This window comes from Lygodium microphyllum, chromosome 14 (assembly GCF_053477565.2).
Source record: "Lygodium microphyllum isolate KBCC chromosome 14, Lygodium_microphyllum_v1.1.10, whole genome shotgun sequence".
Taxonomy (NCBI): domain Eukaryota; kingdom Viridiplantae; phylum Streptophyta; class Polypodiopsida; order Schizaeales; family Lygodiaceae; genus Lygodium; species Lygodium microphyllum.
Genome location: NC_141148.1, coordinates 77,927,264 through 77,999,352, shown reverse-complemented (window position 1 = coordinate 77,999,352; position 72,089 = coordinate 77,927,264). Strand labels below are relative to the sequence as shown.

Here is a 72,089-nt window from a genome sequence, read left to right as displayed (position 1 = left end):
GGACACCACATGTGAGGATATTGTTGATCCTAAAAAACCATATAAATCTCTCTAACAAGAAGTACCATTGCAAAGTCATACATATACTTGTGGAAAGTGCTTTCAAATGTCTGCAAGAAAATAGATTCAAATATACTCAAGATATATGGGATGAATATAAGTCTCTTTCATATTGTTCGTTTTTTTAGGGACCCTTTTTAGTTTACCAACTTGTTATATTTTTTCTCGTAGTGCTAAGATTACCCTAACTCATATATGTGTTGGATAAGGGAGCAATGTAATGAGTTGATTTTGGATAGGGTAATCACACTAGTTGATTCTGACTCCCCTCCACAAAGCCACGAAACATGCATAATATATTTAAAAACATTTCCTCAGTAAAAAAAAAACCCACAATCTGATCAGCATAGATAATGTCTGCGAACACCTTATGAATCGCATGGAAGGTTTCACTTAAGCTTTCCATAGGTTGCCATTCCGTATTTGTTGACATAAATATATCTACAACCAAGAATTCATTATTAGTACTTGCTTAAATGAAAAAAAATTGCATACATTATCAACTCAAGTCTTACAATGTGTTTGCTATGAAACGCGCTCGTTTGGAGGCAAGTGCATATCCTTCGCCATGTAAACATGTTGCAGTTTGATAAACCACCCTTCATACATAATTTTAAAAGAAATGATACGTCCCTTCCAGTGATGTTTAATATCCTCTCGTTTTTTTCTTTTCACCTTGTGAGAGTCCTTGCAAGAGGGCAGCATGGCGACCTAATCATTTACGCTAAAGAACTTTGGCTCCCAATTTTCATCAGCTCAAGGCTATAGACAATGCAAGAGTTTACTAAACGAGAAGAGCACCTTCTAGATGCCATACTTAAATCAAATTCACATAGAAAGAAGCTCATCGAGAAAGATGACTGAACTAAAAAGCAGAGAAAGAAGCTCACCGAGAAAGGTGAATGAACTAAAAAGGAATATTAAGAAGACTAATGAAAATATATTGGGTACCAAAAAGTTCTCGAATTTCAATAAAATCATCATTAACTTCACAACAACTTTATTATGTCATTTGTCAAATTTTATAAGTAAATAAGGACTTCGGGACTACCAAAATATGTCAAACTTTGGAGATTTTGGCTAAAAAGGAGGAGAGAATCATGAAGTGGACTCTACTATCTCCAACAAAGAGGAGACAAGAATACCATATTCTTGCACACATGGAAAAATCTCTTTGGCCCTTTACTTAATCTTGTGCTTAACAAAAGTGTATTTTTTGAAGCGTTTTTGGCCCTAATGTGGGCTTCAATAGAAGGACAACTAGCATAGGAAATCTTGGATGCTAGTATGCTTTCATTAGTCTAGCTTCTTGGGAAATATTCTACCAAGATAGAGGAATATATTACATTCATCTTGATTTGTCTTTATATCTACCATGAGGATATTTTCCATTGTGTAGATATGGCTATAAATATTTTGATGAAGCATGATGTATGGAAAAACAAAATGCTTGCATTGCTTGGTGCAATCACTTCAAGGATAGTGCTCGACCTACTCTACAAGATGTGGTTACTTCTTTGGAACATTTTGATACTGGTCTTATGTCTAAATCTATAGAAATAAATAATGGACAGCAATTATACTTTGTAAAAGCCAAAATATTAAGAGGATTATTCCATATATCTTGGATAGCAAATCAATGGGAATCACCCAAATGCAGTGTTGAATTCTTTGTTTCTTCAAGGTCATGATATTGTTGAAGTGGACAATGGGTTCTATGATGGGCAAGAGAAAGAGTATGAAGAGGCTAATGACCAAAATGACAATCATGAAGACCAACCATATGAAGAAGACCAAGTTGATCAACAAGTTGATCCTCTAGTAGAAGACAATGTATATGAAGATCACTTGGTAAGTGATCAGCCTTATGGACCATTTGAGGAAGAATATTCACATGTTGAAAATGAAGACTCTAAAGTTCTTGATCATGCATATGATTGATTAGTTGAGGATATGCATCAATCACACTCAATCAAGGACTACACCAACTAGAAGAGGAGTTGGGTGCATATCGTTACGGTTATGAAGACTTGGATAATGATTTTGATGATTGGTATGCTGATAAGGAGGATGTACATGAGATTCATGATGGTTATAATCTGATGGATGATGGATATGCTTATGGTGATGATTATGGGAATCATTCTTCCTACCCATTTGACTCGAGTGGTCAAGATTATGAGTTTGATGGATGAGTTTGATGGCATTTTTTATCCCCTTGATCATTATTATGATTGTATACCTTTTGATCCACAAGGTTATGGGCAAGATTTTACACCTTCATTAGGGAAACATCTATATTGAGATCCAAATTTTTATCTTTTAGAGGTTTATTTGGCTGAAGACTAGTCTTTTTATCTCTTATTCTACTATAGATAGTTTGTAGATAGCTCTCTGTTTTGGCTCAACTTTAATTTTGGTTTGATTACAAAAGAATCTCACATATATGCGCTAAAAGTATGTTCAATGAGATTTCTTTTGACTCATAGCACACTTGATTTGGATGTGCCCATCAAAAGATATCTCATTTTTATCATTTCAAATGGATGTCCATATGGTCTATTTTCTTTTCCACTTCTAATTGGATCCATTATTTAGTGCACATTAGTGCTTTTCCTATTTTTGTAGCCACTTGTAATAACAGGGTAGTATTCTGATTCTCTTTACATTCAACTATTGCAATCAGTCTACCAATGTTTTTGAGGGCAAAAATTCCTTTTGAGTGGGAATGGAATGTAAGAGCTAGCAGCCTCTATCCTCTTGTAGTTGATGTTGGCCTTGTTTTGTCAGTGGGTTCCATCCCACATGTATCTCTTTGGCATGCCCGTTTGGTCCATATGTCCTTGAAGGGAATGAAAATGCTTTCTGGTTTACAGTACTTACCGCCCCTTGACTATGCATGTTTTGATTCATGTGAACATTGTCTTTATGGCAGACAGACTAGGAATACGCATAAGAATTCTGGTAGGACACGCATGAGTGAGCCCCTGTCATTGGTACATTTCGATGTCTATGGGCCATGCCCTGTCAGTCTATGGGTGGTGCCAAGTATTTTGTGACGTCCATTGATGATTTTTCGCATAAAGTCTAGGCTTACCTCATTAAGCTTAAGTCTGATGTCTTGGCTATATTTCAGAGATGGCTTGCATTTGTTAAAAACCAGACTGGGCATAGGCTGAAATGCCTTAGGTCTAAAAATGTGTGAGAATATGTGACACATGCTTTTGAGCAACTATGTGACAAGAGGGGTATTAAGCATCAATTGAATGCCCCCTATACCCCACCCCAGAATGGTTTGGCTAAGCGGATGAATAGAACCATCCAGGAGCATGTACGCAGTATGCTTAGCCATGCAGGCTTACCACACAGCTTTTGGGCTGAGGTAGTTAGTACATCTATGCATGTCATAAATAGATCACCTTCTAGTGGTTTGAATTTCTAGGTTGCAAAGGACATATGGACTGGGAAATCTCCATCTTATGCGCATCTACGTGTCTTTAGATGTGAGGCATTCTGCCATGTGCCCAAAGACAAGCATACTAAGTTAGATACTAAGAGTGTCAAATGCATTTTCCTTGGCTATGAGGATGCATGCGAGATGGGTTACCGCCTCTAGGATCTGCAAGCGTGGAAAGTCATCCACAACCATGATGTAGTCTTCCATGAAGACAAGATGCATAGGCAGCCTAAGAAGGTGGTAGAGATACGTAGGGTTATATTCCAAGAGGAGCCACGTGCTCCTGCACAGTCAGTTGGACAGCCTATAGAAACAGTTGTACACATGGCCAGGGTGTTGGACGCCACAGAGCCCACTATGAGACGGTGTTCTACTAGAGATAGACCTCCACCTGATAGATTTGAGCCCTTGATGCATTATGTCTTGGTTACAGATGCATGAGAGCCTCTCACCTATGATGAGGCTATGCATAGGGGTGACAGTCACTCTTGGGAGAGGGCTATGCAGTCTGAGATAGACTCCTTGCATAAGAATGTGACTTTGGATTTGGTTGCATTGCCTCAGGGCAAGAAGGCTTTGCTATGCAAATGGGTGTACAAACTGAAAAGTACCCCTAGAAACCCCAAGCCGGCTTATAAGGCAAGACTTGTCGCTAAGGGTTTTAAACAGGAGCATGGAGTTTACTTTGATGAAGTATTTTCTCCTATGGTCAAGATGACCACCCTATGCTTGGTTTTGGCCTTAGTCACGTAGCTTGACTTGGACACGTATAAGATGGATGTCAAGACTGCATTCTTGCATGGGGATTTGTATGATGAGATATACATGGAGCAGTCTAAGGGCTTTGCAAAACCTGGCAGGGAGCACCTAGTGTGCAAGTTGAAGAAAAGTCTTTATGGCTTGAAGCAGGCACCTAGGGAATGGTATCATAAGTTTGATGTATTTATGCAGTCACAGGGCTACAGCAAGAGTGCTATGGATCCGTGTCTTTACACAAAGAAATCCTGTGATGGCTCCTTGCTTATTTTGGTACTTTATGTGGATGATATGCTGATAGAAGGGAAAGCTCATGATGAGCTAGATGCTCTTAAATCTCAGTTGAAGAAGAGCTTTGAGATGAAGGATTTGGGACAGGCCTCTCACATTCTTGGTATGCGTGTTAAGTGTGACAAGCATCAGGGACTACTCTACTTCTCATAGAGGGAGTACATTCATAAAGTCATTGAGAGTTTCCACATGCAGGATGTAAAGCCTATTGGTTGTCCATTACCTTCTTATGTGAAGGTTTCATAGGCCGATTGTCCACAGACGGATGAGCAAAGTGCCGAGATGGCCAAGATCCCTTATGCATCAGCCGTGGGCAGTTTGATGTATGCCATGATAGCCACTCGTCCAGATATTTCCTTTGCAGTTGGTGTTGTGGCACGCTATATGGCTACACCTGGCAAGAAGCATTGGGATGCCGTTAAAGGTATCATGAGATACCTGAAGGGCATAGAAAATCTGTGTATTTGCTATGGCAGCTAGGATACAAGAGTTGTGGGCTACGCATGCTCTTATTATGCAAGACATGCAAATAGTAGGAAGTCAACTTCCGGCTATGTCTTTACCTATCCTGGAGGTGCTGTTTCTTGGATGTCCAGGGTTCAGAAGTGTACGACTCTCTCTATCATTGAGGCCGAGTATGTTGAAGTCACTAAGGCTTGCAAAAAGGCCATATGGTTGGGCCATTTGGTTCATGACCTTGGGACTGATGCTACCACTACGTTGCATTCGAATTCTATGAGTGCTATTCAACTAGCCAAGAATCCGGTCTTCCATGCAAAGGCAAAACACATTGAGGCGAGGTATCACTTCATGCGTGGGTCGTGGAGGAAAAGTCAGTTGACCTTGTCAAGATCTCCACTAACAAAAATCTTGCAGATTTGCTCACGAAAAGCCTCACTACTGAGCGCTTTGCCTTCCTCAGAAGATTGATGGGCGTTGGATGAAATGACATTTTTCCTCATCCTGTTGTATATGTGTACATTGTATTGTCTTTTCTTTTCTCTTTTCACTCCTCACTGGGGCAGATTCACCTTTAAATGGGAGGTTGTTGAGGGTAAAGGCACCTTTTCCTAGCCGCTCGTGTATTACTACACTGATAGTACCCGCCACTGCACACTATACGTGGCAGGCACCCATCATTGTCACTTTATTCTTTATTCTTTTAGTGACAGTTTGAATAAAGGAAGGCTCAGGCACACATTGTGATTGTTGGAGTTCCCATTTGTGTCACTCTCTCTTCTTGCTCTTGCTCTCTGCCATAGCTCACTTCCAAGCAAGCTTCGATCCTTCTCTCCTTTCATTTTTTGGCACATTCAAGATTAACTCTTTGCTAGTTTTACCACATTTTTTGAAGTTGATTCTCACTAATGAGAATGCCAAGCATGAAGATTTTTAAATGGATGCCTTTCATGAATAGTAACATAACTCTTCTTACTCATTTACACTACATGGAAGGCTTGTGTGGTCTACCTGCATGAAGACATCGAGCAACCTACATCCAAGTGAAATCAATTATTTCATTTGAAGGTTTTGAAGACATTCCAGCTACCTCGGTCATCATGCAAATCTCAAAGATGGTGGTACCTTTGCTTGAGGGGAACATGAAGACTAATGCAAGCAAAGTCAATGAAGAAGAAGACCATAAAGACCATAAAGAAGTAGACCAAGAAAAAGAATACCACGAAGACAAAAAGAGCATCAAAGAAAGTAAAGTGGACTACATTAAAGAAGAGAACAAAGAAAAGAAAATATGTCATGCCTATCATGGCATATCTAATGAAGAAAACCACAAGGGCCTATTGGCTCTTGTCTCCACTTTTTACTAGAATGTTTTATTATATGTACTTGCCATTAATACTTCTATCATAAGCCTTGTAAAAATCCTCATGTAGCCTATGCTTAATAGCCTCTACATGCTTAATGAGAGGCCTTGTAACAATCCCTAGATGTTTGCCATGTTTGGGTGTACCCACACTTAGCAAGATGTTTTGTTTTTCTTGCAACAACCTCTGGATGCTTCACCTATTTATGGTATGCCCACACTTAGCAAGGTTCTACTCATGATAGCCTCTATGCACTTAGTGCTTTGTGATTGAGAAGGGATGTTGAGAGTTATGCAATCACACCCATGTGATAGTATCTTTGTATGGAACATCAGAGCAAGACTCATACAGTTTATTAGAGAGGATGCCTAAATCCTGTAGGCATAGTGGAGAAAAAGGGAACCATCATGAGCCTATAAAATATTGTACTTTCTTATCATTCAATGAAGGAATACCGTTGTATTTTTTCCTTCCAGTCATAGTCAATGTCATACTCAAGATTGTGTTTATGAGTCTAAGCTTCCATCTTGGAACCTAATTCACTTGAGTAACTATCAATTCTTCTTGTCATTGTCATCATGAGTCTTCTCTTTCTCTTCCATCCGCCATAGCCATGCTCTAGATCCATGCATTCTAGCAACATACCTCTTGGGAGGAGTATCCACAAAAAAAGAGAGGATTATTGAGAGTAATTCATTGTAATTCCAATATACTATTGAGAGAGAGAATGTGTGTGAGAGATAGGGCATGAGATAGCCAAATTTTCTATGAGAAACATTGTATCTACATGAGATGACAAGAAAGTTGCATTTAATTGAAGGTTTTTGAAATTATATTTTCAAACGGAGATATATATATATATATATATATATATATATATATATATATATATATATATATATATATATATATATATATATATATATATTCACAATGAAATTGTAGACTAGCTAGCCTACATGCCTTGAGAATACACTTATGTAGTTAGCTTGCTAATGACTACTCAGAATATCCATATCGGTGTTAGGTTGTACAATATATACATTCAGGGATAGTACTCATGTAAGTATCAAGCTTTGTTACAAAAGTTTTTTGTATATGTCTTTGTGTGTGAGGAATGGAATGATAATAATGAAACCAACAGTAGAGGGGGATAATTTGTTAAGTTCAATCACATTAGCTACACTAATGTTATTGAGTTTAGCACTCGTATATGACTTTAAGGAGAATGTGACTTGAAGTATTTTGGGCTCCAAATGGTTAGAGTCACATCACCTTTGAGAAAAGGAGGATTTGTGCATGTGAGAGTTTGTGCACTTTATCTACTCATGCAAAGTGCAAGCGAATACCAAGGGCTATGTAGCATGAATTGACAAGATATATCAAAGATTGATGTATAACATAAGTAATTGCTACTAAAGGATTTGCCATCATACATTAATTATAGTGCCACTAAAGTAAGAAGGGGCTTACAAGGGTTTAGAGAGAGAGAGAGAGAGAGAGAGAGAGAGAGAGAGAGAGAGAGAGTTCTGTCTATTATAAGATTTTTGGATTGACAGTACTCAAGCTCAAGCCAAAATATGGAGATTTGAAGTTGGTTATAGTAGGCATGGTACATAGGGCTATATTGTGTGTGTGTGTGTGTGTGTGTGTGTTTTGGGAGGGAATGCAAGATTATAGTATTTGGGATGCCACATCAATTAAAGTTTTACGAGGGGATGCATGATTATGGTATTTGAGATAACACTTCAATGAGAGTTTTAGGAATGGGATCTATGTTTTGAAGTTCATGTAGGTGGATTAGGGTAAAGATCTCTCTCTCTCTCTCTCTCTCTCTCTCTCTCTCTCTCTCTCTCTCTCTCTCTCTCTCTCTCTCTCTCTCTCTCTCTCTCTCTCTCTCTCTCTCTCTCTCTCTCTCTCTCTCTCTCTCTCTCTCTCTCTCTCTCTCTCTCTCTCTCTCTCTCTCTCTCTCTCTCTCTCTCTCTCATTGTTTAAAAAAGTCTTTCAAAAAATACCGTGGAAAAAAATTTTATATTTTCTCATAAAACTCTTTTATTAGTATGCACTCATTCAACATCTCATTTTTTACATTCAATCTTTGAAGAACGATAAGCTTTCATTATAGTTATGCGAGTTAGATAGATAAATTGAATGTATAAAGACATATGTTGTTGATTCATGTGTGCATGATTGCATTTGAATAATCTTAGCAAATATTCTACTTACATCAATGAGATCTTTCACTTTAGCTAAAGGAGTGTATTGTTAATTGTGTGTGGAGCGCACCATTTATTTCACACAAAGAGAAGTATGCTTTTGTGAGCAAAGGCCCGGCAAGCATGCAATGGCACAGTTGCTTCTCTTTGCTCACAAAAATCCAAAGCAAACAAGGAAAAGCCTTGTGAGCTTTGCAAGTAAGCAAAACTGAGCAACGCACAAGCTAGCTAGTATAAATTACTAAGTAATGGTTCATCACAAAATAAAAGTTCAAGGGAAACTCCACAAGCACCTAAGTGATGTGTATATTAGAGAATCATCTACTAGTGGAATTATCCATGTTCACAAGAGGGAGTATTGCACTTGAAAAGGATAAACGTATTTGTCAACTTTCCACCTAGGGAAGGACCATTTAAGCCAGTTACCCCCTTCAGACTATGCCCTACCAAATGTGCCTTGATGCAGAGGAGCACTATTTAAGGCAATCATCCCTCTAGAAATAACTAATGCCTTCTCCAATGATAAAGCTAACAAAATAAATTCATTACTTTAATGAACAATAAATTTCTACTAAGGTTGAGAAAGACTTGGCCTAACATAATGAAATACGACAACTAACAACTGTAAGAGTATTGATTTTGCTATTCTTAATCAAAGTTTGATGATGCCAACATTAGCATAAGTCAATAGAGAATTAATATGCTAAAATTATTTAGCAAATTGACATAGATCATTAATAAGCACACCTCCCATAGAGCATCTGGTGCGCAAATCGAATGTTGTATGCGTACTTAGCAAGCGCTGCAATGTCCCCAAGAACAAAGAACTCTACTTTAAGCTCAAAATTAAAGAGAATAGACTTGTACGACATGAGGCAAAAAGACCAATTGGGTACAATCTCCCCCCATGCCTTGTGTGAGCACTCCACAAAGCATGTATTTAATAATTTATTCATCTCCAAGCTCAAAAATAGCCCAATTTTACAATTAGCATGCTTTAGCTTTTATGTTTGCTTTTGTCCAAATAAAGAATAAAGCGGTTGGGCGGCCCAAGAGTCAGGCAACGCCCAAATACAATGTCCAATAATGAATATTTAAATCGTGCATCCATGCGCATATAAAATAATAAATATATGTCAAGCGCTTCAATAAATAAGCACGCCAAAATAAATATTAGCGCCACACCTAAGATACGCGCCCATCAAAAATGATAATTTCTTCTAAATAACTTGAATACGCACTATCGCCCAGTGCTTCCCAGTGCCACTGCTGCCTGCTCTACACATCAACTGAAGCATTCACAATTGTTAGAAAATAATAAAATTAAACCAACAAAAGTGAATACCTAGCAATCTTCACCTACAAAATAAATAAATGGGTTGGAACTCTGTCCTAACCTTAATTTAATATGAGTGCGCACTCTAAACTCATAAACGTCCATTAATTTAAATATGTATTTTGTGAAATCACCCACTTGCACATTAAATTAACGTGATGCCCGAAAAGGACAGCCGTCCCCGTCAACTTTTCACTCAAAGAATTCACCTTGTGTACGAGCCCCGGTAAATAAATATAATTTTACGAAATCCACCACAAAACCTCACGGAATCCACCGTGGAATATGCCTCCTGGCATCATACCCCCGAGTGGGATAGCAATTTTTCTCAATTGCTATTAGCTCAATGTGGAGTGAGCAGTGAGGTGTAAGCACTTAGGTCACGAGCATGCATCCATTGGGCCTCTTCAATATGATGATTTTTAAACTTTACCAAATATCTAGAATATCTACGACCAGTTCTAGTGGTCATTTAATCAATGTCTAAAATAGTGTTGGGTTCAAGGATTTCACTTTCTTCTTCTAACAAAGGAGGATTTTCATAGATAGGGTGGACAGGTAATTGGCCTTTGAAATGTCATAACAAACCGATATGAAAAGTATTGTGGATTTCCACTGTTGGGGTAGTTCTAATTTAAAGGCATTGTCATTGATTTTGTGAATGATTTTGAAAGGTCCATAAAACCTAAGAGCTAACTTTACAACATGGTGTTTCTCAACACTTTTTAATCTTCTCTTTTCAATGCATAACCAAACATAATCATCAACTATGAAATTCATAGCTTTTCTTTTCTTGTTAGCTTGTTTTGTATATGATTGCTGGGCTTTCGCAATCATGTCTTTGATTTCAGCAAAAATAGTATGCATATTGGCAATATCATCAGCAACTTTAACTTTGTTTGACAATGAGGTAATAGATGTAGGCAATCTATATCCATAAATGATTTCAAAAGGTGCTTTCCGTGTAGCTATATGTGGGGTGTTATTGTATGCAAACTGAAGTAAATGCAAGTGTGTATCCCATGTTTGTGGTTTTGAAATTGTGTATGCATGCAAAAGATCCAAAATTCTACTATTTGTAGCTTCTGTTTGCCCATTTGTTTCAGGATGAAATGCAAATGAAAAATCAATCTTTATTCCTAAATTAGCAAACAAAGTAGTCCAAAAATTATTGCAGAATCTAGAATCACGATAAAAAATAATAACTTTTGGCAAACCATGGTTAGTGAAAATAGTTTTCAAAAACAATTGAGCAGCTTGAGATGCAGTTAACGTTTTCTTGCATATCGAAATCATATCATGATTAGCTTGAGTGTTAGGCAAACCAGTAATAAAATCCATTGAAATATGTTCCCATGGTCGTTCTGGAATTGGTAAAGGCATTAACAAACCATATTGCTTACCATGGTGTCGCTTAACTCTTTGACAAATTAAACATTCAGATACAAAGTTAGAAACATCAGATTCCATCTGTGGCCAGTAAAAATCTTCAACCAATGTACGTAAAGTGGCAATAATACCTCTACGGCCTTGATATGGGGGACAATGAATTTCGTGCAATACAAATTATCTAAATGGAACAGTTACAAATAACCTTTTCTCATAAAACATAAATCCATCAGCACAAGACAATGAATCAAGTGGAATCCAGTTATTTGTAACTAATTTATTCCAATCAGCTTGAAAACTGGGGACTTGATCATAGGTATCTTTCATAGGGATAAGGGAATCAAAAGATATCACAGAGATATTATGAATAGTTGGTTTCCTACTCAAGGCATCGGCAACAACATTTTCTTTTCCGGGTTGATATTGGATAAGTGGATGAAAATTTTGAATAAAAGCAGCCCATTTATTATGACGGTCAAAGATTTGTGGCTAACTAAGGAGATGTTTGATACTTTGTTGGTCAGTTTTGATCATGAATTCAAATCCCATTAAATAGTGTTTCCATTATCGTAAAGCTTGTACTACAACTAGTAATTCCTTATCATAGGTAGAATACTTGAGTTTAGATGGCTTAAATTTGCAGCTAGAGTAGGCTATGGGATGTGAATCTTGCATAAGGACAGCTCATATTCCAGATCCACTAGTGTCAGTGACTACTAGGAAGAATGGTCTATTAAAGTCAGGGAGTTGCAATACGAGAGCATGTGTTAAGGCATGTTTCAGTAAATCAAAAGACTTTTGTTGATTTTTAGACCAATGATACACAATACCTTTCTTTAATAATTTTGTTAAAGGTAATGCAATGAATGAAAATTTCCTCACAAATTTTCTATAAAAGCTATCAAGACCTAAGAAAGAATGTAATTCATGCACATTTTTAGGTACCGGCCAATTCAAAATTGCTTCTATCTTTTAAGTATTCAATGTGGGTTTGGAAAAATTCACTCTTTTTAGGATTAGCATATAATTGATTCTCCTTTAATAATTTGAAAACCAAGGATAATTGTTCATAATGCTCGTTCTCATTCTTATTGAAAACCAATATGTCATCAAAGAAAACAATGACACAATACTGATGCTTCAAAAATATATAATTCATCATACGACTGAATGTGGCTGGTGCATTAGTTAAACCAAAAGGCATAACAAGGAATTCATAATGTCCAAATTGAGTCCTAAATGCAGTTTTGAATATATCAGATGTGTCCTGTTGTACTTAATGGTATCCAGATTTAATATCTATTTTGCTAAATATTGCAGTCCCTTGTAGTTTTTCCATGAGGTTATCTACTCTAGGGATCGGATATCTATTCTTGACAGTGATCTTATTTAGGACATGATAATCAATGCACATCCTATAGGTGTTATTTTTCTTTTTAACTAATAGGACAGGTGCACCAAAAGGAGAACTACTGGGTCTAATGAGTCCTCGTGTTAACAATTCTTCAACTTGATTTTGAATTTCTTTTTGTTCAATTTGATTATGTCGATAAGGTGCTTTACATGGTGGTTGAGAACCTGGAATTAATTCTATTTTAGGATCTTCAGGACATGTAGGTGGTAAGTTAGCAGCAAAAAAATCTTTAAATTGTGAAAGAAAGGTGCATGCCTAAGATGCATCTGATTTTCCTTGACTTCAATTTCATTCACCCATATTAAGTAGAATTTGCTACCTTTTCTTAATGCACGCTTAGCCTGTGTATGACTAAGCAATGGAAAATTATCAAAAGTGTGCATACCATGTAATGTGATTTGTTTTTCATTGAAATGAATCTTCATTGAATGCATGGAATAATCTATATTGAGATTATATTGATGACGGCACAGCATTCCTAAGATAATGTCACTAGATTGCAAAGGCACAACTAAGAAATTTTTGCGCTCGACATAATCACCAATTTTAATTTCTAAGTCATGCACTTCTTGTGTTCCATTGTATCTAGTGCCTAAGAATGCAACCTTGATGCGATAATGAGTCGAAACAGTATGTAAATTCAATTCTTTAACCAATTTTGCAAAAATAAAATCGTATGTGCTCCCGTCACCATGTAAAACGGTCTTTTCTCTACCATACATAAGACATTTCATTGTTAATAAAGAATGGGGATTTGGCATACCTGGTAAAGTATCTAAAGTAGTACCAATATCGTCATCATTTTCTATGAAATCTGGCATTTCTTCATGGTCTTCATCTTCAGTCACTCCCAAGTAGTTGATGTGAACAGTTGGCTTTTTGGATTAACAATTCACCGCTAGATGTCCAGGTTGATGGCACTTATAGCAAACTATGGATTTGGCTTTAGAAACATTATTGGTAATAGCGAAAAGTTTAGGAATGTTGGAATTTGGCTGGAAAGATAGCTTAGGATTTGGATTTGTGTTTGTTGGTAAAGCAAGGGGTCGTGTCCAAGATTTACCGAATGAAGATGGAACAAAGCGGTTTTGATTGAATCTTCAAAAGTTAGAATTGAATTGCTTTGTATCGAAGTTCCCGTTATTTGAGAATTATTGTGGTCACTTCTCTCATCCTCGAATTTTGTCTTCAGCATCATGGGCTAAGGAAATCGCATCCTCGAGAGTCATTGGCTTGAACATGTTCACTTCCGCATAGAAGTGACCAAGTAAACTAGACACAAACTTGCACTTATGGGTCGCCTCAGGTACATCTTCGAGCATTCGAAGTTGCAATAAGGCATTATTGTGAAATAGGCTCGTGATCTCTTTGTTGCAGAAGATCCCACTGTTTGATTGCTTTTTCGTGGAATTGAGGTGGAAGAAAATTCTGCAAAAATTTCTTTTGAAAAGTCTCCCAAATAGTAGGACAATCAATGCTTTTGCGGACGACAATCCACCATAACGATGCTCTGTCCACTAAATGATTAGTAACACACTTGACTTTGTATTTTTCGGCATATTGTTCTTCATGGAAATAATCATCAAAATGATTTATAAAAGCGAGAACAGTCTTTCCATCGCGTAACCCATTAAAAGTACAAAATTTAAAATTTCTTTTACTTTATATTAGCTTCTTTCCGGATAGACTGTGCTTCAAGTGTTGCATCGATCGTGCGTCGTATAACATTTTCATGTTGCAATCTATCTTGATCGTCAGTAGATCGTTGAAGAATGGCCAATTGAGCTTGCAAAGTTTGGCGTGCTCTTTGTTCCTCTTGAAACTGCATCATAATTAGGTCCAATTTTTGCTCCATCGTTGGTTCCGGTAAATCACCTTCGGCCATAAAATCTTCTATATTTTGATCGGTCATCCTACAAAATTTCAAACGACCTCACACACTCGAAATCTTGTTAGTGGGATGAGCGTAGCTCAAAGTTGGGTTTACAAGGCTTGCTCTTTTTTTTTTTAAAATGGCTTTTAGTGATCTTTCTTCTTTGCGGATACGGAAGTTGCTAAAATCCTTCTTCGACGAATTCTTTGCTCATGAAGACTACGTATAGCAATCTACTTGCTAGAAATTATCTATGTCATAGCACGAGTGTGAATAGAGGCTTGCAGAGAAGTGTAAAATCGATTTGTGAGTATGGCAATAAGAACAGCCGCTAAGAAAGAGATTTAGAAAGGTAAGGTTTTTAAACTTTAATAAAACTTGGCCTTTGACTTAAGATTTGTAACTAAAAGCTTTAATTAATCATTTAACAATGCCCAGGTCAAGAGGATGTACTCATCATTTTTTATGCCGTGTAGGACGTGCTGCCGCCGCAATTTCTTGAATTGATAGGATTAAGCTTTTTAATAAGCTTATTAACCTTTGTACCCTCCAACTAATGAAAATTGACTTATCTTCTTCTCTAAGAAAAAAAGACTTAATGAAGGAGCTTGGGAAGTGGTCCTCCGCCATCAAAGACCGGTCCTTCACGATCCAACTGCACAGCACGGCGTTCTTCACTACGAGGAACACACTGGTATTGACGGATTGTTGCGAAGCTGACTGTAGAGCCCATTCGTTTCAGGAGCTTTGCCTTCGTGCGAGATGGTAAGCGATTGGAAGCCCTTGATCACAGCTTCGCTTTGATACCACTGGTGCACAAATCGGATGTTGTATGCGTATGTAACGAGCATCGGAAGGTCCCCAAGAATAAAGAACTCTACTTTAAGCTCAAAATTCAAGAGAATAGACTTGCAAGACATGAGGCAAAAAGACCAATTGGGTAGAACCTCCCCCCATACCTTGTGTGAGCTCTCCACAAAGCATGTATTTAATAATTTATTCATCTCCAAGCTCAAAAATAGCCCAATTTTACAATTAGCATGCTTTAGCTTATGTGTTTTCTTTTGTCCAAATAAAGAATAAAACGGTTGGGCAACCCAAGAGTCGGGCAGTGCCCAAATACAACATCCAATAATGAATATTTAAATTGTGCACCCATGAGCATACAAAATAATAAATATATGTCAAGTGTTTTAATAAATAAGCACGCCAAAATAAATATTAAAGCCACGCCTAAGACGCATGCCCATCAAAAATAAAAATTTCTTCTAAATAACTTGAATACACACTATCACCCAGTGCTTCCCAGCACCATTGTCGCCTGCTCTACACATCAACTGAAGCATTCACAATTGTTAGAAAATAATAAAATTAAACTAACAAAATTGAATACCTAGCAGTCTTCAGCTACAAAATAAATAAATAGGTTGGAACTCTGTCCTAACCTTAATTTAATATGAGTGCGCACTCTAAACTCATAAACGTCCATTAATTTAAATATGTATTTTGTGGAATCACCCGCTATGGAATCACCCACTTGCACATTAAATTAACGTGATGCCCGAAAAGGATAGGTATCCCCATCATCTTTTTGCACAAAGAATCCACCTTGTGTACGAACCCCGAAAAATAAATATAATTTTACGGAATCCACCGTGGAATATGCCTCCTGGCATCAACACCATAAACTTTGAGTAGCAGCCCCAAGGATCTATCCCACTTCATTTTTTAGATCACAAATGAGAGTTCCTCAATTGTGAATACTTTTGCCAAAATAAGCCCATGTTGTTTGGTAATTTCCCCTTTGATAGAGCCAAAATTTCCTCAATTGTGAATAACTTAGCCAAAATAAGTCTCCACTCTATGGTCATTTTCCCTTTAATAGGAACCAAAAATTCCTCTAACGCTTTTAGGTTGCAACCCCCATGATAGAGTATAAGTGCCTAACGAAGACCTCAACAATTCATCATCCTTAGTGTTAAATCAATCATCTTCATCCTTGAACAATGCTATCATTCATGTACTCTACTTAGTTTTCAAAGAGTTGGAAAATAAAAAAAGGGGTCATATCCATCAATTAGCCACTTTCCCTTCAATGGCACCTTGAGACTTTCAACTCTATATATTTCTTAAACTATATCTTGTAAGAACCACATATGAATATGCCCATTAAGAGAAACATAAGAAAAAAGGAAAAATTCCATTCTCCAAATCTAGAAGCACCAACCATATCTCTTCCTATGAGTAAACAATTATCTTTGCTATACTTATTTGCTAATCTTGTCAACTCAAAGATGAAAACTTCCAATCTAAGGAAGGGGTTAGCTTGCCTTTGACCTACATGCTCCCAAACTTACTTCACCTATTTATGGTCTTGGAGAAAGGAAGTATTGAAGAGATATGACAACATATCATGATTTGAAGATGAGGGAATAATCATTTTGAAGACCAATTCTAGGGGAGAATGATTAGAAGCCATGACACTTGGAATCATCCTCGCCTTGGTATGTAGGGCAAACCACCAACCTCATGGTTAACAATCCATGGGTTGCATTAGCTTGTAGTCGATGGTAAAAATAACAATGGGATTGTACATATTTTCTTTTGCTCTAACCAAGGTGATGATAGGTTCTTCATTGCCCTAATCCCTCCTTGCCCTCATTCTCCATCTTCTTTCTACTTCTACCTTTGTAGAGCAATCCCTCACATAGTGTCTAGAGAGGTAAGAAATGTGTTGAGTAAACCCTTTCTACACATACACACTATACAATCATATACAAGTAAAAAAAAGAAAGAATAAGGGTACCATTTATTTTGTCCCCACATAACTTTCATGTGATCTCTCTCTCAACCCTCTTGCACTCCATAGCTTCTACCTCACATCCACCATTGCTTCCCTCTCAAACAATTGGTATTAGAGCAGCATTTGATGCTCATGGGAGCTTGTACTTGGAGTAAGGAGCACAATAAGTGAAGCTTTGTTGCAAAGGTCAAGGATTTGAGCTTCTTCTTCCGCATTGATGCTTGTTTCTTGCACGTTAATGCTTGGCTGCCTACACATTGATAGAGGTACTATTCTCATTACCAAGATCTAGATCTAAGTCAAGAAGGTGTTTGAGCCATTGAGGCTCAATTTGGGATGGCAACATCCCATTTTGGTATTGATTTTGAACACCATTACTAGTTGGGATTAGAGAAAATTAGCTTGGTTTTGGATGGTTGAAAAAGGTTTTGATGTATGCAAGCACATGCTTGCTCACGCAAGGGAGCAGCTTGTCTCTTAGAAGTAGGGGGCCTACTTCTTGTTGCAAGTGAGGGTTTAAGCAAGGGGCTCAAGCTGGGGCCATAAGGTAGAGGCTCTACTTGGGTCTATCAAAACCAGATAAGAGAATAGATTGATTTTTCTATGATCTATATCTTGATCTATGAAGGACTTGGAGTCTCAAAATGAAGTTGCTTGATGACTAATGCCTCTCAAGAGCAAAAATAACCTCTATGAAGATTGGCAACAGTTCTTGCTGCCTTGTGGGATACCATTACTTCTAGAAGCAACTCTCTCCTCTTCTAAACCTTTCTACAAGTTTAAATTTAATAGTAGTTTACTCTAAGGCTCCTGAATTATGATTGGCTCATCAGCCCACCTCCTTGCCCTCCCCAAACCATAGTAATAGGCCGATTGACAAGCCTATGCTAGCTTATCCTCAACACCAATGCCATCGTGGGCTTATCCTAGTTTTTGTAGGTGCACACGAGTGCTCTCTCTCTCTCTCTCTCTCTCTCTCTCTCTCTCTCTCTCTCTCTCTCTCTCTCTCTCTCTCTCTCTCTCTCTCTCTCTCTCCCCCCCAATGAGTTCCTAGGTTGAGGGTTGCCAACGTGCTAGCTCTAGAATCGGTCAGCTTCTTCCTCCACCCCTCATCTCTGCCTCTCAATAATCTGCACCATCCGCCTCCAGCCAATTAGAGCTCCCTTCTCTACTTCAAGAAAATCAAGCATGTTTCCAATGGCTTCACTGCAACTATCTTCCTCTATCTTATATGTCTCATTTGGTAGCCTAGCCTTTGTGCACATATGAGGCATGCATGAGCTTGCTCTTGGCCTCGAAGCTAGCACAAGATACTTCATTTGCGTCAGGAGACACGAGTAGGGCCTCTCTAGCCTCATCAACAAGATTGCTCCCAAAGGGGTTTCTGGAATGCACCAAGGGGTAGGGTATAATCATCAATTGGACACCTCAGCTCAAGGTTCTCACCCACATGGTGTTGGGTGGGTTCATAAAAAATGCTAGATGGAACTCTACCTTGGACAACATCTACTCCGATATGCCCCTCATTGTCATGGCCAATGCCTTCGAAGAGTAGAAGACCACAATCTAGCTCATAGAGCATGTGTGGGGGATTGAGTTGTAGCTCAAACTGGAAGAGCCTAGATGCATGAGCCACACATGGTTGAAAGGTTGATGAGAGTGCTCTCATGGGAGGTTCACCACAAGTAACCAATCTTAATTAGAAATGATAGATTATTTTGATGCTTTTGTGAGGGCTTAATTAGAGAAAATTGAGTGGTTGCTTCATGTGTGCACACTTACATGCAAGCTTCTCCATCTCAACATTACATAACAAACTTTTATTAGTGCTTCTCGAGAGGCCTCAAAGGGGAGGGAGATATATATATATATATATATATGTATATGTATGTATATATGTATATATATATATATATATATATATATATATATATATATATATATATATATATATGTATATGTATGTATATATGTATATATATATATATATATATATATATATATATATATATATATATATATATATATATGTACATGTATGTATATATGTATATATATATGTACATATATATATATATGTATATATGTAATGTATATATATATACATATATACATATATATACATATATATATATATATGTACATATATATATATATATGTACATATATATATATATATATATATGCATCTATGCATATCATACAAGAGTGTTCCATATGTGCACTCCTCAAGAAGTCTAGCATGCTTACCTCTTCCATCACTCCTTTGCCATTCTCTTTTGGTCTTCAACCTCCACTCAAATTTTTGTGTTAACTACTCATGCAAAGGCTCCAAGTGCTGCCTTTTGTCCTCCTATCTCCTTTCTAGTCCATCTATTGTATTTGGATGTGTTATGGGATTTGTATTGAGGAATGTTAACAACCATAATTTGTTGATTTTTTTGCAAGGTAAAATGTCAACTATTGAGAAAAAGCATGAAATGATCAATTGAACTTTATAACTTTATTAAACAAATAGCATGAAGAACTATGAGAAAACACTAAAAAGACAATTGTTCTTTAGTGTCTACAAGTTTTTGTCATAATGAAGGATTTCACATGTTAAGGTGAGCATATCATGCTAGAAAATGCAAGAATTTGAGTCCCTAAATGGGAAACTTTATTTTGAAATATTTGAAGAAATATTGGTATTGTTTAGGAAGAAACAATAGGATTTTAGGCAATGTCCTACTCATAGCAATGATTTATGAAGATTATTGGAATTTTACTTCAAGTATCTTATTTCTACTATGAGAAGGCAATCATGTTTCCCTATAAAATAAGGCAGTGATTATTTACTCAAAGAAAAGTAGGCATTGGTTTTCAGCTAAAAGAAATACATCTGCAATATCGATATTGCTCCTAACTAGAACAACCTACGCATGATATCGATACTCTATAATGTCTAGAATTGAGCCAAAAAAATCCATGCATTATGCCAGCATTGTTGGTGCAACTAGAATACCCCAACCTCTCTTGCAATCTACTAGCAAGCACGAGCATGTCTTCTATTAGCTAATTGACTTTATTGCATTAGTGTCTTCCTTTCTAAAAGCTTACTTAATGCTTCATCAATCCCATGGAAGCATTTCCTAGCTTGCACATGTAAGAATTTCATGCAATGTTTGATTAATCCCATGGAAGATGAGATGTAGATGAGGCATTCAACATGGTCCATGTCTCTCTGTCACTCTTCAAAAGACCTTACGTTGGTGGTGTCACCTATCAAGTGCTTATGAGCAAAATACACTATGTAGAGAGAGTGAGGAAGACATTCATCATGTTATGGGCCATTGCTATTGTTTAAATGGCTTTAATTCTAAATGTTGATATGCTATAAGTTCAAATGTCCATTCAAACCCCATGAATATAGGTAGCACAAAATGTTTAACTTGGTGCGCTTCTTTGTTAGAGGATCCATGTAATCTTTTAGTGGTAACTATTTATTAACATGTTAAATACATTCTCAATTGCATCTATTTACAAGCAATTTAATTGAGAGAGTAGTTTTTTTAAAGTTTTGAATGCTAACTTGAATAATCAAATGCTAATTGATCCATGCCATCAAAGCTTGAGGTTTCCAAATATTTCCTTGAACTATTTATCCTTACTTGAACTTAAGTTTTTCATTTTGAGATATATTACAACATTTAAATTTTACATCTTCACAACATCAAAAAGTATTTTTAATATGTGAATATGTGAATCTTAGGGAAGAAGCATTAAAATCATGACAAGATAATGACATTTAATTGGAGGTTTTTGAAATCATGAGAGAGAGAGAGAGAGAGAGAGAGAGAGAGAGAGAGAGAGAGAGAGAGAGAGAGAGAGAGAGAGAGAGAGAGAGGCTTTCACATTGAAATTGTAGACTAGCTAGGCTACATGACTTGGGAATATAGTTATGTAGTCAGCTTGCTAATGACTACTCATAATATCCATTTTGGTTTTAAGTTGTACAATAGATACATTCAGGGATAGTACTCGTGTGGGTATCAAGCTTTGTTACAAAAGTTTTGTGTATGTGTATTTGTGTATGTGTTTGAGGAATAGAAAGATAATAATGAAACAAAAAGGATTTATAGAGTCATCATACATTAATGTAAGTAGGAGCTAGGCATGCAAATCATGGGCTAGGATAATACACATCATTGTAGTAGTATTGACAAACCATCCATAAGGTGCCACTAAAGTAAGAAGGGGCTTACAAGGGCTTTGAGAGAGAGAGAGAGAGAGAGAGAGAGAGAGAGAGAGAATGTGTGTGTGTGTGTGTGTGTGTGTTTTGTCTACTATAAGATTTTTGGATTGAGAGTACTCAAGCTCATGCCAAAAGATGGAGATTTTGAAGTTGGATTTAGTAAGCATGGTACATAGAGCTTGTGTGTGTGTGTGTGTGTGTGTGTGTGTGTGTGTGTGTTAGGAGGGGATGCAAGATTATAGTATTTGGGATGACACATCAATTAGAGTTTTAGGAGGGGATGCAAGATTACGGTATTTGAGATGACACTTCAAGGTTAGGATCTCTCTCTCTCTCTATCTCTCTCTCCCCCCCTCTCCCCCTAAAATCTCTCATTCACCTTGAAATCCTCTCTCTCTCTCTCTCTCTCTCTCTCTCTCTCTCTCTCTCTCTCTCTCTCTCTTTAAATGTCTTTCTAAAATAACCATGGAAAAAGAATTTGTATTGGCTCAAATAAAACTATTTAAATAGTATGCACTCCTTCAACATCTCATTTAGTATGTTCAATCTTTGAAGAATGATAAGCTTTCATTATATTTATGCAAGTTACATAGATACGTTGAATGTATAAAGATATATGTTGTCAATTCATACATGCATGATTGCATTTGAAGAATCTCAACAAATATTCTCCTCACATCAATGGGATATTCACTTCAGCTAATGGGGTGTATTGTTAATTGTGTGCAAAGCACGCTAGTATGCTTTTGTGAGCAAAGGGGAGCGAGCGTGAGATGGCACAGTTCCTTCTCTTTGCTCACAAAAATGCAAAGCAAACAAGGCAAAGCCTCATGAGCTTTGCAAGTAAGCAAAACTGCGCAACATAGAAGCCAGCTAGTCTAAATTACTAAGCAATGGTTCATCATAAAATAAAAGTTCAAGGGATAGTGCACGAGCACCTAAGTGATGTGTATATTAGAGAATCGTCTACTAGTGGAATTACCTATGTTCACAAGAGGGTCTATTGCACTCGAAAAGGACAAACGTCTCTGTCAACTTTCTACCCAAGGAAGAACCATCTAAGCAATTCATCCCCTTGAGATTGTGCCCTAGCAAATGTGCCTTGATGCGTAGAGCAGAACTATTTAAGGCAATCTTCCCTCTAGCAATAACTAATGCCGTCTCCAACAATAAAGCTAACAAAATAGATTCATTACTTTCATGAACAAGAAATTTCTTCTAAGGTTGAGAAAGACGTGGCTTGTCAAAATGAAATACAACTAGCAACTCTAAGAGTATTGATTTTGTTTTTCTTAATCAAAGTTTGTCAAACCCTTTTAAAGAATTTACAACAACTTGGAGACTTATATCATTGGCTACTTACTTAAGCCTCTTCAAACACTTCCAATCACCCCTACCTTTACTATCACTTCTTGGCAACTCCTCATCATCAAGTGTGCCCTTGGTTTTGTCTTTATATCACCAAGGTGTCTGCAAACTGAAAATAGGATAATTCCAGGTTTTTTTCGGGGGGCTGATTTATTTTGTACAGAGGCATGGACAGGATCAATCATCGATTTGTTGCTACCAATGGCATCAACATGCACATTGCAGAATTGGGCACAGGTCAAAATCCCTCTCAAGCTCTGCCATTAAAGCTTAAGCCGACTCTCAGAAGCAAGGAGGAGTGAAGCATCTTATCAGAATTCTTCAGAAAGGAACAAAAAATGCTTCGATCTGAAGCCTCCTGTCAGAAGTCTTGATCAGAACCCTTTGAAAAAGAACATAAATTGCTTCTATCTGAACCTTTCTTTGAGAAATTTTTATCAGAATCCTTTAACAAGGAACAACAATGGTTCTGTCTGAAGCTTTCTATCAGAAATTCTCTACAACAAAGCTTTTTATTCAGAAATCTCTGAGAAATGTCTGATCTGAAGTTCTCCAAAATGAGGTGGAAAATTGTGTTTCCTCTGCAGGTCCTGCTGTTCTCTTTCTACATGGTTTTCCAGAGATATGGTACTCCTGGAGGCATCAGATACTCGCCCTCGCTGATGCAGGTTTCCATGCAATTGCGCCTGACCTCCGGGGTTATGGCCTCACACAGAACACTGATCCTGCAAAGAATGATTGGTTGGATGCGGTTGATGATGTTCTGGGCCTCTTAGATGCCATTGGAGAAGACAAGGTAAGGATGGGTGTATTATGATTAATCTGGTTTAATGGGAAAGTGTCTAAAACTTCTTGTAAATTGACACGGACACACTTGGGATGTGCACCCTCAATGTCTATTAGAGATGCCTTGCATGTGTGTTTGGTGGAAGAAGAGACTCCGCCTCATGGCCTTAATGGCATCTACATCATCATGCTACCTGATTTGAGATTCATTTGGTCTTTTGAATTCAAGACGTAGTGTCCTGATACCTGTAGATATATCAGCTGAAATGAGAGTGATAAGCTGGAAGGTGGGAGTGCCACTCACAGAGCCCCTCACATTGAAATTCATCTTTCATGTTGGTAATCGGAAAATGCTGCTGTAAGATTCATGTCTGACCTCAAGGATGGTGATCATCTGTCTCAAAGCAGGTGTTTGTTGTTGCCAAAGACTGGGGGGCATTTGTGGCTTATTGTCTGGGATATGCACACCCAGAGCGCATAAATGGACTTGTGATTCTGGGAACACCTTTTATAAAACCTGCTACACTGACTGTACTCGCAACACAGAAGCTGCCTGCAGGGCATTATGTGAGCAGATGGGCGGTATGTGCAGTTGGAGTTCAGAAACTCATCATATCGTGGATTTCCAATCTAATGCCTTTTGCTTAATGGTTAAATTTATGACTCAACAGAAACCAGGCGTCCCAGAAGCTGATTTTGGTAGATTTGATGTGGCCACTGTCATCAGGAGGATCTATATTTTGTTCAGTAAAAGTGAGATGCCAATAGCATCTGAGAATGAGCAGACATTGGATTTGGTCAAGCCTCTTGATCCTTTGCCTGAGTGGATGACAGAAGATGATCTCAAGGTTTATGCAGAGCTCTACGAGAAGTCCACCTTCAAGTACCCCATGCAAGTCCCGTATAGGTGCTGGCAGAGGTATGAATAAGGAAAAAGACCTAATTCATTGGCTTTCCCTGGGTATGCAGAGTTTTTGTCATGTGCCATATGTTTGGGATAAAGCTTACAAACCAATATATCAGCTTAACTGTCACCTTTTAATTCCTTTGAGAAAAGGCAATAGCAGGCACTGCTGATGCATTAGCCACATCAAGGTAGGTCAAAATTGCAATGTATTCACATGTGCCTGATTGGTACTGTCACAGGTGCTTATGACAGGTTGCCAGGTTTTTTATAATAAACCACAATTTAACACCATGTAGCATGCTACTTGAACCTTTTGTTTGTTAAGGAGCATGATAAATATTTCCCAAATGAAAAGATTAAATGATCCTGTATACATTCGGTATTTGAGCTTTGCAGCATCTTGGATAAACTTGGGAGTAGACAAGATTTCATCATTCCAGCTCCCTTGCTCCTTGTGATTGGAAATCATGATTATGGCACTGCAAGAAGAGGGTCCTCCTTGGTTGATCCAAGCCTTTTACCTCAATTGAAAACAGTCTACATTGAGGAAGGCACACATTTCATGCAGGAGCAGTTCCCAGAGCAAGTGAATGACCTTATTGTAAGCTTTTTAACCTCCTTACTCATGCCACAGGATGGACAGCTGTAATGTAACAGAGTGACCAACTGTACGCCCAGCTTTGTATTCTGACAACGGCGGCTGGAGAGAGCTTCAAGCCATTGAAGGTTGTTTTGCAGCTTTGGGAGAAAGCAGCAGACTTGGGATGTGCTTCTGTTCAAGTAGTTTGTGTTTTGCCATCTTGAACATTCGCTCAATCAGATCAATTGCTTTCATTAACTTTTCTTGCCTCTTGCTTTTTGCAATCTGGGATCTCTCTAATTGCATAGCTTTTCACAGAAACTAAAGCTTTCATCATCAACCTGTTCTTTCTAGTGAGTTTGGTTCAGAAAAGGTCATCTAGATTAGACAATATGATTTTCATCTTCATGCAATGGATTTCAAGTGGTGAACCTTCCAACTTTTCTGATTTCAACCCCTGAACTGTTGCTAGAAAAGCTTCAAATGTACTTGTTTATGTCACATCTCTAGTTGAACTTGCTAATGTGGATATAATGACTCTCGTGGTGCATCCTTGGTGGTCAAGTGCTAACATGTTAGAGCCATGTTCACCATGATAACAAGCATAGTCACATTAAGTTGGACAATTGATCTTAAGTTTGATGAGCTTATGACAAAACTCTAGAAACTCTTGCCAACACAATATTAGTGAGTTTTGGAATCTCCCAATTTTTATTTTTTGAATACTAAAAATGTGGCACTCGAATAACATGTCTATAAGTTTCTCAAAACCATTTGATGTAACCTATCATTGGAAAGAGCTTCAAAAATGGAAACTATTGAGCTATAGAGTGCTTGATTAGGAGTTATAGTGTTCAAATTATGACAAATCCAAATATTTGACCACATGTCCTAAACTTATGGAAAATTTCCATATTCCCCAAGTTGGTTTAAATCATAAAGTGTTATCTTTCATTTATGTTCAAAAGACCTTTCAATTGATTTGAGCTTTTGGAAAGACATTTTGTACTTTGTGCATATAGGCGGTTGTCACTTGAATGCAAAAGTATTACTTTTCAAAACTTGAAGTCAATGTCTTTTTTGTTCTTTTATTTAAATGTTGTAAATTGTCTATGTACATAAATCATATAGTTTTGACTCAAAACATTCGATTAGTCTTAGAGCATAATTGTTTAAGTGACTCATTTATTATATATCTTAGCTCCATAGTTAGGGGGAGCCCAGTAGTCATTGTAAAATAAGGGGTGATATCTTATGGGAGTGGCCAGATTGGAGGAACATTGGAAGGGGAGCATTGTATATGATGTTTATGTATACCCCCCCCTTTTAATTTGATGTTCTTAGCCCTACCCAAAGATTTATCTCCAAGGCTATATTTGGAGGAATTTGAATGTTAAAGTTGACCTAGCATGTGTACAAGAGGGGGGTTTAAGGTAAGAATCATCGCAAGGCAATTGTTGGGTAAGTGATAAGAAAGGGCTAGTTGTCTAAGAATTGTTTATGCTCTCTTTCTCTCTCTCTCTCTCAGCACATATCTAATCTTTACTAATAATGAAAAAGGACATTTGTTCATGTGTACTAAAACCTATAAATACATTGTTCAAATGCCATAGCACTACAATTATGGTATCCTATGGGATACATCGACTTATGTTTAAAAATATTTGGTTGCATTTTAGAAGTAAAACTTTTCAATGGACATTTATTTTCAAAATCGATAATTTAAAAAGTTTAGGGCTCAATTGGGCATTGAGATAAAAGTCCCACATGTCCACTAGCATATGCTTTTAGCTTGCACCTTCAACATCATCAATGTCTATCTATTGGGTTTTTAAAACCTCCAATTCACTCTTTGATATACCCCCCTCAACTCTAATACCTCAGTGCCAAGATGTACACAATCACTTTCTCCTTAGTTGCATTGGTCCTCAAGACCATGAAGAAAGCAGTAGGAGTTAAAGTCAATAGAGTGGCAGGTTGAGGAGTGCACAAGAGAGGTAGAAACATCATAAGGAAAGAAGTCTATGGATGAGATTTCAGAAGATGTGTTTATGGATTATGAGACCTCATGTTAGAACTCCATGCATAAAAAGTGCATAAAAATATGTACCACAAGTATGTATCACCACATGTAAGAATAGTTGAGATATCATCTAGTGCATCTCAATTGAGAAGATTAGAAAGAGTAAAGCTTCCACTAGACAAGTTGGCATACAATGGCTTTATGAAGATGCATTATGCTTACATGGTATCTTATGTGCAACATGTAGAGTCTACTTGCTTTGAAGAAGTAGTTGAAAGCAAAGATTGGAAGGATGCAATGGATGAAGAAATGGATGTTTTGACCAAGAATAAGACTTGAGATCTAGTATAGTTACATTATGGCAAGAAATTAATTAGCTGCAAGTGGTTTATAAGGTCAAGTATAAGTCACACCTATATGTAGTAAGAAGTGTTAAGATATGTCAAGAAGATTGTTAGCTATGGCTAGGACATGCCCCTTTGAATTTTCCCACAAAATGGTTCTAAATACTATCTCCCTTTTCCGCCCAAACTAAAGGTCATTTGATACAAATTTTGGCTCCAAATGCATTGTCTTGGCATGAAATAATTATTCGGGCATTCCATGACTTTCCATGATTTTGCCTAGTACTCTTGCTTGCTTTCAACTTAAAATGCTTCATGGATTGAACCTTTTACACATTTGTGGATATGTTAGCTTTGTGTCTCCTTTCTTCATTTTATACCCCAACTGAGTTTTAAAAAAGTTTTAAAATCTCATAAAAAATGCTTCAAGTGTACTCATTAAATTTTGCTCATTCACAACCGTTGGATGGGTCAACCCAACTTGTTAAGTATACAAATGCAATATGCCAAAACAAACACCACATAGGAGAAAACAACTAGTAGAAATGTAAAAGATAAATCAATTTACACAAGAGTGAGCTTGGCACTCTCAAAATAACTTATAACAAATTAGGAGATTTAGACTGACTTTTGGGCCTTTTAAGCTCTTTGGGATTCTAAGGCATATTCCATGAGGATAAATGAGGATGAGGCTACCATTATGAAGCTTTTGAGATTATTCTTTAGTAAAGATGACATAATTTGAGCACATAAACTCCCAATTTATCAAATCCCAATGATCTACTATATGATATAGTTTTAAGATACAATAGATATAATTATCCATGGGTCCCCTTTTTTTAATAGGATAATGACATGGCAATTCTTACAAGGCCCCATGCACACGGATCATAGCTAGGACTTAGAAACCAATAATGATAGTCACCTAAGGGGGTAACATGTCATAACTCCCTCCCCATTAGATAATCCTAGATCAAAGTAAAGGATATCCTAGACTATCCTAATAGGCACCTATGAACCATCCCATCCCCAAATAAGATGCACTTACACTAGGGGAGACCCTAGACTAGCTCCTTGCTGCTTAGGACTCTTTGGTGCAAAAAGAGAAAATGTTAAAAGTCCACTTATTTACTCTGATATATTTCTTTTAGTCCATCGGTACTTAATTTATAATTTATTGGGGATGGCTTGTCATAGTTTCATTTTCTTTAACATTTCCCAAGTAGACCAAGGCATCAACCTCGAGCCTCACTTGCACCTAGGAACCTACCATGATCTCGCAAGGTGAAATATAGATTTTACTTCCTTTTTTGTACCCCACAATTAAGCCTCATCCCAAGGAGGGTGGGCCTAGAATTCGAACCTAGAAACTTGCCAAGCCCTCGCATGATGACAAGGATCTTCTAGCTTTATATTTCTTTTTGTTTTTAAAAGATGGAATCATTCACTTCATTAAGCTCATGGGAAATTTTCCCAAAAACCAATGCCTCACTAATATGGGACTTTATCATGATAAAACCCAACTAGAAACACATACCTAGGCTAGCTACCTTATTGAAGGAATTATAACTCCCATTACATATTAGGGCTAGCTAGAATGACACTCCCTTTTGGCTTATGACCACCCTCAGAAAAGGGAAAGCAATAGATCCATATGTAATACCACATCAAATCCCTCCTAAAAAGGCTTCTCAAATCTAACTCCAAGTCTTAGCATCAGATCTATATGTAACACCACATCAAATCCCTAGCTCTCACCGTATTATCTAAACAACACACAAACAAAGGCAAGGTGATAGAGACACATGGTACTCAAAAGGATCCATGTCACATCACTTAAACACCTTTTTAAATGCAAACCAAAGAACCTACATAACATAACTCAACAAGAACATGTAAGTACAAAGCACCTACACTCAAAGAGGAAACAAAATGACCCTCTTAGCCTAATAAGATATGTCAAAACAACATAGCATAAATGATAAAATGCCAAGAAATACCCTTGTAATGCACAACACTAAACCAAGGGATGGGTTGCTTAGGCCCTTACGGTAAATGTAATAGATTACTGACCAAAACCCCTCTACATAAACAAAAAAAAGGGGTGTCCAAAGAATATATTGATGAGCAATCCTATGCACCCATGATAGGATAGGAAGATGGTCAACAGCCACTTGACTCATGATCCATACTAACAATCAACAACCAAAAAGAGCCATTTCAACTAGTAAGCCCCAAAGTAGTCCAGGTGTCTAATCTCATCGAATAAGGGTAAAATAATCTTTGGATTACAATTAAAGAAGACATCTTTAGCAAAAATATACTTAGCTAGGGAGTCAAAATAGTGGTTTAATTACTAAGGAATCAATTGAGAGTTTATTAGCTCAAATATGGCATGGCAAGGGTCACATGATAGCACACATGAAGAATGGGATCACAAATACTATAAGTCCCATTCAATTGATTGGTTACCAACTATGAGACCCCTTTCACTAATAAATAATAGATGCCTCTACATTTAGCAATGTTAAGCCCCATCAGTAAGGCCCTATATTCTAACATGTTGTTAATGAAACCAACACCCAAATGAGCACCAAGGAGGCACCAAACTTCATAATAACTTGACATCGAGGCTCTTGTATGACCACATCAATACTAGCATGCCTAGATGGCCCTCGAGAAGCTCTATTGAAATATGGAGTATAAAAATTAGCTTCATCAATACGTCACGCCATGTAAATCAATTATTTGTACCTATGGTAATCAAAATCAAACTAGGATAGGGGATGCTTCACTCGAATAATGTCTCCTTTCTCATTAAACTCAGTAGGAATACTAGTTAGAATCCTATCAAAATGGTAGCAATATACCTAGATATTCCATGTAAAAATTATGTCTAGCTAGTTAGTAACTGGATATTCTTTGTTCCATTAGATAATTCTTCCTTAATGGTTGTTGTCTCTCTTACGAGCTAGACCACCATTCTTACAAACCACTTATTGTTTCAAGCATTTCAAACAATGCCACTATGGCTACCTCTCATCTAACTATTGCAAACTCTCCAAATAAATATAGTAGCAAACTCATCGATTTACTCGTAGTATACCTGTGAATGGCTCATTGATGGCTCCACAATCCTTGCAATGTGTCTCAAGTGAGCTCCACCTTCTTTGCATCAATCACTGTGTAAAATCCAAGAAGAAGACGAAGAAGAAGAAGAAGAAGAAGCAAGAGCTTCTCCAACATATCCTCTCTCTCTCTCTCTCTCTCTCTCTCTCTCTCTCTCTCTCTCTCTCTCTCTCTCTCTCTCTCTCTCTCTCTCTCTCTCTCTCTCTCTCTCTCTCTCTCTCTCTCTCTCTCTCTCTCTCTCTCTCATGCATGTAAGAAGTAAAAAGAGAGCTCTCAAGATTGTACACCACAAGAATGAGCTTATCCATTCACTTTCCTGTTTTTATACATGGCCTCAATTTTTGGGCACACTCCTTTTGCATTTGCCTAGACTAGCTTTTGTTCACTTGCATACACCATTTACTCTTTTTTTTGGACTACCTTGGTCGAGATCAATTGTTACAATTTGCACAACAGCGAGCCTATCACTCTTTTACAAATATAATTCCAAGTACTTTTCTAATTTGAAAAATTACCTATGCTAAGTTATTGCTCAATTTATGTGTTTCTTGTACTTCTATAATTTTTTCTTTTTCCTTCTTCTACATGCTCCTTGGTAGAAGGTGCAACCAAGGAGTTAATGTTATCCCCCTCTCCTAGAGTCGTAGAAGGGGTTAATATTACCCCTTCTTAGAGTTTTGTAAGTCCCATGGCACTTTGTGGCCTAATAGGATCTATGTGTAGCCGATGTCGGTTGGAGGTGTAGAGGGTAACCATTAGTATCCTTGTGCCTCAGGATAGTGTTGGTGGGAATGGGATTAGCTCTAAGTTAGATTCTTTAGGGGTAGGCTTGCTCTCAAGGTAGAAGTGAGAGAGAGAGAGATCAAGATTATGTGGGCCACCAATGTTGCTAGTTTTGTCAAGCTACTCTTCGAGCTAGATTCTCACCCCCATAAAAGAATGTGCGCACTTCCTAAGAGGGTTTCGATCTCATTGTGCTATGAGTTTTGTGCATGTGCCAATGCAATGGGGAGATGATTCAAAGCCCAAGTGATCTTGAAGTGTTGTTTTACACTTGAGGACCTAGTCAGTGCTAGGAGAGGTGGAGTGCAAAGCTCAAGGTGATAAGTCTGAACCAAGTTTCCCTAGGTGTGTCCTTCCATCAACGTGCCTTGAGTTTGTGAAGTGGGGAAGGACTAGGGGTTAAGGCCCCCTAGGTGCTATGATTGTGTATAGGCTCTTGTTCTTTTTCTTTTTCTTTTTTCTATTTCTTTTTCTAATAAAGAAAAATAGTGTACAAGTAAATGATGACGGCTTCATTGGGGCTCCCTTTGATTCCTTGGTGGTGGTCGAGGTAATGGTCACAATGATCTTTCTAAGAATTCTTTGCTCATCATATAGGTTTTCAGTGTCAACCTTGCTACCAAGGGTATTGATAAAAGGAAGGGTGGCTGCAACTAGTAAAGTGGTTGACATTCATATCTTCTAGTAGTTCAAAGCAATATGTCAGTAGCAGTGTAGCACAAAGAAACAATCTTACCATGGCATACCTATCTATTCATGTATTCAGATCAAGGAATAATGGGTGATGACCCTCCTCTTGTAATGAAAGCAAGATCTCGATAGGGTGAGAAATCATCCACAATTCATTTGAAAGAAGGAATCAAGTCCTTCTCTTGAAACCTCATGCTATCTTTTGGCTTTTTTACATTGATATTGAATATCAATGGGCAATCATACCTACCAAAGTCATAGTCAACTCTATGTCTACTAGAACAAGGCATGTAAGTGGGTTTCCCTAGTTCGGAAGGTAGTGAGCTATAGAAAGCTACTTGTGCTTCCATGTTGTCATCCAAGATATTCCGTCTCCAGGCAGGCTAAGATTTGTAACCCTTCACATTCTTCGGCACCTCAAATACCTTGGCATGCCAATAATCTACTGATTCTTGTTGCCACAATTAAAGGTTGTGAATTTTTTGCTCACCTTTTAATTTCCTAGTCTTAACAACACATAAATTATTTTTTGCATACTTGTTAATGTTAACACCTTTTCAAGCCCATGGGGAAAGTTAAATGGCAACACCTTTTTGAGCACATCAAAGAAGTTAAATACAAATTGCATAGGTGATTCATGAATCTCCCATTGTTCCCAAGTGGCAATTTCCCCACCCCAATTGATTGTAAAATACTCCTCCCTTTGTGGGAAGGGTATGTCAGGTATCATTTGAGAAGTGGTAGTGAGTTTTTCGCTACTTTTCTACACCCATTCTCTTCTTCTTTGAATGGCTTCTATAAGATTTTTTGGAGGGGTGGGTATCCTTTCCATTTTTGTGGCAGTTGAGAGCAGGATTTTAAGCCAGGAAAAAGGTCAAAAGTGGGCCAAAGTTTATTATTTTGAAGTGGGAATGCAATCCCACTGGAAGTGACAGAACCATTTTAAGTGGCCATGAAAGATGAGTTTAAAAACACTTTTGAAGATCAACCTCACAACAGCTCGAAATTTCTAATACTTTTCCAAGTAATAGGTTCAGCTAAGGCAAGTGCTAGGTAGTGCAAGAGTTCTAGATGGGCAAGCAAAAAAATTTGGACATCAAATCAGACGCTGAACACAGGAGAAATTGAGTGCCCAAGTGAGAGAGGACAAGTCTAAAAAGACTTTAAGTGGGGAAGGTGTGCGCAGGGGGGGGGGGGGGGGGGGTTTACAAAAAAAACAAAAAAAGAGGTGGGTGAGGGGCACAAAACCTCATGATGAAGGAGAGGGGGATGAGAGGGGCTATAGAGTCTCAATATACCTCATGAAATCAAAGACATCAGGCTTTTCCTCCATTTTTCCACTTCCTATTGCAACTCTCAGCTTTAGAAATAGCAGCCTGGCTGATGAGATCTAGATCTAGTCATCCTCTCTCCTCTTGTGGAGCGCTCATGCGGCAACAATCAAGAGAAGAATGAGATGAGAAGCGATTGTCTGCTGCATAGATGGAGATGGGACCATGCTGATGCTAAGATGGCAATGATCAAAATTGATTAGAGGAGGCTACTTATGGACATCTATTGGCTATACATTCAATTATTAGAACTCGAAACACGAGAAATCCTGATAAGCTTTATTTTGAATAGAAATATAAAATTTTTGTTGTTTAATGATGCAAATGATGTTCATATGGTATAAAAATTGATACGATGGTAGAATATGATGTGTTTGAGGTCTATTATAGAGAAAATGTAGAATGTGCCTTTGTCATCATGAGATATTAATTAATAAAGACTCGAAAAACACACAAAGTAGGTTGACTTTACAATAAATGAGAGAAATGATAACAATAAATGCTATAAATGGATGAAATATTGTATGTTGATTGTCATGGTTGGTCTTTGTAGCTATATAATCAAAAACTGTAAAATAATGAGTATTTATAATAGAAATAGTTAAGAATAATTAAGAAATATAGTAGAAAATTGATTTTTAAATCCAAAAAATGGAAAAAAATAGTAGAATATGTTCAAATGTATGGTGGGCTATAGGGCATGAGATTTAGCCTCACGTCCATTTATGTGTCAAAGTGGTCGGTTAGGGAGTGTTTCTATAGGAAAATATCATATTATGTAAAGAGTGCTACACATAATGAATCAATACGCAATAAGGCTAGAATGCCAAGTTTTTTTAATCATGAAAAGATGAAGGATTGTGCATTGAAGTGTAGCATTTAGGTTTCGTTGAATATCAAAAGGAGTGGAAGCACGAGTTAGCCCGCAGGTTCCATCTTCTGAACACCACACTACATTAGGGAAAAGCATGAAAAGAATGTCCTTACACATCACATGGATGATTGTTAGTTAAGACTATTTGAGCAAGGTAGGGCATGACACCATGCATATGCACAAAACACAGTATCCAAGAAGAACTCCTAGATGCATAGCACTTGTCTGTCGAATTGTTGACCTATGTTAAGCAAAAGAGGTTCCTTTGTCGTAGGTTAGAGCGGCTAATTTTGGGGAAAAGGTTTTGTGAGGAAGTAATAAATCTCTTGGATCAAAAAACTAAAAAGATAAAAAATAGGACTATGTTTCATTGTTTTTTATGTGTTAAGATGGTATACCCTAGGGCCAGCACTCCTGCCTATGGTATAGGAGAGCCGTAGGGACCACATCATTCACTTTGGGGGTGCCCTTTGTGTGTGAAAATCGAGGTGAAGTAGTCACCTATGTATGGGAATTTTCCTATGCTTGGAGTTGGCATGGGTAAATCATTGGACTATAGTTCAAAACTTATGTCTACAAACACATTAGTTAGATAAACCATTCTGTATTATCCAGACATACCTAGCCATAAGGCCATGAGGGTTGTAACTTGTTTGGTGTATCTAGGAGCCCAATTAGAGTTGATAGAGTCAGTGTTGAGTCCATTTTGGATCTCAATAGGTGGTGTGTTTTCCAGGAGCTACTAATAAGTGGCAGTTTTTGAACCTTGGCTAATAGGGACCTAGTCAGTTAATGTATACCAAAGAGTGTTGAGATAGATCGAATATATCCTAATAAAAATTGTCAATGCAAATTGCAAGTATCTATTTCCATTCCACGTATGTTGCCTAACTACAATACTTTCTATATGGATTGGATTTCAACATCGAAGTGCAATTGAGTAGTGTTCCTCTCACTAAGATAGATACTACCATTACATGAGCAGAAGAGATAGAGTCGTGATTATAAGTGGCCTATGCATCTAGGGAAAATCTCTATTCAAGTTTAGGTCCTAACAATAATTTGGTATTAACTACAACTAGTGGAGGTCAAGGTGTGATAAGTACACCCATAACAAACCATAATGCAAGCAGAGATATCATGCAAAATATGCCTATGCTGCTAGCTCCTCCTAATAATAATATGCCAATGGCTATCCAAATGGACTCATTAAATAGCAAAAGCCAAATGGTGAATCCTAGTGTAATGCCAACTAATTAGCAATACTTAACCAAGTGGTTAAGCCATTGGGACACTAAGCATATGATTATAGTTATGAGTCTAGTGCATCGAATGTCCTTGGGAAAGTCAAGGACATAATGAAGCATTATACTGATATAATATCTGAACAATATAGACAAATGGCCATAGACATAAACTTCTTAAAGAAGCAACAAAACTTAATAGGAAGTTGATACCTTGAAGAGGGTGGTCCGTCAAAGTTTAGCTGTAAATGGTGTGGTGGTCAACACTTCCCTCAAAACTATCTTAGTGTTACATGTGACATATGCGGGAAGTATGGCCACTTAGCTAGCACATGTTAGAGCAAGATTAGTTCCCTTTAGCAAGGAAGTAGATAGCTAAGTCCTATTAATCATCGAAGACAAGGAAGCAATCTTCAGTAAGATGAGGGACCAAAGCAGAATTTGCAAAGAGAAAAGGTTGTAGTGGAAGAATTCCCTACTGGCAGTGGCGTAAGTTTGATAGAAGCAATGCATGTTAATGGCAGTAACACTTCTAATTTACAAGTAATTAGGAGAGGCCAGAAGGCCAAAGAGAGAGATAAAGATAATGTAAAACCTATTGAGAAAACCCTTAAATAGGAGGATAAGGGCAAGAAAATTCTTAACCCTGATGTGCAAGGTGGTCCTTTGAAGGTTGTTGATGGCAAAGAAGACCTAAATAAGAAGCTAAAAAAGAAGAAAGTAAAGGCTAAGAAAGAGGCACCTAAGCCTATAGGTGACCAAGAGAGCGAATTGTTTTGCGAGAGAAGAGGACTATTGCTAACTTTCAGGAATTTGATTTAAGTTCTCTTTGTGAGGTCAATGCTCGACATCAACCTCTTGCAATTAATTAAAATATCCACAGGAATGTGAGGAGTTCAAAAAGAAAATTCACACTGTATATATTGTTGAACCCTTAGGTATAGCCCATGTTGGTGATGATGACTAGTTTGAGCAATCTTCAGTAAGATGAGGGACCAAAGCAGAATTTGCAAAGAGAAAAGGTTGTAGTGGAAGAATTCCCTACTGGCAGTGGCGTAAGTTTGATAGAAGCAATGCATGTTAATGGCAGTAACACTTCTGATTTACAAGTAATTAGGAAAGGCCAGAAGGCCAAAGAGAGAGATAAAGATAATGTAAAACCTATTGAGAAAACCCTTAAATAGGAGGATAAGGGCAAAAAAATTCTTAACCCTGATGTGCAAGGTGGTCCTTTGAAGGTTGTTGATGGCAAAGAAGACCTTAATAAGAAGCTAAAAAAGAAGAAAGTAAAGGCTAAGAAAGAGGCACCTAAGCCTATAGGTGACCAAGAGAGCGAATGGTTTTGCAAGAGAAGAGGACTATTGCTAACTTTCAGGAATTTGATTTAAGTTCTCTTTGTGAGGTCAATGCTCGACATCAACCTCTTGCAATTAATTAAAATATCCACAGGAATGTGAGGAGTTCAAAAAGAAAATTCACACTGTATATATTGTTGAACCCTTAGGTATAGCCCATGTTGGTGATGATGACTAGTTTGAGCATGCCGAAAAACATTGCCTAAGGGTGCCAGCTTATGTTGATTGTATATCGGTGGACCATGCCATTGTGGATATAGGATCCTATGTCAACATTATGAGCTCAAAATTGATGGAGAGGCTAGGATTAGAGATCCAAAAATATGCCTCCACAATTATGAGGATGACCAATGACAATTTGACACAACCGAAAAGTTGTGTTACCAAAGTCCATGTAACCATTGCTAACATTGAATGTATCCTGGACTTTAGGGTCATTAGGTTCGCAAGGCAGCCAAGCTACCAAGTACTATTAGGAAGGCCATGGATCTTGCAATCCAACTGCCAAGTTGACATATCGGCTGGTCATTTGATCTTTGGCAGAGGTGTCAAACGAGTTATAATCAATGCTTACCCAGAATCACCTCAAAGTGAGAGAGTACCCATATCCTCAACGGAAGAGGATGCACTAGAGGGGCCTTCTAGTAGTGAGACATTATCAAGTGATGAATCAAGAGAGGAGTCTACTACTACAAAGGACATTTTGTTAGAAATATATGAGATATATATATATATATATAGGGGAAAGAGAGAGCAAAAAGTTGTAGGGAACTAATATTGCTCTAACAAGTGCTAGCTAAGTGGCCAAACTTCTAGCATATGTCACATTTAACATTGCAGGAATTTTATGTCTATGGCTATTTGTCTATGCTAGCTAAGTGTCCGAACTTCTAACATATGTCACATTTAACATTGCAGGAATTTTATGTATATGGCTATTTGTTTATATCATTCAGATATCGTGTTAGTATAATGCTTCTCATGTTTTTGACTTTCCCAAGAACATTAGATGCACTAGACTCATAACTATAATCATCTACTTTGTGTCCCAATGGCTTAACCACTTGGTTAAGTATTGCTAATTAGTTGGCATTGCATTAGGATTCATCATTTGGCTTTTGCTATTTAAGAGGCCGACCTTTCTTGTCCACTGTGTTAAACCTCTGCTTTAGATGTATTTTTTTAATGCCAGTAGTAGTACCATAGTATCTCATTAGAATATCCCATGGATCCTTTAGTGAGCTGCAATTCATTATTTGCATAACCATAGCATCAAAAATACATAGAGATAGCCAATTTAGTACCCTATGAGCTCTCTTAGTCTATGCTCAATGTGCCCTAAGCTGATCAAGAGTTGCATTCCTATCGGGGAGTTTGGGCTCAGCCTTTGCACCTGTAACCAAGTCCCACTAGCCCTTGCCAATGAGTAAATTCTCCATCCTGAACTTCTAATTCCAATATAGTTTTCTTGTAGTTTTAGGAACAATTTTCTTGTAGCTTTAGAATAGTTTTCCTACAATTTCAAGATAGTTTTCCTACAGTTTCAGGAATAGTTTTCCTATTATTTCAGGAATAGTTTTTGTGATATTTCAAGAACAAGCTATCAGTAACTAGCAATAACAAAAACACAATCAAATGAGCATAGACCAAGCTCAAATCAGCTCAAAACATTCTATGGCAGTAGTAAAATATCTAGACATGATAGCACGTTCATGTAGACTTCATCTCCTACATATCTTATATGCAACCAAGCTATGTAACAATAAACAGACAAGCAATTTGTAATGACCGACAGTCAATTTCCTATGCAAAATGAGATACATCATAGACATGTCCCATTGCATCAAGGATTAAATACATGATCAGACAAGCATCAATGATTGTACCGTATGCAAGTAACAGTGCCAATTATTCTTCCTAGAGACTATTTACAGCTAGTCCATTGTTATAACCAGCAATATTTCAATCCTAATTAGAGGATTTAATTTTCATTTACATCCACAAAACATCTTGCATTTATGGACCAACATCCAAGCATTTATGGGTACCAAATAGGTGTCAGGATACTCCAAAATTTCAAGTGTAAGCTCTCATATATTCAATGAAAATTTTGAGCCTACAATTTAAGATCTATAAATCATTCCAAAATTAAATTCTCAACCCCTTTTAATCATGCAAAATGCTCAAAGTTCAAGGCACATACATTGCCAAACATATCATGTACATGTATGTGCCCAACACAAGCATTTCAAGGCTAAATACTTCCTACAATTCCAAGCAGGTAGAAGCACAGTTTCAGCCTATTTACAATGGTTTCCAGGTTCAAATGGGGGCTACTCCTATTGTGATTAGTGCTGCCAATAATGCTTTCTTTGATTAGTTCTTACTAAGCTACATAACCTTCATCATATCACCCCTTCACAAGGTATCCATTTACCCATTCTAAAGTAGGTGCAAATTTTCCCACGTTTTTGGGTTTGTTGTTCTTCCACTGAATGTTCATGCAACAAAGCTCATTCGAGTGGCAAAGGACCCTCTTGAAAAGCCTCAACAAGCTGTAGGCAAGTAGTAGGCACCTCAGGCACAAGATACATACCAATGGCTACCATTTTTGTAGGACATTTTAGGACACCTCTCTTTTCTCATGTCGACCACTTCAAATCTCTTCATTCCAACTCTCCTAACCTTAGACTCTAGCTCTCCCACAATGTTGATGCTGAGCTCACAAGCTTCTGAGGCTTCACGGAGTCATGGGTATTCATGGCTATGATACCATGTTAGAAAGATGATAGAGAGATAGAGGCAACAGAGAGAAAACAACTCTAAATGTTCTTCTTCTTCATTATTTATTATACTTTTTTCTAACTAAGTAACCCAAAGTACAATGTACTACAACCTAAGTCAGTAGTATAAAGAGACTTAGTCTAACTGTACCAACCAACTTTATTACACACACGTCATCTAGCTAATCTATTGTTGGATAGAGTCGGTAGGTATTAGGTAGATTAAGCTTGCATATCTCAACAACCAGCTAAGTCTGACCAACTTTATTACACACACATGTCATTTAGGTAATCTGTTGCTAGATAGAGTCGGTAGGTATTAGGTAGACTAAGCTTGCATATCTCAACACTCCCCCTCAAGCTCAAGTCACTTCCTATATCCCAAGCAGCAATCTAAAATGAGTGAACTTATCTCTACCAAGGGATTTGGTAAAGATATCTGCCACGGTCTTTATGTGCTTTGACTTGGCATGATAAACTATATTGCTTGTCATAAGCACACTACTCATGTTATCATATTATAGCTTTCTTGCTGGTTTATCCACATGAATCCCCAAGTCATCCATCAACTTAACTAGCCAAGTAGCCTCACATGCAGGCAACGGGTCTTTTAGAGGTGTAACTAATAATGCACACCATAGAAGTTATCAAGAAACCAAATGTGTTTCCCCAATGTTGCACCCCTATATTCTGCTTTTGTACTTGAGAGAGCCACAGTAGGTTGTTTTTTACTACTCCAACTGACCATGCTGCTTCCAAGACCAAATGCATATCCACTAGTTGACGATCCCTTGTCATACATACAACCAGCCCAATCTGCATCATAATAACCTATAAGCTCAACAAGACTTACCATGCTCATAAAATATTCCATAAGCCAATGTACCTATCTCAAAATCCTCCTCATAGCATTTAGGTGAGGTTTCCCTGGCTACTGCACAAAGTGGCTTATCAAATCAACTACATAACTCAAGTTTGGTCTACTGATAGTGAGATAGATCAAATTACCAACCATCTATCTATACATAGTCACGTTCTCTATCACATTTCCTATATCAACAACCAGCTTTACATTTTTCTCCAGTGGTGTGTCCATGGGTTTGCATTCCAACATGTCATACTTCTCCAACATATTCTATGCATACTATTTTTGTATCATTCATATCCCATGGGGTGTACACATAACTTCAATGCCTAAGATAAATTTCAGCCCTCACAAGTGTGTAATCTGAAATTATTTCTACAACATAGATTTTATGTCATCAATGCCATGTACATACTCATCACCTTTGATCACCAAATCATCTACTTAGAGTACCAAAATCACATATCATGTCTTGGTTTTCTTGGTAAATAGGCTGTGATCAGCTTTGCCTAGCTGAAATCCAAGTGTCTGCTCTGCAAGTAGGAAGTAATCCTAGCATTCCAAGCTTAAGCCATACAATGCTTTCTTCAATCTACATGCATATGACAAATAGTCAGGATGTACATAGCCCTCTAGCTAATCCATATAAACCTCTTCTTCCAATCACCATTTAAGAAAGCATTTTTAACTTCCATCTCATAAAGATTCCAACCTTTGCATGTAGCCAATGCAATAACAGTCCATACAATTGCCATCTTTTCAACTAGATTAAAGGTTTCCTCATAATCTAGCCCATCCTGCTAGCCATATCCTTTCACTACCAGTCTGGCTTTGTACCTCTCTAGTGAGCCATCAGGCTTAACATTTTACTTTATAGACCCACTTGCATCCAATAGGCACTTTGCCCTTAGGAAACTCAAACAAATACCATGTTTTATTTTTTAGCAAAGCCTCATATACATCATCCATAGCCTTGCACTAGTTCTCATCCTTAACTGCTTCTACAAAAGATGTAGGCTCTTTGTATTTCTACACCTCTGTCATGTATGCATAATGTTTCACCGATTATCGACACTGTAGGTAAGCCTATCCACAAACTTCCTTTCTCTCTATGATCTCCACAATGGAGGAGAACTAGAATCCGCTCTCTCATGAGGCAATACCAAACTCGCATGTATACCAAACTCGCTGTCAAGACTCTCAGAAGAGTCATAGCCTGAAGTCAATGGACTTGTAGTATCATTAGAAACCTTCTCTTTTCTTGTATCTCTCCCCCTCACTAACGTATCCATGTTAGTGGATGAAGATCCATGGCTGCATAGCCTACCTGTCTAAGGACTTACACTGTTAGATGCATCCTAAGTAGGTCCACCGATAGAAGAAGTGCCTTGCTATCCATTTTTAGTAAACATGCCCTGTGAACTGTCATCATGTACTGTAGCTTGTTTAGCACCATACCAAGATGCTAACTCATCAAATACAACATCGTAGCTAAGAAATATCTCCCGTGTAGTCATAACAATGTACTAATATGCCTTTCTTTCCTATGAGTATCCAAGGAAAACACACTTCATGACTTTAGGATCAACTTTCTTCTATTTGTCATCGCAAACATGAACATAGGCAATACTACCAAATACTTTCAAATGTCATATGTTAGGCATGTAGCCATATAGCTACTCATAAGGTATCATTTCATGTATTCATGTAGTAGGTGTTCTATTCATAATATAGACAACAGTAAGTGCTACTTTATTTAGCCCAATAAGACAAAGGCATGTCCTTCTCATTTAACATGGCCTTGGATGCCTCCATAATCACCCTGTTCTTTCTTTCAGCAACTACATTCTGTTGTGGAATATAGCTGCAAGTCAATTGCCTCTTGATCCCATGCTTTCCTAAGTATCTGACAAACTCCTTTGAGACATACTCTCCACCACCATCAGATCGTAAGCATGAGACATAATAGTTAAGCTCTTTTTTAGCATAAGCTTTAAAATCCATAAAGCTATCCAACACCTCATCTTTATGCTTTAAGATGTATATCCATGTGTACTTGCTATAATCATCCACAAACGTCACATAGTATTGAGAACCACCAAGTGATATATTATGCGCAGGTCCCTAAACATCTGAGTGCACAATCTGTAAAGGCCTACTGCTATTTTGTGTATTCCTGACAAATGGAAACCTGGCTTGTTTCCCAAACTGACATGTTGAGCATACATGTCCCAAATCATCATAGTTAAACCTTGGTACCCTTGTAACAAGGACCTTACGCTGCATATTTTTTAGCTTTTGGACACTTATATGTCCAATCCGTTTATGCCATATATCAATGTCTTGAATACTTGCCTCATCATGAGCAAACATAGCAAAATTCAACTCAAGTATGTTTGCATCCAATGTAAACATCCTGCCATGTCTCTGACCTTTAGCAACCAATCTACATCCTCTACCATACTCCTCTATGAAGCAACCATCTCTATGAAATCATACTTACATGTTCTGCTCAACCATCTAACCTACAGATAACAAATTCTTGGTAATCAACGGTACATGCAATACATCATGCAAGTGCTTTTTCCTGCCATAAGGCATAACTAAAGGAACAATCCATATGTGTGTTATATCATGCTAAGAATCATCTCGAGTATATACATAGCCATTAGCAACTAGTTTCAGCTCACCAAACCACTCGCCATGTGATGTCATTTGGTTTGAGGCACCAAAATCTATGTACTGAACATCATCAAACTCTCCTTACTACTTGCCCTTATTGCGTACATGAGTCATAGCAAAGAGTCTTTCACCAATCTTAGGCTCTAAATGACTAGAAGATGCATAGTGACCTTGTTGTCTACCCTTTTGATCAACCTGCTTCTTCCAACACTCTTTTGCAATGTGGCCATGCTTGCCACCCACAATAATTGCAATCTTTATCCTTGTTTGCATTTTCATGACTAGACTAAGCATGCCAGGATCCTCTACCCCTAGACTGGAATCTCCCCCTTGCATGCAAGAGTATCCAATACCTCTACTAGCAAATCCCTATTGACCTTGTCCATGCTAAGATGCATGCTACTGAGTTCCCCTACCATATCTAGCACCTTTGCCACGATAACCACATCCTCTCTTATTAGAGTAAAAAACTACATCTTTACTTTTAGAGCTACTCGAGCTCATAGCCAAACCCAATTTTACTTCTTCGTGGATAAGCAAGGATACAAGTTCATTAAAGTTAGGCATTTCAACCCTAACTGAAATTGGCGTATCGAAGGACTTATATTCAGGCCCTAGACTATTCGATGTCATAACCACCAAATCATCATCATCTACCTCAATCCCAATGGCTGCTAGCTAATCCGAAATAGTCTTTATATCAATCACATAGTCTTGAATGGACCAACCTTTCCTATCCATTATGTTAAACTTCTGCTTCAACTATATTTTTCTGGCACTATAGGTAGTACCATAGTATCCCATCAAAATATCCCATGCATCCTTCGGTGAGCTGCAATTCATTATTTGCATAACCATAGCATAAAAAATACATAGGGATAGCCAATATAGTACCTACGAGCTCTCTCAATCCATGATCGATGTGTCCTAAGCTGATCAGGAGTTGCATTCCTATCGGGGAGTTTGGGCTCAATCTCTACACACTTGTAGTAACCAAGTCTCCTAGTAGAGCTTGCCAATGAGAAAAATCTCCATCCTGAACTTCCAAATAGCATACTTGTTGTTGTCTAATTTGTCATCCACTATTTGAGTTATGTTATCAATTCTTTTAGCATTTTCCATCTCTACAACTCTATGTATTCAATGCAGTATACAACCTGTAAATGCATGATTCCATGTAGTTCAAGATTAGGCTCCCTATAGTTTAGGATCAAACACCCTACAATTCCAAGATAGTTTTCTTGTAGTTTCAACAGTTTTCCTATAGTTTCAGGAAAGTTTTCCTATAGTTTTAGGACAGTTTTCCTACAATTTCAAGAACAATTTTCCTATAGTTTCAGGAATAGTTTTCCTACTATTTTCAAATACATACTGTGAGTAACCATCAATGAAAAACACAGTCAAATGAGCATAGACCAATCTCAAATCGACTCAAAACATTCTATGGCAGTGGTAAAGCATCTAGACATGATAGCATGTTCATGTAGACTTCATCTCGTGCATATCTTGTATGCAACCAAGCTATGTAACAGTAGACAGACAAGCAGTCTGTAATGGCCAATAGTCAATTCCCTATGCAAATTGAGGTATTCTCAGACCAAATTATCCTCAAGACATCATAGACATGTCCCAACATCACATCAAGGATTGAATACATGATCAGACAAGCATCAATGATTGCACTGTATGCAAGTAGCAATTCCAAAATATTCTTCCTAGAGGTTGTTTATAGCTAGTCCATTGTTATAACCAACAATATTTCAATCCACATTAGAGCATTTAATGCTCATTTTCATATCCATAAAACATTTTACATTCATGGACCAACATCCAAGCATTTACAGGTACCAAATAGGTGTTTGGATGCTCCAGAACTTTAAGTGTAAGCTCTCATATATTCAATGACAGATTTGAGCCTACAATTTCAAATCTATAAAGCATTCTAGAATTGAATTCTTAGCCCCTTTTATGTTGGGGGTAAAGGCGCCTCCACCTAGCCGCCCATGTATTACTACACTGACAGTCACCGCCACTGCACACTGCAGGTGGCGGGCGCCCATCGCCGTCACTTTATTCTTTATTCTTTTAGTGACAGTTTGAATAAAGGAAGACCTAGTCACACATTGTGACTGTTGGAATTCCCATTTCTTATCTCTCTCTTTCTTCCTCTTGCTCTCCCGCCATAGCTCTCGAGTGCAAGCTTTGATCCTTCTTACCTTTCAATTGGTATCAGAGCACGGCTTCCCGACTCTTGAGCTTGGCTCGTGGCATTCTCAGCTTCCCATTGACTCCCCACTCGCATTGGGTCTCCTTCCCGGCAGCCATAGCCCATTCTCTTGAGCTCCCGTCACTCCCCGGCTTCCCGAGCTTCTTCCCGGCCTATTAAGCACCACCAGGGCATTGACATTAAGGTATTGCTTCATTATTTCAGAGATTTATCTCAGTCCACGGGTCTAGGTAAACAGGGTTTTCATAGGTTGTGGGCAGCCATAGCTCACACCTCTTGGAGCTTCATTCACCTAGATCTTGCTTCCAGCCTATCAAGGCTTGTTGAGGCTTGGTGTAGGCCTTCTTTGGCCCCCATTTGTACCCCCTTTTTGGCCCCATTGTTAACACGTGGGATAGCAGACCCCCCCAGCCAACTCACATTTTTTTTGCACCTGTTTCAAAATCTAGCCCAAAAATCACTCTTTTTGTCATATCTTGGGCATTCGGAACCCAATTCAAGCAAGGTAAGAGTCTAAATTGGGGTTTTGGCATGCTCCGGACAAGATGGTGATGTCGGGTTTGCCAAATTCTGATGGTAGAATATTCTGTAATAGATCTCATGTCTGAGACATCATGTATTTGTATGCCTATGGCTTATGTGATGCTTCTACTGATGTCTATTGATACCGAATCACTTGTGGATGTTATGCCTCTTATGTGAGACGCATTTAGAGCTGATTTAGCTCAGCCATTGACTATTTTGAACAATCCCAGATCTGTCCAAAACAAGGCAACCACCTATTACTTCAATTTTATGCTTACAGGTCTTGGCATTTGATGTCTGATTATGCCCAGTTGGTGCCTATACATAGGGGAATGTATGCCTATGGTTTGCCTATGGATTTGAGCTTGGATTGAGCACTGATTTGCTCAGTTTATAGAGGTTATATGCTCCATGAAACTTCAGGACTAAAGCTATTTATGCTACAATTAGGTTATGCCTATTGGTCACAGGGTGCTCCCGGCTACTCGATATGATGTCATGATGTATTTGGACTATGCCACATATCTTGTTTATGCTCGAGAATGCTTTTGAGCTGAGATTAGAGCTCGATTTGGGTTTGACTGTCACTTATTTACAGTTGGCATTTCATCTATGACATGGTTTATGCCTAGGCTACCCAGTACGGGTTATGATGTCTTGGTGAATGCTTTATGCTTTGGCTGTGGATGGCAATTGTTTGAGCTCGTCTCGACATTCATTTGAGTATTCCCTTGAGCAGTTGGACATTGACTTGGATTTTTCTGTTACGACTTAGCTTTTTCCATTTTGACCTTGGATGCTATTGAGGCATTGTCTTGGTTACCTGTCTTTGGTACTTTGACTTGGTTTGCTTGAGTTGTTGAGCTCGTTTATCCGCCTTTTGTGCCAGTGAGAGCATCTTGTATGCTTGATCGACATTGAGCAGGAGATTTATGCTATTTGAGCATTTTGCAGATACTTGAGACTTTGGGATCTCTTACACTTACATGTTGCATGGTTCATGCACTAATATCTTGGAGTTGCTTTTGACTTGAGCTTGGGCTTTGCACTCTTGTGAGCATATATCTACTTGTGTCAGGTCTCGCCAGTGTTATGTATACTTTGCCCTATTGTCTAGGGGGTATGCTTGCTCACTGATGGATGCTTTGGTGACATGTTTGGGTGTTTGCTTACGGTCTTGATGACTGTTTGGTGCTGATTTATGCCCATTTATGGCTGGTCATGTCTTGGCTATCATTTATTGACTTGGTGCAGTGATTTGGTCAGAAATTGACTCTCATAGTACCTTGCTATCATTTATTACAGCAAGTATATAACTCTGGACTGACATGGATCTTTCATGCTGAAATATTCTGAAATGATGTACTTTCACTAGTACTTGGTGGGCAGCAGCTTTGGTTACACTTCTCTCGCCATTTTCTCTCGATTTTGGTGATTTTTTGGTCATTTTCTGCAGTAAACAGCAAGCAGTTTTGAATTGTCTATAGTCTTCCAGCCTACGTTATGGCGAGTTCATGCTATTTTCAACATCACTAAGCTTGATGGTACGTTACTCTTATTGGAAGAGCTAGATTTGGCAGGTGTTGGTGCAGAAATCGTAGATCAAACCATTGAGGTTGAGCGGGCATCCGCCTACAATTATGCCAGATGAGGAATGGCTTGAGCTTGATTAGTTATGCAAGTCCACTATTGTATTATCTCTCATAGAACAGGTTCATTACAATGTATTTGAGGAAGAATAGAGTGCATGCCAGTTGTGGGATAAAATCAAGAATCTCTATTATAAGAAAAGTCCAGCGAGTCAGATGTATTGACTAAAGCAGCTTATGGATCTGCGCATGAAGGAGAATGTGACTATGTTTGCTCACTTGAGCTAGTTCCATGCTATACTCAAGAACTTGACTTCACAGGATATCACTTTTGCAGAGGATGTCACTCCTCTTTTTTTGCTTGGTACTCTTAATGAGTCATGGGATGTATTCCGCACTACATTATGTGCCTCTACTGCTACTTTGAAATTATCTGATGTTGAGAGTGCTCTTCTGCAAGAAGAGGTTAACCGTAAGAATTTGGATGCCTCTCGTGTGTGGCATGCTATTACAGTTAGAGGCAAGAATGATGGATATGGAAAGCATGGCAGTGACAGTGGGGCCGTGGACGGGATTCTCAGAAATCTCGGTCCAAGTCTCGTGGGAAGTCACGTAGCAAATCCCGTGGCAAGAATGCAGATGTTACTTGTCACCATTGTGGGAAAAAGGGCCATATTAGGCCACAATGCCATGAACTACGCAATGAAAGGCGCAAAGATAAGGGGAAAGACAAAGTGCAGGATAAGTCTTTTGATCGCAACATAGTGCCTGCAAAGTCTAGTGTTAAAATTGAAGAGATCAATGTTATGCAGCCTGAGGATGTTGATGATGATGATTATATCCTTGCAGCTTCTTCTAGTGCTTCGGAGATGACAAAGATACACTCTATGTATGCACAGTGTTGGCTGTTGGACTCAAGTGCGTCCTTTTATGCGACACCTTGCCGAGAGTGGTTTCATTCATATCGTATTGTTTCGGGTTCTGTGCGCTTGGGTGATGACAGCTCTCTTGATATTGTGGGCATTGGTGATGTTAGGCTGCAGTTTCCTTTTGGCAGCAGTTTTGTTATGCAGGCTATACGTCATGTACCTACTTTGACACATAGTCTCCTATCAGCTGGACAGCTTGATGATGCAGGTTATCATGTATCTTTTGGAGACTCTGCATGGAAGATCACTCGTGGCAGACTTGTGATTGCGAGAGGTGCCAAGGCTGGCAGCCTTTATCCCTTGATTGTATTTGCTTCTTCCCTTGATCATGTTTTTTCTGTGGGTTCTATCCCTCATGTATCTCTTTGGCATGCCCTTTTAGGCCATATGAATTTGAAGGAATGAAAATACTTTCTGGTTTGCAGTACTTACCGCCCCTTGATTATGCATGTTTTGATTCATGTGAGCATTGTCTTTTTGGCATGCAGACTACGTCAATGCATAAGAAGTCGGGTAGGCCACACATGAGTGAGCCCTTGGCATTGGTACATTCGGATGTCTGTGGGCCCATGCCTTGTCAATCTATGGGTGGTGCAAAATATTTTGTTACTTTCATAGATGATTTTTCACGGAAAGTTTGGGCTTATCCCATTAAGCTGAAATCCGATGTCTTGGCTGAGTTTCAGAGATGGCTTGCATTGGTTGAGAACCAGTCTGGGTATAGGCTCAAATGCCTAAGGACAGATAATGGGGGTGAGTATGTCTCACGTGCTTTTGAGTAGTTATGTGATGAGAGGGGTATTAAGCGTCAGTTGACCGTCCCCTACACCCCCCCAAAATGGTTTGGCTGAGTGGATGAATAGAACCATCCAGGAGCGTGTACATAGTATGCTTAGCTATACAGGCCTATCACAGACCTTTTGGACTGAGGCAGTTAGTACAGCTGTGCATATCATAAATAGATCACCTTCTAGTGGTTTGGATTTCCAGATTGCAGAGAAGATATGGACTGGAAAACCTCCCTCTTATGCGCATCTTTGTGTCTTTGGATGTGAGGCATTTTGCCATGTGCCCAGGGAGGACAAGAGAAGTAAGTTGGATCCTAAGAGTGTCAAATGTATTTTCCTTGGTTATGGGGATGTATGTGAGATGGGTTACCATCTTTGGGATCCGCAGACGCAAAAAGTCATCCACAGTCATGATGTAGTCTTCCATGAAGACAAGATGCATAGGCAGCCTGAGAGAGTTGTTGAGATCCACAGGGTCATATTTCAGGAGGAGCCGAGAGCTCCTGCACAGCCAGTTGGACAGCCTACAGCTGCAGCAGATACTCATGGTCAGGGTGTTGGATAGGCAACTGGGTAGGCAGCAGAGCCTGTCGTGAGACTGTCTACTAGAGACAGACATCCATCTGATAGATTTCGGCCCTCGATGCATTATATCTTGGTTACAGATGCAGGAGAGCCTTTCACCTATGATGAGGCTATGCACAGGGGTGACAGTCACTCCTGGGAGAGGGCTATGCAGTCTGAGATAGACTCCTTGCATAAGAATGAGACTTGGGATTTGGTTTCCTTTCCTGAGGGCTGTTAACCCCAATACGAAGAAAGCAAAAGGAAATGAAAAAGACGCAGGGCAAAGGCAAAAAAAAGGTAGCCCGATTGAATAAAGAAAAGGAGAAAAGGCCAAAAGCGCAAGGGCAACCTTAAAAGTCCAAGGAAAATGCAAAAAAGGAAAGGTGCATTTTAAAATAAAAAGGCGCACCTTGAAATCTTGTAAAAGAGCGCCGGGCTCTCACCCATGCAATTTGTAAATGTAGACGGGTGGTGGAAAGGAAGCTAGGAAGATAGAAGGACAATGGGAAAAAGGGCCTAAGCTACAGCCGGCCATGTAAAAAAGGGGAAAAGGGGATGACCGCCCAAAAGGGATTTAGGGTTTTGTATATAAAGTTGAAAAGTGAATGAGAAGCTCATTCTTGTGTGTGGCAAAAAGTGGCTCTCCTCTTCTTCTTCTTCTTCTTCTTCTTGTTCTTGCTTTCTTGAGCTTGTGCTTGAGGGAGGGAGTGTGAGAGTGTGAGGGAGTGAGTGTGTGAGGGTGAGGGACCGAGGAGGAGAAGCTCTCCATCTTCTCCTCTCTTCTTCTCTTCTCTTCCCTTCTCTTGTCTTGCTCACGGCAATGGAGCTTGGGGCGTGGAGCTTGAGGATGGAGCTTGCTTGAAGCTTGCACTTGGATCGTGGAGCTACCGAAGTGCGCGGGAGAGGAGGTAACTCAAACGTCACGGAGGTAAGCTCACTACACCCATAGATATGGATAGTGCGTCGGTTATGTGAGAGGTAGCCATTAGTGCTCGGCTTGGAACGCTTGAAACAATAAGCAGTCCGAGGGTCTTGGCAGTTGAGTGAAAGCTCCCACATTTTGGTTCCATTGCCGAGACCAATGGATTCAAGCCTTGAGCGCTTGCACGCTTTGAATCAAGCATTGGTGTAGGGTTTTCCCCGAACCGGTGCTTGAGGTAGATAGGTAGGAAGCGAGGGAGTTTGAAGAGGTATTCGATCTCCTTAGCAAGTAGGTTTTTGGTTTTTTGGATTTGGAAAAGCATGTTGGAGTAGTGTAGATGATTGCTTTGTGATTTGTATGCATTTAGGATAGGAAAAAACAAAGAAAAAAAAACAAACAATTGGGTTTTTTGTTGCTGTATAACAGGCTAAAACAGGGAAATAGGGGCACAGATCCTTGGAGTGCCGTTTGATTCGAGCACCATAGTGATTCCAGGCATGTCTAGCATTTCCTTGTAGTGTTTTGTACCTATCTGGAAGGCACTGGACGATTCGGTGGAGTAGACGTTGACCTAGGGGCATTGCACACAACTCGCGAGCCATTGACCGCGTAGTCGGACCAGGCCGTCCGAGTCCCAGAATCAGACGCTTGTCCGATCGGACCATCCTGTCCGATCAGACCACTCGGACTCGGACCACTCGAACTCGGACACTCGGACGCTCGAACCACTCGGACCAACCCGTCCAATTTTGAGAATCGGATGCTCGGACCACTCGGACACTCGGACGCTCGGACAACCCCTTCCGATCGGACCAACCCCGTCCGGCTCGGACACTCGGACCACCCAAAATCAGACCAGTCAGAATCGGACCACCTTGTCCGATCCAATTCCCAGAATTGGACCACTTTGAAAATCGGACCACTTTTTCGATCCGACTCCTAGAATCGGACGTGACCAAAATCGGACCACTGGGCCGATCGGACCAACCCAAAATCGGACGTCCAATTCTGATAATCGGACTCCTGAAAATCAGACATCTGAGAATCGAACAAAAAACTATCAAAATTGGATAGGTATCTAGAACACAAATTTTGACGCATCTAAACCCTTAAATTGACCCCAAAGGCTACATAGAGCTAAAGGCACATCACAGATCCGTCACTGGGCTGAAACTTAGAGCAAGTGGATCAAAATTTGGCTATAAACGGTCCTCCAAATTGCGTATGGCATTTATCGTAACGGCCCTGCGGGCCGGGGGGGTTGCCCCCCCGGACCCCCGCAGAGGGGACTCTGCCCCCTCCGCACCTCCTCCAAGTAGCTTGGAGGAAAAACGTGCGCCGTGATAGGTCCTCCAAATTGGACCCTAGAGTAGTAATGGCTCTACATGAGCATGGATTCTCACTTGCAAAAGAGCATCCAAAAACCCATACCCGAACAGAGAGAAACAGAGACCCTAGAACATCAATGGGCCAATCTAGCCATCAAGGGCAAAAAGGCCACATCACGAGAACACAAAGACATTGTGTTCATACCATGTCTAGTCAGAGCGAAATGCAACATCAGCAAGCTACAAATGCCAAGATGACTAGACATGACACTCTTGACGAGAGATGTACCTTGAGCAACACTGCACAGACAACCCAAGACATTGGTGGAGAATCCACATCTGGTCATGCAAGTGGGGACTCAAGGGCATTTGTCAGAAGGCTTAAATTTACAAGCCAGGACTCGGAAGATGAAGACATAGTACCACCTGCTTATCTTAGGGTCAAACTCGCCACGAAAAGAGAGCATACTATCGATGCTCTGATTAATGAAGGAGCAAATTTTAACAACTTGACCTATGAATCATGGACCCTACTAGGCCAACCAAAGCTCACACCGACTAGTGCAACTCTTAGCCCTTATGGGGGACACCCACAAGCACTCATAGAAAAGTGCAAAATCCTTGCGACAATTGAAACAGAAAGCTTGCCTATCCTATTTCATGTTCCTCCAAATAGTGCTAGCTGCGGGAAAGAAACCCTCCTAGGAAGACCCTTCAAAAGGGCGACCAAGTGTGAGGCCGACTATGTAGCACAGAGGATACACCTGACACTACCGGGTGTGAGGATAGTCACAACCTTTAGCAAAGGTGACCTCATCAAACCTCAAGGGAAAGGCAAGGAAGGTGCTGACGTAATAGTCAAGCCTACTAACGAGAGCAAGGACTTGTTAGAAAAATTGATGCAAGCACAGGTCGAACAACGAGAACCAGTGAGTGAGGCCATGCCTAAAAAAGAAGGTCAAGAGACAATGCCAAGGACGGGCTTTGGACTTACAAATATCGTAGAAGACCCCCAAAAGAAGCCCAAGCCTTATAGACGCAGGCATCGATGGAGGGTCAGCACAATGCCGCGATGGATATCCAAAGCGTTGCTACGTGCTCAAGGGTACTATGCAGGTAACCGATGGATTTGGGTACCAAAATCCCCTGCTACACCACCTCTATCAGCTGAAGTCCAGAGTGCATCAAAAATAATGAAGCACAGGAGGAAATCTAAGAGAAACTCTAGGTCTCGAGGCAACAAACCAAACATGATTGTTCGGAAGAAAGAGCCTCGGCCTAGCATGCTAAATAGACAGATGTCATATGTAGCCATTGAGCATGCACAAAAGTCATTAGTGCCCAAAGAGCCTTTGATTTCCCAAGGGGAGAACAAGCATCATAGGCACAACATTGCTCAAGGCAAGGCTGATCACTCAACAAAGCAAATGGCACAATCGTCTAATAGCCTCGAGCAAATCATTCATCCAGTACCAAGTCCACCTAAGAGTCCTAGATCTCCCACATCCTCTTTTCCCAAATAGACACAAGAAGCACTATAGCAATTGTCAAGGGCAACTGCTCAATTCCAATCTCTATCTCCATCTAAGCTTCCAAATGTCCAAGAGGTGGGACATGACGCCATCTGTAGCTCTCGACCCAAGGATATGCTTGAGCCACCATCTACACAGATGAGTGCTCAAAGGCCAACAAAAGACACAACCACTCCTGATCGCTCTAAGGACATGACACCACAATCCACCAAGGGTAGCTAGCCCACTAAACTAGTTGCTACTACTTCCAATCAGGGATCACAGCAGTCACAGCCCTTGGCCATGACAATGCCCCTTGTGGAAAGTATCCTTGGAAGTTTACCTATGGAGGAGGTGTCACAACCAACTTCCTCAACAACTCCAGCACTTTCAAAGTGCCTAAACCCTAGGCTGGAGGAGTTACACACAAGGGAGTTGGCTGAAGGGCTAGACTCTCTGAAAAGGGAGGTAGTTGTGCTCTCACAACCTAGCGAGGCTATTCAGTAGGCCACGACCATGTCCCATAAGGACACACTAGAGAAAGAGAATGCTGAGGCCCAACCAAGCACATCAACGGCGGTTGACCTAGTCCAGGGTCCTGAGTCATTGAGAGATGCACCTTCATTGACCAAGAAAAAGAGGAGAAAACATCGAAAACAACAGCAGCACAGGTGGTGGTGGACCCCAAGAGCATTGAGACCAAGAGCGAGGGAGAGCTAGGGAATAAAGCATCAAGTCCATCCACCAATGAACCCATTGATGTCTCTCCTAATGGCGGTGAACCCTCAGACACATCCGTGTGCTCTGAAAAACCAAAGCAACCGTTGCCATCAACAGTTGCTTGCAACACTCCTTCCACTGACAATAGAACTCACATTGACCAATCAAGAGTGGATACAACGCTGTCACAACAGGGTGACAAGGTCATACCAGTCACACCCAAGGAGAACCATGACGCAATAACGAAGCCTCAAGATAAACAAGGAAACCCCAAGAGCATGAGCAATCCTAGTGTTGACCAATCTTTCTCATATAGGCATGAACCCCCAGCTATGCTAAAGCCTAGGCAAACTCCTAGAACCTTGCATGAGATGGCAACCGAGCAAGCCCTCGCTGAACATAGAAGTATCGCAGAATGCTTAGCTGAGTTGGATGTTAAGCTCAAGGTGTTTGCACGAGTTTACGTCCTTTGCGCACGTGGGCACAATCCCCAAGGAGCAGCTTGGAGATTACTTGTCATTTCCTCTATCTTGGGAAGAGCAAGAACATCTTGACGAGCACTATAACAAGCTCTTACATGAACGCATGCGACTCATCACACTGACAAGGAAGCTGATGAACTGTGCTTAACCGTCAGATTCAATGAAGTGCTCTGCCAACCAAATCTCGTAGACCTAGAGCAACCTATGCAACTGTCAGCAGGCCAAAGTCAATTTGAGCAGCGTTGGTGTGAAAACCGCGTTGTAATGGCTAAACTAGGGGCTCAGATCATGACAGTCTCAGAGGAGCGATTGGCCAAATGGCGGTCTCAAAGAGACCCAACCTATGTGGCACCAACTTCCCTTCGAGTGCTGACTACCATTTGGGGTACGAACTTAGCTAGAACTAGCCAAGAGAACGCTCTTTTTGATAAGGTTCTCACTGAGGAGGAGTTACATATTGCCAGTAGACTCGGATAAGGTTCCATGCTACTCGATGTGGCAAAATATCTATCGGTATTGAGTAAGCTACCACGAATACTAGATGCGTGTGCCATGCTCCAATACAACCCTGAGTTCTACAATTGGTTTCTATCCTCGTGAGGTGACATGGATTCGTATCTATATATATATATATATGTATATATATAAAATGATTTTTGTGTCACCCTGTATAGATACTATCAACACATACAAGCAATGATAGTCAAGCGCAGGGAGAAGAGTTGGGTTTGACAAGCTAAGCTCCTCAGGTCCTCCTCTCATCATGCTTTTAAAAGTCGTTTGACCATTCCCACCTCCAAGTGAAGGGCATGCAACCCTCATTACCGCCATAGGAAGCCTTGACCAATGACTCTGATGGTGTAGATGGGGTACTGTCCCTTTCTATACACCCTCTTCCCTTTCCGGTCTATCCTTCCGATAAGGAGCCTTGCCTAAATCCATGACCACCAACCAACATAAATCGGTGTGAACCAAGATCTGCTAATGGAAGGAGGCTAAATATACATCACAGGGGCCATCCCTCTACAACAAGCACTGCATGCCCCACCCCTCCCCTTCTCGTCCTATGCGCTTGATAATCTGCACTATAATCCCTTACATATGAATGGTCTTATCATGTGACAAATCCTAATCCTTGATTTGCATCTTACCGGCCCCCCGCAAGGAAAACATGGAGAACCAAGGGCAGCTAGCTTGCAAGGACGCTCTATGCAGCCGACGAGAATATGCAGCACATGCCCCTCCACCAGTACGCTACGTGCCCACTCTTAAAAGGTACGCCAAGAAACGCGGCCCCAAGCGACACCGCCCTAGACGAAGGCCGAAGAATCCGTGGGCCAGGGGAGCAGACGCTCTAGGAGGCACACAAAATGTGGCAATGCCAGTTGCACAGACCCCCAACGTACGCTCGGGCACCAGGTGCTCACGAAGTGACAAGGCGGCCAGGGATAGGGTAGAATTTAATGAATTGTTTAAAGACATTCTAGAAACGGTAGTGGCCCGAGACTACACCATTCATGTCCCGGCCGACATGTTCCCTGTCCAGCCTCATGGGAGCCCCACACTAGCACCACCCCAGTCGCCTAGCCAACGGACCTTCCCGGCCTCGTACCTATCGGCTAAACCCCTATGATGTACAAGTAGCTCGAAAAGTTAGCATGCCAAAACATTTTGTTTTTTGATGAGTAAAGGGGCAAGATCCCCACTTGTACACATTCCCATTACCTCTTGTTAATGTATGTGACCTTAACAAGTAATGAAATAGGCATCCCAATAGACATCATAGCATTCTAAAAAATTATGTCTTAACATGATTGCATTGGTCCGATGTACTTAACGCAAGCGAGCATGTACTCTCACGAAGTGACGAGTTGATGCAAAATGACACAGGTCAATGTCTAGAAGCATTGAATATCCAAGTCGCCACAAGACCACCAACCCCACAAAGAACCATTATGGAGGAAGTGACAGGAATACCAAGAAACAAAGCCATGACGGAAACGCCACTGGATGAGAACCCAAGAACACCTCTGCAGAAAAAGCACATATTGCAACTGAGCATGGCCAAGGCATAATCATTGATTACCTCCTCCTTCTTGGCCAAACTCTATGTTCGGGCAAGCGCCATGCTCTCAACAAGGGCGAACGTCTCTTCATCATCGAGGATTCAATTCGCAAAATGCTATGCCCTTGTCCATGCACAGCTCACTCCAAGTGCTACCTCAATTGTTCGATGTCTCACATATTACAAAGAGGTTTGCAAAATCTCAAGTGTATCTCTTCATCTCAACAACAGTTCCTCTAGCATCAAGGTTGGTGACACAATCATCTCTGTAATATCAATTCTTCATAGCCTTTGAATCCCAACATTTCTCAATCCAAATGAAAGGCTAACAACCTCAATGTATGGCATTGATTGTATTCACTTTTCCCACCAAAAAAAAAAGAGAAAAAAAGAATTTTTTTAAAAAAAAGAAAAGAAAAGAAAAGAAAAGAAAAAGAAAGAAAGAAATACAAAAAAAGAAAAAAAAACGCACACGATCACAACACCACACCTAGGGGTCCTCAAATTAGGTACGTCCAGTGACCTTGGTCGGCTGGCTTCGTCCCTAATTCCCTAGCCCTTTGTACATCCCCCACAATTTTTCAGGGCACGTCAAGGGCAGGACATACCTACGAAGCTCACCTCGCCTATGGTTAGACCTATCACCCTGAATCACTTGCCATTTCTTTTGCACTCCATCTCAATGCCATTACAATCAACCGCGGTAAGCAAGGCATGAAAGCAATGGACAAGTACACTGTACTTTTCAAGCACTACAAGTAGTTACTAGCTACCAAGAGCTAGACATCAAGGAGCTCAATTATGCTACATGGCCTTGACAAGACCATAATGATGTCTCACGCAATCTTCAAGTGTACTCCCCGTCTTCATCGACAAAATTTTCCATCAACTTAGCCCCTTGCTTCACTGACCCATTGCTATACAAGGAACCCGGTCGACAGTCTTTTAACTAAGTAATATCTAAGTGTGCACAAGCACTCACATAATACCTGCACCGAAGTATATACACAGTTTGGGTCCTCAAGTGCAGGACAATACTCTCAGCTTGCTTAGAGTTCGACCTGTCTCCCAAACTAATCACATATGTCTTGTGCACAATAGAGAAGACTAGCACTACCCTTAGGGAGAGACCACATGAGAGGTTTTCAATTGCAGGTGTGGGAAGACTCCAACGAAAGTGTCGTTCGCTCTTCATCAACGCCCAACTCAGAATGCTTATCCCTTGCCATCCGACAAGCCCGCAAAGAATCGTCATGTGCAGAATCCCCAACAAACCAACACTTGTGCTGGCCATCAATGCAATCCCCAACACAGAATAGCCCTACCACCAACTCCAACAACCTTCCACCAGCCACCTTGGCCACCAACTCGCCCCCAGGACCTTCTGCCACACCACCACCAATACTCCTCCACGGAAACCACAAGTGTCCTTGTCACCCATGTCTTTGGTGCATGCTACAGCCTGCTATCTACGACGGTGAGTGCCATGGGACTGGCACTCATCTAGGAGGGAGGTAATGTTAACCCCAATACGAAGAAAGCAAAAGAAAATGAAAAAGACGCAGGGCAAAGGCGAAAAAAAGGTAGCTCGATTGAAGAAAGAAGAGGAGAAAAGGCCAAAAGTGCAAGGGCAACCTTAAAAGTCCAAGGCAAATGCAAAAAAGGAAAGGCGCATTTTAAAATAAAAAGGCACACCCTGAAATCTTGTAAAAGAGTGTCGGGCTCTCACCCGTGCAATTTGTAAATGTAGACGGGCGGTGGAAAGGAAGCTAGGAAGATAGAATGACAATGGGAAAAAGGGCCTAAGCTACGGCCATGTAAAAAAGGGGAAAAGGGGATGACCGTCCAAAAGGGATTTAGGGTTTTGTATATAAAGTTGAAAAGTGAATGAGAAGCTCATTCTTGTATGTGGCAAAAAGTGGCTCTCCTCTTCTTCTTCTTCTTCTTCTTCTTACTTGCTTGAGCTTGTGCTTGAGGGAGGGAGTGTGAGAGTGTGAGGGAGTGAGTGTGTGAGGGTGAGGGACCGAGGAGGAGAAGCTCTCCATCTTCTCCTCTCTTCTTCTCTTCTCTTCCCTTCTCTTGTCTTGCTCGTGGCAATGGAGCTTGGGGCGTGGAGCTTGAGGATGGAGCTTGCTTGAAGCTTGCACTTGGATCGTGGAGCTACCGGAGTGCGCGGGAGAGGAGGTAACTCAAACGGCACGGAGGTAAGCTCACTACACCTGTAGATATGGATAGCACGTTGGTTATGTGACAGGTAGCCATTAGTGCTCGGCTTGGAACCCTTGAAACAATAAGCGGTCTGAGGGTCTTGGCGGTTGAGTGAAAGCTCTCACAAGGGCAAGAACGCTTTGCCTTGCAAGTGGGTGTACAAGCTGAAAAGTACCCTTGGATACCCCAAGCCGGCATACAAGGCTAGACTGGTAGCAAAGGGTTTTAAGCAGGAGCACGGTGTGGACTTTGATGAGGTCTTTTCTCCTGTGATTAAGGTGACCACCCTGCGCTTAGTCTTGACTTTGGTTGCTCAGCTTGACTTGGATTTATGCCAGATGGATGTCAAGACAGCTTTCCTACATGGGGACTTGCATGATGAGATTTATATGGAGCAACCTAAGGGATTTGCAGAACCTGGCAGGGAGCATCTAGTGTGCAAATTGAAGAAAAGTATTTATGGCTTGAACCAGGCACCTAAGGAGTGGTATCATAAGTTTGATGCCTTTATGCAGTCACAGGGCTACAGTAGGAGTGCTATGAATCCGTGTCTTTGCACGAAGAAAGCCTATGATGGTTCTTTATTGATTTTGATACTCTATGTGGATGATATGCTGATAGCAGGGAAAGCTCATGATGAGCTAGATGCTCTTAAGGCTCAGCTCAAGAAGAGCTTTGAGATGAAAGATCTAGGACAGCAGGCCGCTCACATACTTGGTATGTGCATCGGACACGACAGGCATCAGGGACTCCTCTACTTGTCACAGAGGGAGTACATTCATAAATTCCTTGAGCGCTTCTGCATGCAGGATGTAAAGCCCATTGGCTATCCATTGCCTTCTTATGTGAAGGTATCACAAGCTGATTGTTCGCAGACAGATGAGCAGAGGGCCGAGATGGCCAAGATTCCCTATGCATCCGCAGTGGGCAGTCTTATGTATGCCATGATCGCCACTCGTCCAGATATTGCCTTTGCAGTTGGTGTTGTGGCACGCTATATAGCTACACCTAGCAAGAAGCATTGAGATGCCGTGAAGGGTATCATGAGGTACCTGAAGAGCACTGCAGATATGTGCATATGCTATGGCAGCCAGGATACAGGAGTCGTGGGGTACACTGACTCTGATTATGCAAGACATGCAGATAGTAGGAAGTCCACTTCCGGCTATGTATTCACCTATGCTGGCGGTGCTGTTTCTTGGATGTCCATGATGCAGAAATGCATGGCCCTTTCTACTACAGAGGCCGAGTATGTTGCAGCCCCACTGAGGCTTTGAAGGAGGCCATTTGGTTGGGTTGTTTGGTTGTTAACCTTGGTATTGATGCTATCCCTACACTGCATTTGGATTCTATGAGTGCTATTCAATTAGCCAAGAATCCGGTCTTCCATGCGAAGACAAAACACATTGAGATGAGGTATCACTTCAGATGTGGGGTCGTTGAGGACAAGTCTGTTGACCTTGTCAAGATCTCGACTGACCAGAATCCTGCCGATCTGCTCATGAAAAGCCTCTCTACAAAGTGCTTTGCCTTCCTCACGAGGTTGATGGGCGTGGGATGAGATGACATCTTTCCTCATCCTGTTGTACATATGTACATGTTGTACTGTCTTTTTCTTTTTCTTTTTCTTTTCACTCCTCACTAGGGCAGATTCGCCTTTAAGTGGGAGGTTGTTAGGGGTAAAGGTGCCTCTGTCTAGCCGCCAGTGTATTACTACAGTGACAATCACCGCCACTGCACACTGCAGGTGGCGGGTGCCCGTTGCCATCACTTTATTCTTTATTCTTTTAGTGACAGTTTGAATAAAGGAAGGCCCGATCACACATTGTGACTGTTGGAGTTCCCATTTCTTGTCTCTCTCTTTCTTGCTCTTGCTCTCCCGCCATAGCTCTCGAGTGCAAGCTTTGATCCTTCTCACCTTTCATTTTAATCATTCCAAATTCACAAAGTTCAAGGCATATACATTGCCAAACGTATCATGTACGTGTATGTGCCCAATACAAGCATTTCAAGGATGAATACTTCCCACAATTCCAAGCAAGTGTAGCAGCCTATTTACAATGGTTTCCAGGTTCAAATGGGGGCTGATCCTACTATGATTAGTGCTACCAATAATGCTTGCTTTGATTAGCTTCTTTTTACTGAGCTACATAACCTTCATCATATCAACCCTTCAAGTTGTCCATTTACCCATTCTGAAGCAGGTGCAAATCTGCCCACATTTTTGGATTTGCTATTGTTCTTCCACTGAATGTTCATGCAATAGAGCTCATTCAAGTGGAAAAGAACCCTCTCGAAAAGCCTTCGCACGTCAGGCACAAGATACATACCAATGAACAAAGCTATGGTTGCCATTTCTATAGGACATTTTAGGACACCTCTCTTTTCTCGTGTGTCGACCACTTCAAATCTCTTCATTCTAGCTCTCTTGACTTCAAGCTCCAGCTCTCCCATAATGCCGATGCCAGGCTCACAAGCTTCTGAGGCTTTAGGGGGTCAGGGGGATTTATGGCTATGATACCATGTTTGAAAGATGAGAGAGAGATATGGGCAGCATAGAGTAGATAGCTCTCAATGTTCTTCTTCTTCATTATTCATCACACTTTTTTATAATTGAGTAACCCAAAGCACAATGTACTACAACCTAAGTCAAGTAGTATAAAGAGACTTAATACAATTGTACTAGCTAAGTCTGACTGACTTTATTACACACACGTCATACAGCTAATCTACTGGTAGATAGAGTTGGTAGGCATTAGGTAGACTCAGGTTGCATATCTCAACACATTTACTAGGTAACTCTCAATGAGCCTATAGAAGCTTAGAATAGAATTCGAGATGCAGATGTGATAGATGTAGACCTTGGTATGTCGAATGATTTGTGATCGATCAAATCAGGGTGTCTATACTCAGCATGGAAGAAAGAAAGGACTATGTGTCCTTAATCCAAGAATTCCGTGACATATTTGCCTAGAGTTATGACAAATTGAGGGGTATTCCCCCTAGTTTAGCCCTGCATACTATTCCCCTAAAAGAGGAAATTCAACCTGTTTGATAAAAGGTGAGCATGTGTCTTTTGATGTAAGGGGTGGACTATTCAAAGAGTTACAAAAATTACATAAGCCTAGCCTAATATTTCCCATGCAATGCATGGAGTGGTGTTGGTCAGTGATCATTAGGAAGAAGAATAATAATCAAATCCAGCTTTGCATTGATTTTAGAGATCTCAACAAAAAAAATTAAGGATTATTATACATTGCCATTCATTGATCAAATCTTAGATCAGTTATTAGCAAGTAAAGATATATACTCCTTTATGGGTTGTTTTGCCAACTACAATCAAATGGCCATCGTAGAGAACAAGCTAAAGACGACATTCTTGATTATGTTTGAAACCTTTTCGTATCATGTCACAGCCTTTGGATTATGTAACGCACCCAATTCTTGGCAATATACAGATAACAAAACCTTCAGTGACATTTCCCACAAAGAGCTAAAAGTTTTTATTGATGATCTGGGAGCAACCACCACTAGGGAAAGGCAATTGATAATTTCGTGAAAATGCTTTAAGCATTGCATGCCATTTTGTATTGCCCTAAATCCAAGAAAGTATGTCTTTGGGATACCCTATGGATTACTGTTGGGCCATGTGGTTAGTTTAGTTGACCCAGAAAATATCAAAGTCATTGTCGCTATGAGTGCACTAAGAAACCCCAAGGAAGTGCATACTTTCCTATCATCAATTGAATATTACTAACAATTCATTAATGCACTTTCTAAAAGGACATTACCACTTATAAATTTATTATTATTCAGCTATTCATTTTTTTTGGAGTGAGACATGCAAAATATCCTTCGAGGATGTGAAGTAGGAATTGGCTAAAGTGCTAGTCCTAAAAACACCCAAAAAATGTGAGACGTTCTATGTGTTTTCGGCAGCCATGATGTATAGTATCAACTCATATATGGGAGGAGAAATGGTATCATCCAATTGCATTTGCTAGTCACAAATCGGATGTGTCTAAACTTATTTATATGCATATGGAAAAATTGTACCTAGGAATGCTCTTTGCTACGAAGAAATTCAAGCACTATATTGTATATGAGAAAGTAGTATTTTATACAAAGTCAAAGGGGCTGAGATTATTACTACACAAGTTGCAGCTACCTGATCACCTAGCAAAGTGGTTAATCACTTTGTAAGAATCCAATTACAAGATTCAAAGTAAGCCACTGAGATAACAAAGCATCATGGAGTGTCTTGTAGACTTCAAGGAGCTGAAGGAAGTGTTGGTTGAAGTTACCAACCTTGAGGGTCTATTGAAAATAGACATGGCCTCCATTCCATCTTGGTATACTGCATAATGCATTATCTATCTATAGGAGAGACTGGAGCCTCTCTATCTAAGGCTGAGAAAAAGAAGATTAAATAGCAAAACTTAAAGTTTGCTTTAATTGTAGAAACCTTATATTGATAAGGGGTAGATGATATTTCTTGCCGATGTGTTATGCCTAATGAGGTTTCCTTTATCCAAGAAGAGTGTCATGATTCCACTTGTGGAGGACACTTTGTTGGATGGTTGAGTGCACAAAAATCCTTAAGAGCTAGATATTGGTGGCCATCCATCTTTTAAGATGCATTTGAATATGTAAAGAGGTGCGATATATGCCAAAGACACGATAGTCAAGAGAACCAAAAGCAGCCACTAACTCCTATTATAGCTTTATTACCATTTGAGAAGTGGGGCATTGACTTTGTAGGTCCAATTACCCCATCGTCCTCTAGATAGAAGAGGTATATCATAGTAGTGATTGACTATTTTACAAAATGGTTAGAAGCAAGAGCGATGAGGAAGGATGATGCATAGGAGATTGCTAGCTTCCTTCTTGAATAGATAATCTATCGGTTTGGCCGGCCAAAGGAGCTAGCGTCAGACCAAGGCACTCATTTTATAAATAAGGTAACCAAAATCCTAACTGAGGCTTGGCAAATAAAGCATAACAAAATAACACTTTATAATCCACACGCGAGTGGGCAAGTTGAAAGTATAAATAAATGGCTTGTGGGAATCCTCTCAAAGATTGTTTCAAAAAAAAAACAAGATTGGGATAAGAAATTATATGTTGCTATATGGGCATATAACCTCCATATAACAAGACCTTTAAACAAGCTACAAGCCACACCCCATTTAAATTAGTTTATGGAGAGGAGTGTGTTTTATCTCTTGAGATTGAGTTGCCCACAATATGATTGATGATTAACCATTCTCTAGGGGATGAAGATGCACTTCTTGAATGTTTCACGACTTTAGCACATCTCAGTGAGCTTAAACTTTAGTGTTTATTACATCAAGAGGTGGCTAAGTGTCGCATGATACAACTTCATGACATAAAACTAAAGAAGTACACCTTTAAAAAAGGACAATTGGTCCTATACTATGATGCGCATAGGGAGCTTTTTCCTAGGAAATTAGAACCTAAATAGGATGGTCCCTACAAGATAGTTAAAATAGGTACAAATAAGTCCACCACATTATTAGCAAATCTACAAGGGTGGAATTTAAGAATAAGGTTAATCTTAATAATATTAAACATTATTATCTATAAGCATACTAATAAGACACATGATTTGTAGGTTTATGCCACATTGATCTGAAACCTTCAAGAGTATTTACATTGGTTGATGGGGCAGCTAATTCCCTATTTGGAGCACCTATACATTGAACAAAGATACTATCAGGGAATGCTAGTTTGGTGAAGCAAAGGATATCAGGTGATTGAACAAGAAAATGGGAAGTTCATTTGGGAGATTGAGGTCTTCTATCATCACTACTTGAGTGTCTTGATGAGTATCCATGTAGGTTTGAATGAAGAAGGTGGGATGAAGCCTTTGGTTCATCCTCTCAATATATTGAATTTCGATTATCATAGTTACCAATAGAGAAATTGACCATGGTTGGCTATGTAAACCCCTTATGGACCTAGAACAGAGTTTAGTTGCTACCGAACAGAAACCTATTATGACAAAAATGAATTATTATCCATCTATTTGTGTGAACAATGTACTTTCATGGAGCATCTAGGGGTCCCAATAAGAAAGGGAGTATCAAGGTAGTCATTAGAGATCCACGATATAGAGTCATGATGAAATTAGTTGCCTACCTTGGGATAGGCTTTACTAATAATATGACAGAATATAAAGCCATGATAATGGGATTGAACATTGCTAAGAGAGTCAGTATTCACCATTTATTAGTAAAGGGGGACTCCCTGTTGATATTGAATCAACTAAATGGGATGTACATAGTACGCAATCCCATCCTTTGCATGTATTATCATGCTACTATAGACCTAATCGACGAGTTCAAAAGGATGTCTCTTCAACTAGTTCCATGACATTAAAACTAGTTTATTGATTCATTAGCAAATTATGCTTATAAAGAAGAGCTCATTTTCAACTGTGGTCCTAGCTCAGATATATCTCTTGATGATGAGATGGGACCTAGTTGATTATGGGGACTATTATCTAAACATGCTTTATATTTCATGTGGTGGTTAGTTTGGCTGATGCAGAAAGTAGTCGAGCCCCATGTACCATTATTATCTTGGACCCATAGGCTCATTAGATGGCATGTTATGTGTACGCCTCTTGTTGTATATGTAGGAGGTATGTGTCATAATTTGATACATTTAGTTTAGGGATGAGAGTCCTATTTTTTCCTTGGAATGGCACATCTTGTTGTATGTTCAGCACCACTCCAGGGGGGGTGTCATATAACCCATATTATTTTATTTCATTAGGCCATGAGAGCCACTTCTTTTGCTACAGTGAAATGATTTATCTCGTTAGGCCGAGAGGGCCATGTGTCTGTTTAGTGTGGATGCATTTAAAGGTTCTTTGGTTTAGTGTTTCATCAAACAAGTTTGAAGAATCACCTAGAGTGAGCCAATTGTTACATGGAAGTTTCTGGTGGCCAGTCCAAGTAATGTCTTTCCTTTCCAAGTTTCTTCTCTTTCACTTGAATGTATCAATGTACTTGGGGGGGGCTAGTTTTTTTCTTTGTTAGGGACCGGTAATCAAGACATGAAGTCCTAGGATTACATTAGGCATGTCTAGGGAGGTTTGAGTAGTTGGCTTCCTCCTGTGAAGACATTTTCAGGTATGCAAAGATTTGTCTTAGTTGTAGTCTTTTTTAAATTAAACATTTTTCTTCTCCCCCTCCCCCCCTCTCTCTCATGTGTAGGGCGGCCTAGGTTTTCTCTCTCTCTCTCAGTTAGATTAAAATTTTAATTTAAATTTTTTTAAATTAAATATTTTTAAAAGTTTTCTTTAATTTAAAGTTTGTTGGACATAGTTTTTCACATGCTTTGAGAGGGGGATAGATGAAGAAGAAGAAAAAGGATAAGGATTAAAAAAAGAAGGAAGAGAAAAAGACGAGAGGGGGGAAAGAGAAAAGAGAATAACATTTTTTAAATTAAATATTTTTTTATATAGTTTTTGACTTAGAGAGAAAGACAGAGAGGAAATATATAATTTAAAAGAGAGAGAAAATAGGGGAGAGAAAGGGAAAGAGATAAAATAGAAAAATAGAGGGAGAAGGAAAAATATTTAGAGAGAAAAAAAATTGAAAGAGAGAGGAAAAGAAAAATGTGAGAGAGAGAGAAAAAAAAACCAAGAGAAATATACAAAGAGTAAAAAAGAAAGAAGAGGAGAAGAAGGGAGAGAGAGGGGGGCAACAGAGAGAAAGAGAATTATAGAGAGATGAAATATAAAATTTAAAAGAGAGAGAGAAAAAGAAAAAAAGTAAGGATAGAGGGGGGAGAGAGACAGAGAGAAGAAAAGGAGAGAGAGAAAAGAAGAAGAAGAAGAGAGAATTTGAACACAGAGAGAGAATTATAGAGAGAGAAAAGATTAAATTTAAAAGAAAGAGAAAAGAAAAAAATTTAAAGAGAGAAGAAGAAACAAAGGAAAAAAGAGGAGAGAGAAGGAAAAGAGAAGGGGGGAGAAAGAAGAAAAGTGGGGAGAAAGAGAGAGAGAAGAAGAAGAAGAAGAAAAAGAAGAAAGAGGAAAAGAGAAAGAGAGGTGGGAAAAAAGAGAAAAGAGAAAATCTTACTACTATATTATTTTTGTTGCAGGTTTGGAAAGCCTCGACCGGAAAGCCTCGAACCTCTTGAGGGCTTCTAGAACCTACCCCCTTTTCCAAACCTCCCTTTTTCAATCAAAACCCCCTCCCCTCCCCTCTTTCTCACGTGTAATCTCTCATTTTCTCTTCCCCCTTCCTTTTTTCATTAAAAGCCCCTCCCTCCCCCTCCCCTTTTCTAAATTAAGACCTCCTTCCCGCTCTCTCACTTATAATCTCTCTTTCTTGTCCCCCTCCCGTTTTTAATCAAATTCTCCCCTCTCTCTCTCTCTCTCTCTCTCTAATTAAAATTTTTAATTTAAAATTTTCTTTTAATTAAATATTTTTAAAAAAATAAATTTAAAGTTTTTACATGGTTTTTCACACACTTTGAGAGGGAGATAGAAGAAGAGAGAGAGAGAGAGGGAAGAAGAAGAAGAATGATAAAAAGAAGAAGACGGAGAGAGGAGGGGGGAAAGAGGAAAGAGGAAAGAGGAAAGAGAATAGTCTTTTTTAAATTAAACATTTTTCTTCTCCCCCTCCCCCTCTCTCTCATGTGTAGGGCCTAGTTTTTCTCTCACACACACAGTTAGATTAAACTTTTTAAGGATAAAAAAAAGAAGAAGAAAGAGAAAAAGACAAAGAGAGGGGGGAAAGAGAAAAAGACAAAGAGAGGGGGGAAAGAGAAAAGAGAATAGTCTTATAGAGCTAGACAAGAGCAGCTCTATGATCAACCAAGAGATAGGACTAATTGAAGAAGACCTATCTTTACCCATGACCAATATTCAAAGCCAGAGGGTAACAAGAAGAAGCGCAAGTATCTCTTACCCTCTGAGATACAAAAGTACAAAGAGGAAGGAAGGTGCTTTCTTTGTGGTGAGTTAGGGCATATGAAGCCTAATTTTCCTCACAAAAGGAAGGAAGCAAATGTGGTTAAAGATCCTCTTCCACCATCCTCAAATTCTATTCCGGATGTGCAAGCTAACACTCATTCAAGTGAGAAGAAAAAACAACTCTTAAAGGGTTGGGGGACACTCAACAATCAACGAGTTTTGATACTCTTTGATCCAAGGTCCACATATAATTTTGTGTCAGCAGATAATGTTGAAAGGCTACAAATTCCACCGGATTGATTAGGAATACCAATTGGATTAGGTTCGGCATTTGAAGGACTTACAACCAATTCTAATCCTATCTAGGGTAAGTTGAATCTTAGAATTGGGGATTATCGCGACCAAGAATCTTTTCTACTTGCACCCATTGGTAACTGTGATGTTATCTTAGGCGTGCCTTAGCATTACAAGATTAGAACTCTTCTCAATTTTGTTAAGAAGACCCTTGCATTTCAATTCAAGGGTCAAAACCTAGTATGCATTGCTGATGCTGGAGATTGGCCTGTGCCAATGGTTAGTCATGTTAGTATTTCTAAAGAAATGAAGAAAGTTATTTCTACATACATGATTTTTGTGAGAGAGTTAAAAGAAGCTAATGATTCAAGGGCACTTGATGCCTCTAATGAACACACAATACCAACTAATACTTCTAACTCTCAAACTTTAAAAGAACCCCTCTCGTTAGTTAATCAAGCCAGACATGATTTTGTTAAACAATATGAATATTGTTTTAGTAATTCACTCCTAGGAGAGTTACCTCCTAATCGCCTGGAAGATCACACAATTGATCTTATCCCAAGTAGTTCACCACCTAACCAACACCTTACTGAGTAAGTGCAAGTCAGCAAAGAGGAGATCCTAAAACAAGTAAACAAACTGTTGGAAAAAGGGTTAGTTCAACCTAGCTCTTCTCTATACTACTCTCTAGTCTTACTTGTTCAAAAGAAAGATGGTTCTTTCCGTTTGTGCATAGACTACAAATCTTTGAACAAGCTCACAATCAAGAATCATTTTCCTATCCCAAGGATAGATGATAACTTGGATAAGTTGTAAGGGGCTAGTATCTTTAGTCACATTGATCTCAAGAGTGGCTATCACAGATACGGATAGCACCTAAAGATGTTCATAAGACAAATTTTCGTACAACGTTTGGACTATAAGAGTTTTTTGTCATGCCATTTGGTTTGACTAATGCACCCACCATATTCAATCAAATGATGAAAAGAATTTTTAGACCTCACTCAAAGTTCACATCTGTCTTCTTTGATGACATTCTTATATTTTCACGGTCTGAAGAATAGCATAGAAAACATCTATCTATTGTTTTTCAAGAGCTTCGCAAGCATAGACTACAGGTCAATGCTAAGAAGAGTGAATTTTTCCTTTTGAAAATTCATTAGTTGGGCCATATTGTTTCTCACAATTTGGTGAGAACGAATCCCGAGAACATTCAAGCCATTGTTGAATGGCCTACACCTACTTCTATACATGAAATTAGAAGTTTCTTGGGCCTATGTTCATATTACAGGAGGTTCATACGAGGTTTTGCATATGTTGCATCTCCTCTACATGACCTTACTATAAGAAGTGAATGCCTTTTCACTGGGGATCAAGGCAACTACAAGCCTTTGAAAGAATTAAGTTTCTTGTGACTCAAGAACCAATTCTCATAGTTCTGGATCTTTAAAAACCTTTTGAAGTTCACTACGATGCTTCTGGGGATTGCATTGGAGTTGTGCTTAACCAAGAGCATCATGTAGTAGCATTTGAGAGCCGACGCCTCAAGGACCATGAGCTACATGCTCCAGTATATGAGAAATAGCTTATGGCAGTGGTACATGCTCCTCAAGTATGGAAATACTATTTACTTGGTTTAGATTTTGTTTATTAAAACAAATCACCAAAGTCTAAGATACTTCCTCACTCAAAAGAAGCTCTCAGAGAAATAGATGCATTGGGCAAATTTCTTATCTATGTTTTGCTTCCAAATCCTTTACATATCTATAACTAAGAATGTGGTAGCAGATGCTCTATCGCGACGACCTCAAGTGAATGAAATCACAACTATTTACCATAACGAGTTCATGGATTTACCCAAAATGTATGCAACTAATTCCAACTTCTCAACCATATGGGATTAGCTTAACTGAGTGTAGAGACAATCAATCACCAAGACCCGTGGATTGTTGATTGTTTCAAGCATTCTAAGCCGAGCACTAATGGCCACCTCTCACATAGCCAACATGCCATCCATTTCTACGGGTGTAGTGAGCTTATCTCCATGCAACATCGAGTTGCCTCCTCTCCTGAGCACTTCGATAGCTCCATGATCCAAGTGCAAGCTTCAAGCAAGCTCTATCCTCAAGCTCCACGCTCCAAGCTTCATTGCCGCAAGCAAGAGAAGAGAAGAGAAGAAGAAAGGAGAAGATGGAGAGCTTCTCCATCACAGTCCCTCACCCTCACACACTCACTCCCTCACACTCCCTCTCTCAAGCACAAGCTCAAGCAAGCAAGAAGAAGAAGAAGAAGAAGAAGAAGGAGAAGAAGAAGAGATCCACTTTTGGCCACACACAAGAATGAGCTTCTCATTCACTTTTCAACTTTATATACAAAACCCTAAATCTCTTTTGGGTGGTCATCCCCTTATCCCCTTTTTTACGTGGCCGAGGATGTCGTGGCCTAGGCCCTTTTTCCCATTGTCCTCCTATCTTCCCAGCTTCCTTCCTACCGCCTATCTACCTTCACAAATTGCATGGGTGAGAGCCTGACACTCTTAAACTAAATCATGGTGTGCCTTGTGCTCTTTTACAAAAGAATTGACTTGCACTTTTTCTCTGTGCCTTTCTTCTTGATTTAAGACTTTTCTACACTTCTTGTGTTTCCAAATTCTTATTGGTGTGCCTTCGTCTTCTATTTCACTTTTGCCTTGGCCTTGTCTTCTGCTTTAGATTTTTTGGATTCTCCACCTTGTTCATCTAAGGGTTAACATTACCCCCCTCCTAGACAATTGCGAGTCCCATGGCACTCACTGTCATAGGTAGCAGGCTTTGGCATGCACCGAAGACGTGGGTGGAAGGGACTGTTGTGGTTTCAACTTTGAAGTTTTGGTGCTGGTGTGGATAAAGGTGGTTGGTGGCACTTTGTCGGTCTAATTGGTTGGTGATAGGGTTGTTTAAGTTAGTGATAGGGGCAGTTTTTGTTGGGAGTTGAACTCATGGGTTGGCACAGATGTTGATGTTCTTGGGATTCTGGAGTGGGCAACGATTCTTTGGTGGGCTTGCAAGATGATAAACGATAAGAATTCAGAGTTGAGTGTTGATGAAGAGCTGATGGTACTTTCATTGGAATCTGCAATACCTGCAATGGAAAACCTTTATATGTGGTCTCTCCCTAAGGGCTAGTCTTCTTATCGTGCATAAGATGTAGTTTGATTAGTTTGGGAGACAGGTCAAACTCTAAGCAAGTTGAGAGTATTGTCCTGCACTTAAGGATTTGAACTGTGTATATATTGTGGTGCAGATATTATGTGAGTGCACGTGCATACTTAGATATTACGTAGTTAGAAGACCGTTGGTTTGGTTCCTCGTAGCAATGAGTGGATGAAGCAAGGGTTCGATGGGGTGGGAAAAATTGTCAATGTTGATAAGAAGTACACTTGAAGGCTCCTTGAGACATAATTTGTGATTTTGACAACACGATGTAGCATAATTGAGCTCATTGATGCCTTAGCTTTGGTAGTTGGTGGCTACTTGTAGTGGTTGAAGAGTACAATGTACTTTCCATGATTTCCATGCCTTGCTTACCACTGTTGATTGCAAT

At 39.6% G+C, this 72,089-nt stretch overlaps 1 protein-coding gene across 1 annotated transcript; it reads left to right on the top strand.

Moving 5' to 3' along the window:
• The first annotated feature begins 23,021 nt into the window (after positions 1-23,021).
• LOC148025750 (epoxide hydrolase 2-like) lies at positions 23,022-25,551 on the top strand. The gene is made up of 5 exons (XM_087692985.1): positions 23,022-23,257; positions 23,608-23,816; positions 24,215-24,388; positions 24,478-24,725; positions 25,110-25,551. Exons 1-5 carry the CDS (start codon positions 23,188-23,190, stop codon positions 25,360-25,362), a joined length of 954 nt encoding a protein of 317 aa, XP_087549111.1. The 5' UTR covers positions 23,022-23,187; the 3' UTR covers positions 25,363-25,551.
• Positions 25,552-72,089: the final 46,538 nt, after the last annotated feature.

Coding starts and splice junctions, on each gene's coding strand:
- LOC148025750 (XM_087692985.1), top strand. CDS start 23,188: ATGGACAGGATCAATCATCGATTTGTTGCTACCAATGGCATCAACATG. Junction 23,258..23,607: donor CATTGCAGAATTGGGCACAG/GTCAAAATCCCT, acceptor TTTCCTCTGCAG/GTCCTGCTGTTCTCTTTCTA. Junction 24,389..24,477: donor ATTATGTGAGCAGATGGGCG/GTATGTGCAGTT, acceptor ATGACTCAACAG/AAACCAGGCGTCCCAGAAGC.